This window comes from Lolium perenne, chromosome 5, assembly GCF_019359855.2.
Source record: "Lolium perenne isolate Kyuss_39 chromosome 5, Kyuss_2.0, whole genome shotgun sequence".
NCBI lineage: Eukaryota > Viridiplantae > Streptophyta > Magnoliopsida > Poales > Poaceae > Lolium > Lolium perenne.
In genome coordinates, this window is record NC_067248.2 from 158,814,574 (window position 1) to 158,886,662 (window position 72,089).

General features: G+C 41.5%; 2 protein-coding genes and 1 pseudogene across 3 annotated transcripts; 2 read left to right on the forward strand and 1 right to left on the reverse strand.

The window, feature by feature from the left end:
- The first annotated feature begins 1,548 nt into the window (after positions 1–1,548).
- Positions 1,549–7,709, forward strand: LOC127300359 (uncharacterized). 2 transcript variants are annotated; one of them, XM_051330462.2, is made up of 3 exons: positions 1,549–2,888; positions 5,269–6,545; positions 7,412–7,709. In XM_051330462.2, exons 1-3 carry the CDS (start codon positions 1,634–1,636, stop codon positions 7,511–7,513), a joined length of 2,634 nt encoding a protein of 877 aa, XP_051186422.1. In that variant the 5' UTR covers positions 1,549–1,633; the 3' UTR covers positions 7,514–7,709. The 2 variants fall into 2 exon arrangements, with proteins under 2 accessions (XP_051186422.1, XP_051186423.1); XM_051330463.2 differs by having other exon boundaries at positions 1,551–2,888; positions 5,269–6,552.
- Positions 7,710–9,070: 1,361 nt separating this feature from the next.
- LOC127300360 (protein neprosin) lies at positions 9,071–60,081 on the reverse strand. Its single transcript, XM_051330464.2, has 7 exons — positions 59,962–60,081; positions 59,779–59,865; positions 13,730–13,939; positions 11,150–11,317; positions 10,452–10,502; positions 10,237–10,377; positions 9,071–9,493 (listed from the first exon to the last, which is right to left on the reverse strand). Exons 2-7 carry the CDS (start codon positions 59,863–59,865, stop codon positions 9,122–9,124), a joined length of 1,029 nt encoding a protein of 342 aa, XP_051186424.1. The 5' UTR covers positions 59,962–60,081; the 3' UTR covers positions 9,071–9,121.
- Positions 52,080–53,095, forward strand: LOC139831170 (uncharacterized; annotated as a pseudogene).
- Positions 60,082–72,089: the final 12,008 nt, after the last annotated feature.

Consider the following 72,089-nt stretch of genomic DNA (forward strand, 5'->3'; position numbering starts at 1 on the left):
GATTGATAAAAATATACTAAAATTTGGGGAAAGGTAGGGATAAGAGGGGATTAAACTCGCTCATGCTCTAGCACCAAATATGCATTTAGAAATTTTGGGGATTTGAATTTGGGTGAGTATTATACCGACTAATCCCCACTAAAACTCAAGTGTCAAACAATGTCTAATTGGGTGATCATAATGTTGTCTTTGGATATCTCAGAAAGTGCATGTTGGGTGGGACATATCAAGAGTGATATTTTTTCATCCGCGTAATAGATAGATATACTCAGGGCCCGCTCAGATAACACATATTTTATATCACTTGCAAGCACGTGTCTAATGAGTTAGTCACAAGTTAATGTTGTGTTAGGGTAGGAGTAAAGAGGACTTGCTGAAAACGAGATTAAACTAGGTATGATGATACTAACAATTGAATCTCGGGCAAGTAAAATAGACAAAGGGAATGGAATATGGGATTATTTGAATCCTTGACATTGTTTGAATCATTATGGACATTCAGGTCCCGCTATTGATTACTGATTGGAGAGGTGTCTCGATCATGTTCACAAATTCTCGAACCCGTAGGGTCACACTTAAATCTCAACATCACTAGGGTACAAATGGGATATTTATGATAGTGATACCAAAGGTTTGTTCGGAGTCTTAGATGACATCAAGGACATCACGAGAAGCTTCAGAATGGTCTAGAGAATAAGATTCATATATGAGAAATCATTTTTTAGGTTTCGGAAAAGTTCGGGATTTTTACAACATCGAATTGGAAAAGTCCAAGATTTTCATGTGATCCAAGCCCTCCCTTTTTGCCTTAAACTAGTCGCAATTAGGATGGCTCATGGGAAGTTGCCGGTGGTTGGGCTAGAATAGAGTGACCCGGCAAATTTTGGCCGTATTTCAGCGACTCCAGCATCGGTTCGATGATATTTGGGGCTGAAACTTTTCTCGCCACACGTTTTGACTGGTTTACAAGGCACTCTTAGTTTTGCCTCAAGACACTAGATAAAAGGGCCTCAGATGTGAATTTTCGGAGCTCTTTAAAAAAATTAAAGGTCAAACAGTTTTTAGGGGTTTGCCCATTTTAAGGTATTTGCTACATAGTCGCTACCATCTTATATTATGAAGTTAAAAATCCAAAAAAGAACTAGCTTTTAAAAAAAGAAAAAACGAATTCTTGAACCTCTTTCAAACACTCATGTCACGAGGTAGAGTGTCAAGTGGGATTCCATGTAAGTCCCACTTGTAAAGCGTTTTTTTCCTTTTCTTATTAGTGTAACTTTTAACACTAATATTTAAACTAGAATAAGTGAAGTTCTGGTGGGATCTCACCTTAACACCTTACGTCCAAGGTACTGTAGAGAGAAAAAAAAACTACAGTACAAAATCCGATCAAAGCAGCAGTTTTGTTAAGATTTTTGTATATATCTAGCTAACAATATCGTTGCATATCTCACTTACCTTATCTAGTTGTTCAAGATTTTTATTACTTTCCCTGATTAAGATTTCACCGAAGCCCTAATTCTCCATCCCATCTCGTTTATCTATCTATGTAGCCATCGTCCGCACCAGCAGAGATAATAGGCGCAAGATCCGCCACGAGCCCACGACCTCTCCCTTTTCCCTCCAAAAAGCCTAGATGCGCGGCAAAAAGAGGCCGCTGTCGCCGCCGGCCGTTGCCGCCGATGCCACGGCGAGGCTCGACGAGCGGCACCTCGCGGAGATCCTCCTGCGGCTCCCATCCCCCGCCAGCCTCGCGCGCGCCGCCGTCGTCTGCCGGCGCTGGCGCCGCATCTCCATCTCCCCGGCTTTCCTTCGCCGGTTCCGCCGCCTCAACCCGCCCCAGCTCGTCGGCTTCTTCATCTGCAACGGTGGTTTCACGGCGAAGAGCGTCGGCGACCAACCCGTCGGCCAGATTCTCGAGCCCACCTTCCTCCCGGCGCTCCCGCCGCCTCGGGGCGTCGGAGGCTCCGCCGCGCGCTACCGCGACTTCTCCCTTCGTGGTCTCCCCGACGTCGACCGCTGGACCCTCGCCGACGCCCGCGACGGTCTCCTCCTCTTCTCCTCCGTCTACGACGACCGCATGACCATCCCGAGGAACTTCGTCGTCTGCGACCCCTTGTCCGGCCGCTCCGTCCTCGTGCGGGACGCGCCGAGATATCAGCCTGACGATAAAGCCGCCTACCTCGGCGCCGCTCTGGTAACCGTGGACGGTGGAGATGGCGCGAGCACCCTCTCCTTCGAGGTGCTCCTCGTCACCTACTTCATGTCCGGGCCACGCCTCTCCGTCTTCTCCTCGCGCACGGGGCAGTGGAGCGTTCTTCCCGAAGCCAAGTGTGGCAATTCCCTGATGCCGAGGCTGAGCGGGGTGGGCAAGCCCACGCACGCCAACGGCTGCGTGTACTGGGTGATGGACAACGAGTTTGAGTTGTACCTCCTGGTGCTCGACACGCGCACCAAGAAGTTCTCCACCAGCGTCAGGCTGCTCGCCAGCATGCGGGAGGAGTACGCCAGCGGCAACAACCTGAGGGTCCTGAGGAGCGAGGACGGGGAGCTCCGGATCGTGGCCATGGCGTGGAGGTCATTCGGGCTCCACGTCTGGTTTCTTGACAGGAGCAGGAGCACCAAAGGCCGGTGGGTGAGGGAGAGGGCCGAGGAAGTCAGCACATTACAGGGTGTCTCTGAGCTATTGGCAGACGTCTGCAATCGCACCATCAAGATCATGGATGCCGGAGAGGGGGCTGTTTTCCTCAAGGTGTCCGGCTTGGACTGGGTGTACGTTGTGAACCTGGAGGAGAGGAATGTGCTGAAGCTGCCGCACCAAAGGTTCTCCTCTGGACCTGCACTTCCCTACCGGATGGAACTGTGTCCTCCCTTGCCCAAGCAGGCCCAAGGTTAATTTCATATCAAATACTTACTGCTTCTTCTTCCTTAATCTGCTATCTACATTTATGTAACCATTTCTTTTGTGCACTACTATTTGCCTTCTGTTTTAATTGCAAAGCTAAATTATTTCGTGTTCCTTCACATTCGTATATAATCATTCTTCAAGATTTCTTGTTTCAAAAAATGGTGAAAGGCATGCCTTGTTGATACCAGTAAAAGTCCAAAATAAATAACATGTATTTAGTGACACTACATTCTTCATGTTTTTTGTAAAAAAATTGCCTAACAGTAGCCACTCTACAATGGAGTATGCTGATTCTCTGGACATCAATACTGACTCCCATAATTTGTGTTTTATCAGGAAATTAACAAATGAGACTCTGGTTGTCGTTCTACCTTGTATATCTGACCAATTATACCAATGCATCAATAGCTGACAAATAAGAGGACTAGTTGAATTTACCCTGCCAATTGAATTTTAATTTTCTTTCTGTACATCTCCATTGCTACATATTCTTGTAAATAAGTATTATTTTGGCCATATCTTATTATGATCATGCCAATTCTTTGAATGTTATAATATATAGCTTACCCATGTTTAAAGTTTACACAACACTATTTCACGGTAGGGATTTAGGGGCTCTTGTGCCCGGGGCAGTTTTCAAAGTGCTCCTCAATACCCTCTATTAGAGGCACTTTGACCAAAATACCTCTAATACCTTATCTATATATTGAGGCAGTTTGGGGAAGTGCCCCAATAGGTGGCACCTATTGAGGCAGTTTAGAGAAGTGCCCCTATAGGTGTGTATCTATTGAGACAGTTTCGAGAAATGCTCCTGTAGGTGTACAGCTATTGGGGCAGTTTGAAGAAATACCCGTATAGGTATATACGTATTGAGGCAATTTGAAGAAATGCCCCGATAAGTAGCCACTTATTGGGGCAATTTTAAAAAGTGCGCGTGCGCCAATAGGTAACGAGCTATTGAGATAGTTTAGAGAAGTACCCCAAAAGATTGTACCTACTAGGGCATTTTGGGATGTGCCCCAAAATGTACCCACATATCGGGGCACTTTGAGAATTGCATCGATACTTATTATTATGGATCGGGGGAAATAATATTTGTAAAACATATATGCACAGTGTGTATATTAGTGCAATCGCCCAAAGCAATACTTGATCGATTCATATGGTGGGTTTGCCATCCGGTTGTACATTCAAACATACATGCGTTCAAAGACTTAAATATGAACTTCTAAAGGAAATTGTCTACATAACACGTTGTCATTGATCGGTACAAGATTTAGTGAAAAAATGGCAAAAATATTAAGAAAATTAACACCAGATTTATATATGCCCCACTAAAACTTTCCAAGTCACATAACTACATGTTGTCTGCTGCACGGTATACCTAATTTCAAATTCAAGAGTAGTCACAAACATTCAGATTTGAAGTGTGCATGCAGTCGTGGCTAGAACATCATTACCTGACAAACTGGAAGACAGTATGAGATTTGGCAATAGACTAAGATACGTGCACATGAACTATATATAAAGGGCCATTCTAACAAAAATGTTGCATACATTCAATCTATATAAGAATGCTAGGCTCAAAGTTTAGAATATGCAAATTTTGTGAAGAGTAGAAAGATAAAAGGTTTTTCTTCAGATAGTTTGCTAGCTAAAAAAGCAATGGGAAAAACACATAACAATAATCTTAGTAAATGTAAAAGGGACAGTGCTGAGTGCACATGCTTTTAATGGGTTAACAAATATGACATCTTCTATTACTTTTATTTTTCCGGATAGCAGTTTCCAAGAAAATATGCAGCTACAACACATCATAGGCAGCTTGAAGGCAAGGATTTGCCCGAGAATCCGTTCTTCTTAGTTGACTGCTGAGGTCATTTTCTGGCGCTGAATAATGTAGACAGACTGAGTTGATGTTGTTGCAGCTCCTCAATCTCCTATAAATTGACCATATCAGCAAACGAACACCTGAAAGCATGTAGATGCAGATCAATGTCAATTTTCAGATATGTATGTTATTCAGATTCTACCATGTCGGGAGGTAGGAATATATCTATCTAAAGCTTAGAAGGAATAATAAGTCTTAATTACATGCCATAATAGTTTCTTTGTGACATGTATGATTATAAGAGGCTTACGGTGTTGATTGGTTTTTCTTTGGCTAGTGAACTGCATACAACTCACAAACTTTGGTACCTAAGTTCAGACGGATGGGCTGTTGTAAGATTTTTGTATATCTAGCTAACAATCTTCTTGCATATCTCACTTACCTTATCTAGTTAATTGTTTATTACTTTCCTGAATAAGATTTCACCGACACAACAAATTCTTCATCCCATCTCGTTTATTAATTTATGCAGCCATCGTTCGCACCAGCATGCGGGAGCAGCACGTGCGCGGCAAACAGAGGCGGTTGTCGCCCCCAGCCGTTACCGCCGATGCCATGGCGAGGCTCGACGAGCGGCACCATGCCGAGATCCTCCTGCGGCTCCCATCCCCCGCTAGCCTCGCGCTCGCCGCCGTCGTCTGCCGGCGTTGGCGCCGCATCTCCATCTCCCCGGATTTCCTTCGCCGGTTCCGCCGCCTCAACCCGCCTCAGCTCGTCGGCTTCTTCATCTGCAATGGTGGTTTCACTGCGAAGAGGATCGGCGACCGGCTTGTCGGCCAGATTCTCGAGCCCACCTTCCTCCCGGTGCTCCCGCCGCCTCGGGGCGTCGGAGGCTCGGCCGCGCGCTACAGTGAGTTCTCCCTTCGTGATCTCCCCGACATCGACCGCTGGACCCTCGCCGACGCCCGTGACGGTCTCCTCCTCTTCTCGTCCATCTACCACGATCGCATGACTATCCCAAGGAACTTCGTCGTCTGCGACCCCTTGTCCGGCCGCTCTTTCCTCGTGCGGGACGCACCGAGGTATCGGCTTGACGATGAAGCCGCATACCTTGGCGCCGCTCTGGTCACCATGGACGGCGGAGCTGGCGCAAGCACCCTCTCCTTCGAGGTGATCCTCGTCACTTACTTCATGTTCGGGCCGCGCCTCTCCATCTTCTCCTCGTGCACGGGGCAGTGGAGCGTTCTTCCGGAAGCCAAGTGTGGCAAGTCCCTGATGCCGATGCTGAGCGGGGTGGGCGAGCCCGCGCACACCAACGGCTGCGTGTACTGGGTGATGGACGACGATAGAGAGTTGTACCTCCTGATGCTCGACACACACACAAAGGAGTTCTCCACCAGCATCAAGCTGTCCGCCAGCATGCGGGAGCAGTACCGCGGCAATATGAGGGTCCTGAGGAACGAGGATGGGGAGCTCCGGATCGTGGCAATGGCGTGGAAGTCGTTTGCGCTCCACGTGTGGCTCCTCGACAGGAGCAGGAGCACCAAAGGCCGGTGGGTGAGGGAGACGGTCGGGGAACTGAGCACCTTCCAGGGTGTCTTTGAGCTCTGTATTGCAGACGTCAGCGGTGGCACCATCAAGATCATGGATGCTGGCGAGGGGGCTGTTTTCTTCAAGAAGTTCGGCTCTAACTGGGTGCACGTTGTGAACCTTGAGGAGAGAACTGTGCTGAAGCTGCCGCACCAAAGGTTCTCCTCTGGACCTGCACTTCCCTACCGGATGGCACTGTGTCCTCCCCTACCCAATCAGGTTCAAGGTTAATTTCATGCCAAGTCTCATTTGTTCTTCCTTAATCTGCTATCTACATTTTTGTAACCATTTTTTGTGGAGTACACTACTAATTATCTTCTATATTAATTGCAAAGCTAAAATATTACATGTTCCTTTATATTTGTATATGTGTTCATTCTTCAAAATTTCTTGTTACAAAAAATGGTCAAAGAATACTCATGTGTAAAGTTTAAATGTTTTAAAAAATGGTGAAAGTTTACATGTTTATTATGATCCTACCAATTCTTTGAATATTATAATATATAGCTTACCCATGTGTAAAGTTTACACAACACTATAATCTTGCTCACAGCTGCATTTCCATAAACTGGAGCGCAGAAAATGGATCTCTTTAAATCATTTTGGATCTTTGTTCTCGGTTTTTTTACAGCATGTTTGCTCTCAGTTAGTATAGGTAACATCAACCTTCTGTGATATTTCACTTGAGAGAAAATTTGATGTGATGCCAAATCTACTAGTCCTAAGCATCATGTAACTTCTCCATGAACTTTTGTTTCTGGAAAATTGACACTGCCATTGGCCTCTGCACTAATTGAATGCATTTGAAGCTTCAAGTCCTTAGAAGAATAAAACCAAATTTTCGTACAAATGGTCAAACAACCGCAACAAAAATTGTATGATATGGCTCATGCATGATAAATCCTACTGCTAGAATGTCATCCATATGGTTGAACATATTTTGCCTGTATATGAACTTGTACCCAGGTGTGATATTTTTCACTTGGAGTAGGAATGCATGTTAGTTTTTATCTTCTTTTCCCGTACTATTTACTTTGGAATTTGCACGTGATTCCAATTTAATGCACTCCTTCCTCGATATTCAGGCCAAGATGGATAAGCATCACTGGATCATGGACGAAGTTGACGCTAAACCTACTATTCTCTCCCAGGATGATCAAGTAAAAAAGAAAAGAACCATCTACTAGTATTCAGGATATATTTTGACACAAAAAATTAATATGCCATTTTGTTTCTTGTTTAAAATAGCTGAACTTACCAGTATGCTAGGAGGCTGCATAGGGTACAAGATTTGTTGTTAGAACTTTTATTCATGTAGTAATCTTGTGCAACGATGACCCTTTTCATGTTTCTAATTCATGTGGACCATCTATTGTTTTTCAATTTCATGTGGATTATCTTCATGCGATTGCTTACCTCGTTAATTGAAATCCGATGGAAATAAGCACATAAATGAGAACATTTGTGATTACCTTACACGCATCCATCATACCCATAATACATGCTTTTGACTACCTTAACTTTCTATAATCATTTGAGATATAGATTTGTATCCAAAATCAGTTGTAGAAACCAGAAGGTTGTATTATGGTATCGATTTGATGATGGATTTATCATTGGTTATATCCCGATTGTGCATAGGTCATTGTTCTAATTATATAATTCTGCTTATGTTACTTCAGCGTTGTGTGGTTTACCATCCATGTCTCACGCATGTGGCCCCAAATTGCAGCAAGTAGGACATAAAATGACTAAAAAAACATGTGGCTACCCCTCGTCTGCTCCTATTGTGGGTGTTATTCTTGTTTGATTGTGCCTTAATAACCTATGAGACCTGGTGTGTTCATAGACTGGGTTGGACAATGTATACTTTTTCTCAACGATTGTTTGTTGAGGTCTGCTTTGGACATATTGTCCACTTATTCTTGATAGAGCATTAATTGCCTTATAATTGTCTATGTTTATGGTCTATTTTATGATTCCTTTAAATGTGAACTGGCACCTAGATCTATTCTAGCTAACTGGTTACAATATTTTGTTTTCCTTTGTTTGTGTCGGTTGCTTGCATGCAGCCAAAAAGTTTATGGCGAAAATGTCAAGCTTACACAAAATTTGGTGTTTGTCCCATGGTTTAGTAAACCTAAATATGGTTATTTATTATGATACGATGAGATATCTAAGCAAGAATCAGTAATAGAGTGGGAAAGACAAACTTGCACACAAAAACCAATCTATCTTGTAGGTAAAATACCGCATTTATGCTCCACACGCATGTATACCGGATGACACCTCTCTCCATTTGAGACCTTGGGACTTCTGGAAAATCTCCACTACGCTCTGCTAAGTGTCCAACTACGCCAAAGTAGAACACAAGTCTTTTGTTTGCGGCTCTGTCCACACCAATATAATGGTATTGTGGAGACGAAAGATTGCTACATAGTGTGGCTTATTATTTTAGCTCATCACCCTGCTTTTGTCCCTGAAGGTCTGAAATCCACCGATGAACCAATGAAAATCTCCAATATCTAAAAAGGATTTCTGTTCCCTACAACCTCTAGCCTTGCAACTAGAAACTATTGAACCTTGCTAGGAATTGACGGTATCCCTGTAATTTAAATTTACGCTCAATTAAAATTGACATGTTTCAGATTTAACAAATCAGTTTAGACAAGAAATTTTAGATTAACCTTAGGAAAATGAGCAATGTTAGAACACATATTGAGCTACTACTCAAGTGTGCTACGAAACCAACAAACTATAGATCATTTTATTAGTATAATTCGAACATTGTTACATCAAAGCTTGCAATCTCCAGCACCACCCCAATATGCTTCTACTCCATGGTCTCCGTCTGCTTTATTATCAACTGAGTAGCATTTCGGATTTTCTACAACAATATCAAACTCACGAGCCCGTGGGGTCACAAGATTGTGTTTTTTGTCCAGAACTTGAATGTTCTTCACATATGCTGCCTTGCCATACCCCTCTGAAGCAGGGTGCCCACTACCCATGGGCGGTGGCTTATATTTAATTGTAGGGCCTTCAACGAAACCACCCCAATAGCCAGCAGTTCCCTTTGTTTTCAAGTAACTGAAGAGCTCACCTGGCCAATATCCAACTATAGTGCGATGTACGCCGAACTTCAGCCACCAGTTTGACTTGTCATCCTAATAGAAAAGAATCGGACACTATGAAAAGTAAAACAAAAGAACAAGTTGTGTAAAAACATGTTTTACCGAAGCAACAAACAATATAATCACTAATGAAATAAAAAACTATAATAAAAATGATCATATATTAAGGTAAAAACTCGTAAAATATATACATTAACCAAAAGTAATTATTTACCATTCATATATTTTGAACTTTATCCGAGAGCATTGGAGTTAAAACTCCTTGGCGTGAGACATTATGAAATATATCAAGCTTGAACATATTACCAATTTTTGTAGGGTGGGATTTATAAGTAAGCTACTCCTCCGCTCCATAAAAAGTGTCAAGGTTTTATTTGAAATTAACTCAAATTTGAACTAAACAGTGATATTTATGATGGGTCGGAGGTAGTAGTTCTTTTGTGGGGTGGGATTTATGGAAAATATTGACCATAACCATATGGACAAATACCTAAATACCTAGGTTTTCCAATCATAACGACCATAAAATAAAGTCCTTGAAAATTTTATTCACAAATTTGAATTACTAATTGGCATGCTAACCAAAGCGATAAGAGAAGCTCAAAAAAAATATCAAAGAAAATATGAAATATAGTATTCAAAGAAAATATGAAGATAGTAAAAGTTGTTAAGGACAATAATTTGTTAGCTTTCTTTCTCATCCTACTTAAGCATCCAAAACACTCATCACATAAGAATATAATGGTTGAGTGTTTAAAATATCAGCAAAAGCATACCTGATAGAAGAAAATATTCAGCTGAGCTTGTGGCCCACCGTACTTTGATACTGGTGATAATTTTCCACCTAAAACTATATCTCGATTCGTTTGCACAAATCCAGAGCACTGTAGATCAAAGCAGTGTTTTTGGCCAACATTCTGGAGAGTGGAATCATGCAAGTTAATATACATTACACACATGAAGTAAATATGGAATTAAAGCTACACCTTACATAGAAAACATGAAATCTGGCATGCCTGTCACCTGCGATGCTTGCCCAGACCTAGAACAAGTTAGAAATTAAATAACAGTTTGTGATATTGAATCCATCTCAAACAGAGAAGATAAGCATATATTTTTCTACAAGTACCACATATACATACCTATTAATGAGTTACTATACGAACTACCAACATGTACATACAAAGACAGCTTTAAATAATTACATACTTATAAACAAAACACATTTGTGCATACTCACAGTGAATTGCAAGTTGGAATGTCTACATGCATGCCACCATAAAGTCAATCTTACAATAAACATTTAACCGTTTGTTGAGGAGCAAGAGGATATTTCAGAACAAAAATAAATATTGATATCTTATATCCTACATGTGTTTCATCATTTTACTTGTTCTTATCTTTAATGTGAATTTATATTTATATTAAATTATTATTTCCTTATATGTTTCACATGTGGGGATGGATATAAAGTACTTTTATTTCCTTATGTGCATATTAATATGGTTTGGTAAATCCATATTACTCTTACTACAAAATTTTAGATTTTAGTAGAGTTTGCAAGTGCTTATGATAATTAGATGCGGTAAATATGCAAACAAAAGAAACTAAAAGTATTGGGATTCAACATACATAAATATTTATTTAACAAACACAAAATAAACACAAAAAAATTGCAAAAATACTTACAAACCAACCGACTCCGATGGCATTAGGATGCTCCTTGTCAAAAGAATAACCACTAATTATAGTTGCTAGACCTCCAGATTTATCTTCACTGCCATATACTTGTGGATCATAGACACTTATTGATGCACTAGTTCCATAGATGTCTTCTCCTCTCGTAAGGCCTGCCAACTGAATAATATAATTATAACATTAGACGAGAGTGGTTCTTGAAAACTTGCAACCACACAAACATGTACATGGGTGAGAGATAGAGATTGAGCTAGACTTCACCAACAAATTCCTTGAGTGGAATGGATTTAAAGTTAATTATAATTAAATAGACTTATTTATTATATTTTTCAAAAAAAACCTATGTGTTTCCCACATTTACATAAATAGGATCCCTTCATCTAAAAACCGTTCAACCACATATGCACCCCTTTCACTCACATAATTATGTATATTATGCCTTTAGATCTAGTCACTCCTTTATTGCAATTTCTTCATCTATCTTCTATTTGTGGATAGTGTATTCGATAAAATACTTGATGTCGCAACCACTAGAAATGTAAAACATAACATATTCTAAAACAATTTGGGGCAATAATGAAAATAAGAACACCCCGACTATATTATTTCAGAAAGAGATGATGTAGTAAAATATTTTATACGTGTAAATGATGGCATTATTATAAAAAAATTAAAAGGGACATTTATTACTTTATCTAATTAATGGAATATGTAAAATAGGGTCGTAAGTCTTTATAGTATCTTCTTCAAAACTATGGTTGGCAATGATTTCTATATTTTCCTTATTTCATTGTATCCAACATAAAGGCGACAAAAAATAATATAAGATATGGGTTCAAGAAATCTTATGATTCTCAGTCTACTCACCAAAATCTTCTATACAAACAACTTAGTGTGTTTTACATAAAACACATGAACCTTACGCACTACTTGCAATGAATCTTAGATGCCAAAGCCACAATATGAGGGTCCCATTCGAGAAATTTAGACCTAAATATGGTATGGTATATACATACTCTCATTCTAGTGGCATGTGAGATTATACTTATTATGCCAATACATTTAAGTAAATTAACTCTCTATCATACATTACACACTGGTAGAAAAAACGGTTTTAGTCCCGGTTCGCAACTGCCATTAGTCGCGGTTGCGCAACCGGGACTAATTAAGCGCGACTAAAGGCCTCCCCTTTAGTCGCGGTTGCTTACGAACCGCGACTAAAGGTCCGTCCACGTGGGCGGCTAGCATGCGCCTGGGCGAACGACCTTTAGTCCCGGTTTGTGTCCCCAACCTGGACTAAAGGCTATTTCGTTAAAAAAAATTTAATTCATTTGGGTTTCTAATTTTTTTCACTCCGTTTTTTTTTCTATTTTTTTTCTTCAGAATTTCTATTATTTCAGTTATTTGCATAGCTTAGTCTCTATCTCTAACTACACTTATCTCTAGTCAAATTACTTACTCGTGGTCAAACTTCCTGCTCGGTCATCCATCCTCCCACTACTCCACCTCTAGCACGTTTAACTTCCGAGTTCCATTCCATCTCGCAACCAAGTGCTACGCGCACATGTATGTGATACTAGTATCATATCAATCCTATTAACATGTTGGTCGATGTCACATTTTTTTATTGTTTGAATTTCAAATAATTTTTTTCATAAACAAAAATAATGATGTAATAATAATCGTGAATAAATAAATAAACATTAACTTTTTAATTTTTTAATTTTTTACTTTTTAAATTTTTTAATTTTTTTTTGCCAAACCTAAAACCTAAAAATTTGAAAATCTTAAAATTGGGTAAAAGTAATAGTAATCTTTATAATGGATGCAATTATTAATTTTATTTTAAAAAAAAATATAAAATCCATAATTTATAGCAAAAACTAAAATCTTCCTGCTTTCATATTTTTATTTGGAATTTTGAGAATCTAAAAACTGGCTAACCGGGTAAACCCGGGTGAATTCGGATGTAACTTTTTCCCAGGATTTTTTTATATATTATACGTTTTTTTCCGACGTCGTATGCAAAAGTTATTGCGGTTTTACCATTTTTAAACTTTTTTTGCAAAAAAAAGTGAAAATTTGAATTTCTTAATTTCTCCGAATAGTAGGTTGCATAACATACAAGAATATGAAAACAATTTTTTTTTGAATTTCTATCATTTACTTTTGTATTTTACAAACCAAAAAAAGGCGATCCACGGGGGGGGGGGGGGGGGGTGGGGTGGGGTGCAGGGTGCGTGTGAGTAAAAAAACTCGGAAAACCTTTAGTCCCTGTTGGTGTCCCCAACCGGGACTAAAGGTTTTTCCGCCGGCCGCATCCCTCCATAGCCCTTTAGTCCCGGTTGGTGTTACCAACCGCGACTAAAGGGGTACCCTTTCGTCTCGGATGAAGCATTAGTCGCGGGTCGCCTCCCGAACCGCGACTAAAGCCCCCTTTAGTCGCGGTTCGAATATTTCCGGGACTAATGGGGGTGGACGGAAGCCTCTTTTTCTACTAGTGACATGGATAAAAATTACATATGAAATTGTTAGCCTTAACAATTAAATAAGGATACTATAAAAGATTACCGAAGTAGTGATGTTGTCACCCTGAATAGTATTCCATGTGGATATTTTTCTAGTCAGTTCACTAAGGTTAACCATCGAGTTGTAATTATCGCTTCTCCACATTGGAATTGTTCCTGGAGGACAAGAAACCAATTGGGTACTAGATTCCAGTTCTTTATCTGGTAACGTGAAGTTTCCATAAACTCCGGTAGGATGCGAGGTTGGTTCCATCTGCATGCAAGTAAAAATCAGCTACTTTGGTATATAAAAGTAGAATGTTACATTAATGTAAAAGAACTACTTCCATAAATTAATTCATCGATACTAACAACGCCATTTCCATTATCATGTAACAAAGGTATTGATGGACCTGTGGTGACTTCATACTATATTTTTAATAAAGCAAGCCGTGTGCATCTATTGATGCAGAGGCTGGAGCTATGCTCCTTTATCGAAAAATTGCTTATTGCGAAAGTAAAATTGAAGAGTATGTAAAACCATGAAATATATTACTCCCTCCGATTCATATTAATTGACTCCAATATGGATGTATCTAGAACTAAAATGTGTCTAGATACATTCATATTAGAGTCAATTAATATGAACCGGAGGGAGTAGCATAAAAGATTATAGTGATTGTGAAAATGTTATAACTATAATAGATCTCAAGTACCTGTATTGAGTGGTTTCTCAGAAGTGGGTGGTCGAATGCTGGCTGAGATTTGATATCAATGCAGTCGAAAGTGTCACCGTCCTCCATCTACGCATTTGTACATGATCTATGATTATCTGAAAACAGTTTATTCAAACTACAAATCTGAAAATAATAACATGATCGTACAATACCTGGATTGTGCTAGATATTGTCGTCGTGTGATGCTTTGTTCCATTAGGCTTTACTTCTTTTCCATTTTCCTTGCCTACTACGCCGCGAACTGTTATGAAACATATCAGAAACAAAATATGTGTATGTTCTCTAATAGTTTTCATTTCTCAACAACTGGACTTGGTGTCTATATCTTCGCCACATAGAAACTCAAGATACATCGGTGTGTATATATAAGCTTTGCGCATTTATTTCCAAGATACATAGCTATCTAGAATAATCAATAGTTATCTGAAGATTATACTGCACATTAATTATGCATGCCAATAAATATTATCAAATTAATTCTTATTTTTCAATCAATGTGGCACCAGATATATTTCACTTATTTTCCGAAGAAGTGCAAATATTACATATTAACTAGATAATACCCAACGCGTTACTGCAGAACGTTTGCTGCAAAGTGTTAAAACAAATGCAACAAAGTAAACTAGTTGAGTAGTTACAAAAAAAATCTAGATTGTAGATTAAAAGTGAAGACACGAAGAAATATTTAATTCATGTTGAATGAGAACCAAAATATTTGAGAGTAATATGAGCGGCTACGTTTCATCTGAAGTAGCATATCTGGTTTTACTCGTATAAATAAAGAAAATGGACATTTTTTTACATGAGATTGTGAGAATCAGACAGTGAAGCTCGATCACTATTATATTCCTTTCTAAAAAAGTAGTAATTAATCTACCACGTAAAATGGATTAATAGCTTGGGAACAGATCTCCTACAAAAGAAATTTCATAAATCCCACGACCAGCATATAGGATGAACCACATAGATGATTGGATCCTATTCCCTGGACACTCAACGGGGACTTTATATGTGATAAATATGGTGACACGGAATATATGCTTTCACCATTTGTGGCTTCTCTCCCCTCTACTTGCAAACAGTACTGTTAAATTGAAGCTATTTTTTCCTAGATTTCGAGGTTTCTCTCTGACCTAGCACCTTGCAAAGAGAAGTGCAAAGACTGGGAAAAAATAACACATCAGACATGAGCAGCTCGTGAGTGGAAGTTGCAGGCCGAGGAGAAGCCGAAGGCAATGGTGCAAAAATTACAATAACGATCAATCTGAATTATAGTGATGAGTACTGCTGTATGGAGATGAGAAGCAGGGAAGTAATAATTTGATCCACAACAAAATAACATATGTATACTCGATATATCCCAGAAGCATGAGAAAATCTCGTAGTTAACAAAATCATGCTAATCCTAGAAGCACTTACATGGTTGCAGCAGGTGGCAACTTATCACCTGATAAATAAATGCAAAGGTAGATGCGACTATTGAAACTGACAGACTATCCAAGTTCCCTTACTTTGTTGTCTCCTTGTGTATGGTAGTTGATGAACCAAGCAGAGTAGTATGTGTTCTAAGCAAGGAAAACCTCAAGAAAGAGCAAATCAGCAAACACTCGAGGTGCAAGATTTAAGCAAAATAGATTAGGAGATAGAGGCAAACCTGGAAACAACGAAGTATGGGCTGGTAGGCTGGGAGGAATTTTAGGAGCAGATAAATGTTGCTGAAGACGCTGGCCAGGAGGAGTCAGCTATGTTGCAGCGGTCGAGAAATCATCACCAAATACGGGATGAAGCGGCAGGAGATGCCACAACCACACATGAGAGATCCTCGAAGGAGTGAATCTTCGGAAAGAAAATGTTCTAGCTGCTTGATCTCAATTGTTGGCCAATAGAACGAAGACGTAATGGAAACGAAAGGGAGAGTGGGGATATATAATGTGATCAGCTGAAGGAGAAAGGACGGACATTAAGTGTTAGTCGGTGGATATTAAAGGAAGAATTCGTGGAGGGGAGGGAGGAAAACCGCCGCGGTCGAGATTGGGTGAAGAGGAAGCGTCAATGGCTGCTCGTCGATGGAGAGCCGCCAGCCAATAACAACGAAGAAGGAAAACATTGTTGGGCCGGATTCTTCCATTAAATGGGCATAAAAAATGTTGTTGTTATGAGCTGTATATGGGCTCCAGTTGTGGGCTGTAAGGTTTCTTAAGATGACGGACTGAATGGTTGTGTTTGTCTTGCTCATCAGCCAGACGAAGACTAGTTCATAGTTTTTCCCTCTGGTTAGGGTTTTTGTATCTCTCCTGGCGACGCCGTGGTTGAGCACTTTTTCCGATCTACCGCCTGTCCGCTGTCTGCTTTCGTTCTCGGGCTGTTCAAGGGGCGATCCTAGATTGCTGCCCGGCCTTGGTTCGTAGGTGACCGGAGGGAAGTAGGTTCGGGCTGATCAAGGGGAAACTCTAGATTGTCTGATTCCGATCATGGCGACAGATCTGGTCCAAGAGATAACTGGAGGCAAAGAGGTTGGAGTTGAGGCAATGATGAAAAAGCTTGGGATCTCTGAAGATGATCTGGATGATGTGGTGTTTGAAGAGGAGGGGCCGCCGGCCTGGGACCTTGCACAGGATGTGAAGACCCGAACGCTCGAGGAAAATCTATACACGTTCCAGTTTGCATGTCTGGGGGATTGGGAGAAAGTAATGGAGGGAGGGCCATGGAGTTTCCGAGGCAACCCTGTACTAATTGAGAAGTATGATGGGTTCACAAAGCCGTCATCTATTGAGCTGCACAAATTTGATATTTGGATTCAGATCCATGATCTTCCAATGGGCTACGCGCCGATGCTCAAGTCTCTGGCTTCGAAGGTGGGACAGTTCATTGTTTCTGAAGGTTGCTCTAATGACTGTGAAGGCAATTTCTATCGGGTGAGAGTAAAGCTGGACGTAAGAAAGCCGCTGAAGATAGTAGTGTCCATCGTTCGCGAAGGCAAACGTGATCTGTTTCTGGTAAAGTATGAGAAGTTGCCTAACTGGTGTCAGGTTTGTGGGCATCTTGGACATGAGTACGAAGAGCATGGCGATGGCATTCACCCTCCTCAAGCTTTAGTATTCAAGGATTTGCGCTCTACCTGGAGTTTGCGTACTAGTGGCAGGCCAAATAGGGGAAGAGGGCGTGGTCGTGGAACTGGGAGAAGTGACTTTGGTCAAGCTAGGGGAGGTCGTTCAGGACCCCCTGAATTCAACTCTGAGATGAGGATGTGGACATGTTAGGGGATGAGTCTGAGGGAGGCAAAACAAGAGGCGCTTCAAGCTTAGAGGATGGTGTCATAAAACCACCGCTTCCGTGCATGGAGCGTGCTATCATTCCTATTGAGAAGGGAACTATGGTGGGAGCAATGGTCAATCAGTTTGAACCACTTGCTCCACCAAGCCCAAATCCTGTGAGAGACCCAAAGAGGAAGAAGACTGATGAAGAAGAAGTAAACAATGGCGCATTGGCGGGCTCCGCTCCGGGGCACCGCCAAGCCCAATGAGTCTCTTCAGCGTGAACTGTCGAGGAGCGGGCAATGCCTCGACAGTCAGAGAGCTACGTGATTTTGTAATAAAGTTTGCACCGTCAATCTTTTGTATTCTTGAAACTCAAATAAGTAAGGCTAGAGCTGAGTCTTTAGCTGGTACATTAGGCTATGATAGAGCTTATGCCGTTGGCAGTAGTGGAAGGAGTGGAGGCTTATGTTTATTTTGGAACAATGAAATAAAAGTTTATATATTAGGCTACTCTCAGTATCATATTGATGCTTCTATCCAGGGAATTGGAGACAGCACGTGGAGATTAACAAGTGTGTATGGGGAGGCTAAAACCCAAGAAAGATTCAAGACGTGGGATATGTTAAAGGACATAAGCACCACAAGCATGTTACCTTGGCTTTGTATAGGGGATTTCAATGAGGTGCTCCGGCCCGATGAACACGAGGGAATTGGGCATCGAAGCCAAGCACAGATTCAGGGATTCCGAGATGCGGTGGATATTTGTGAGCTAATTGATCTTGGTTTCAAGGGCCATTTTTGGACTTGGGAGAAAAAGTAACAGGAGGTTCTTACACGCGTGTTCGTCTGGATCGTGCATTAGGCTCGACGGAGTGGAGCGCTCAGTTTCATCTAGCATGTGTAAGTCATCTGGAGGTGGCCACTTCTGATCATTCAGCTCTACTTTTCAAACTGTCTAAACGAACACCAGTTCAGGACATCAATTTCGTTACGAAACGATGTGGGATACACACGCAGAGCTGAAATCAACGGTGATCTCTGGTTGGACTGAGGACGATCCTGCACATTCAGTCCATGATGTCTGTAAAAAATTATTGTCTCTATCTGATGGACTGGGTAAGTGGGGGAGAGATACTTTTGGAAGTGTCCGAAAAAAAAACTAAAAGCTGATCTTGAGGTAATGAGAAGTCTACCAGGGCGTGTTGGTCCTAGCCATGCTGAGATAAAAACAAGTGAGAGGTTGGTTGAACTCTTTCATCGGGAGGAGATAATGTGGCGCCAGAGATCGAGAATTGAGTGGCTGTCTGCGGGATACAAAAATACTAAATTCTTTCATCAGCGGGCCAGTATGAGAAGGAGGAAGAACTTGATTAAAACATTAACATGTGCTGATGGCCGGATCACTGAGGAAAAAGGGGAGATGCAGAATATGGCTTACAATTTTTACAGAACCTTTATACTTCAGAGGGCGTCCAAAACATGAATGAAGTTCTAGATCATGTGCCTAGGAAGGTAAATGCGGAGATGAATGCAATCTTAACAGCACCTTATGAGCTAGCTGAGGTTAAAACAGCGTTGTTCCAAATGTTTCCAACCAAAGCACCTGGACCCGATGGTTTTCTGGCTCATTTCTTTCAGCGACACTGGGATGTGTGTGGTGAAGAAGTTAGTAAAGCAGTCCTCAGGATAGTACAAGGTAATGAATCAGCGGCATGCATAAATGATACCATATTGGTCTCTATTCCTAAGGTGAAGAGCCCAACTCTCCTATCTCAGTTCAGACCAATTGGTCTATGTAATGTCCTTTATAAGATCGCTTCAAAGATTTTGGCAAACCGTCTTAAGCAGATTCTTCCAGATATTGTCTCTGAGGAGCAATCAGCCTTTGTCCCGGGGAGGCTTATAACTGACAACATAATTGCGGAATATGAGTGCCTACATTTTATGAAAAGAAATAGGTCAAAAGGAAATAGTACTTGTGCTCTAAAGCTTGATATGATGAAAGCATATGATAGAGTAGAGTGGAGTTATCCCGAGGCAATAATGCAGAAGTTGGGTTTTGCCCGGAACTGGATAGAGGTTGTCATGGGAATGGTAAAATCTGTTTCTTTCTCAGTTCTTTTCAATGGCAACAAACTAGAGGAATTCAAACCATCAAGGGGGATAAGACAGGGGGACCCTATTTCACCCTATCTTTTCTTGTTAGCAGCAGAGGGCCTTTCGTGCCTTTTAAAATCAAGTGATCAGTCATCGCAGCTCGGCGGTATCAAAGTGGCTACAACTGCTCCGGTAGTGAGCCACTTGTTATTTGCGGATGACAGCCTACTGTTCTTCAAGGGAAGTAGAGAGGGAGCGGAAGCAGTGTCGAACCTGTTGGAAACCTACTGTAGTGCCTCAGGACAGAGGATAAATAAGGAGAAATCATCTACTTTCTTCAATAAGGGTTGTCCACAACCGAGAAGGAATTTGGTGAAAGGCATTCTGGATGTTGGGACGGAATCTTTGAATGAGAGGTAGTTGGGTATGCCTACAGATGTTGGAAGCTCAAAGTCTGGTACCTTCAAATTTCTTAAGGACCGCGTTTGGGGCAAAGTAAAGGGATGGCTGGAAAAAATTCTATCGTCAGGTGGGAAGGATGTGCTTATCAAATCGGTGGCACAAGCCATCCCAGTTTACTCCATGTATTGTTTCCGACTACCAAGGGGCCTATGTGACCATATAAACTCTCTAATCTGACAATTTTGGTGGGGTAGTACTAAAGATAAAAAGAAGGCCAATTGGGTGTCCTGGGAGGTCATGACTCGACCAAAGTTTTTAGGAGGTTTGGGGTTCAGAGATTTGGAACTCTTCAATTTAGCTCTTTTGGCTCGCCAAGCATGGAGAGTTCTCGAAGAGCCTATGTCATTAAGTGCAAGAATTCTAAAGGCTGCTTACTTCCCCAACTCAACTATACTGGAAGCTACTCTTGGATCTCATCCATCACAGATTTGGCGGGCAATTCTTGATGGCTGATATGTCTCCAACGTATCTATAGTTTCTTATGTTCCATGCTAGTTTTATGACAATACCTACTTGTTTTATTCACACTTTATAATGTTTTTATGCATTTTTTGGGACTAACCTATTAACAAGATGCCACAGTGCCAGTTCCTGTTTTCTGCTGTTTTTGATTTCAGAAAAGTTGTTTTACAAATATTCTCGGAATTGGACGAAACAAAAGCCCACGACCCTATTTTCCACGGAGTATTCCAGAAGACCGAAGAGGAGTCCAGGAAGGCCAGCAGGGGGCCCTCCCCATATGGGGAGGGAGCCCCCTGACTCCCCCGACGCTGCCCCTTCGCCTATTTATTCCTTCGTCCCCGAAAATCCTAGTACCGAGAGCCAAAATACCAGAACAGTTCCAGAGACGCCGCCGCCGTCAACCCTAACTCGGGGGGTTCAGAAGATCTCCTCCGGCACCCTGCCGGAGAGGGGAATCATCACCGGAGGGCTCTACATCACCATGCCCGCCTCCGGACTGATGCGTGAGTAGTTCATCCTTGGACTATGGGTCCATAGCAGTAGCTAGATGGTTGTCTTCTCCTATTGTGCCATCATGTTTAGATCTTGTGAGCTGCCTATCATGATCAAGATCATCTATTTGTAATGCTACATGTTGTGTTTGTTGGGATCCGATGAATATGGAATACTATGTCAAGTTGATTATTGATCTATCATATATGTGTTGTTTATGATCTTGCATGCTCTCCGTTGCTAGTAGAGGCTCTGGCCAAGTTGATACTTGTAACTCCAAGAGGGAGTATTTATGCTAGATAGTGGGTTCATGTCTCCATTGAATCTGGGGGAGTGACAGCAACCCCTAAGGTTGTGGATGTGCTGTTGCCACTAGGGATAAAACATCAATGCTTTGTCTAAGGATATTTGTATTGTTTACATTACGCACGGTACTTAATACAATTGTCTGTTGCTTCCAACTTAATACTGGAAGGGGTGCGGATGCTAACCCGAAGGTGGACTTTTTAGGCATAGATGCATGCTGGATGGCGGTCTATGTTCTTTGTCGTAATGCCCTAAGTAAATCTCATAGTAGTCATCATGATATGTATGTGCATTGTTATGCCCTCTTTATTTTTCAATTGCCCAACTGTAATTTGTTTACCCAACATGTTATTTATCTTATTGGAGAGACACCACTAGTGAACCGTGGACCCCGGTCCATTCTTTTACATCTGAAATACAACCTACTGCAATCATTGTTCTCTTTTGTTTTCTGCAAGCAAACATCATTTTCCACACCATATGTTTAATCCTTTGTTTCCAGCAAGCCGGTGAGATTGACAACCTCACTGTTAAGTTGGGGCAAAGTAGTTTGATTGTGTTATGCAGGTTCCACGTTGGCACCGGAATCCCTGGTGTTGCGCCGCACTACACTCCTTCACCAACAACCTTCACGTGATCTTTATCTCCTACTAGTTCGATAACCTTGGTTTCTTATTGAGGGAAAACTCGCTGTTGTACTCATCATACCTTCCTCTTGGGGTTCCCAACGGACGTATGCTTTACCGTCACAAGCAGCTACTTTTCTGGCGTCGTTACCGGGGAGGTCAAGACACGCTGCAAGGGGAGTCTCTCACACCCAATCTCTTTACTTTGTTTATTGTCTTGCTTTATTTTATTTTCTGTCTTGTTTGCTTTCTTTATATCAAAAACACACAAAAATTAGTTACTTGTTTTACTTTATTTAATTCGGTTTTGCTTTATTTATTTTTATTATTGCTAAAATGAGTAGTCCTGAAGTTGAAGTTCGTTCGTTTAAGCAACAAGGGGGAGAAAGTTTTAAAGATGCTTGGTATAGAATTAGTGATGCTCATCATAGGTGCACTAAGAAACACTCCACTATTATCCTCCTTAGGAACTTTTATGTTGGTATCTCTAGCTGGAATAGGTATGTTCTTGATACTCTTACAGGGAGTAATTTCCTAGGTACTCCTGCTTTAGAAGCTAGTTACATCATTGAGAGTCTAGTTGGAATACCACCTATTAATGAAGCTAAAACTGAAATCTCTCTTGAGGATGTCATGAAAAAGTTGGAGGCCATAGAGAAAAATCTTCCAAGTGTTGAGACTAAATTGGGAATATTACTTGATAATACTGATAAACTTGATAAATCCCTAGGAGGAATTAATGAAAGAATTGATGTCTTAGAAACTTGTGCTATCCATGATAATCAAACCCATAGGATTGGTGAACTTGAAGAAGCTATGGGAACCTTGGGTTCAACTTTTTCTTCTCTTAAGTTTAAGGAGAAAGCTTATGTGGGTAAGGAGCAAAAGTTCATGTATGTCCCTAAGATGCCAAAGACAAAGAATCATTATGAGCTTAAAATTGATAAAACCCTTAGTACCACTATGGGAAATTTAGATAATGGAGCATCTAAGATACCTTTTGCAACAAGTTGTGTTTTTAAGGAAAATTATGATGTTGATGCTTCTTCTCTTGATGTTACTTGATTTTCACTTTCTGCGCCTAGCTGAAAGGCGTTAAAGAAAAGCGCTTATGGGAGACAACCCATTATTTTATTTCTGCAATTTTTGTTTTATATTTGAGTCAAGGTGCTTGTTACTACTGTAGCAATACCTTTTTATCTTTATTTTCTTGCATTGTTGTGCCAAGTAAAGTCTTTGATAGAAAGTTGATACTAGATTTGGATTTCTGCGCAGAAACAGATTTTTTAGCTGTCACGAATTTGAGCTTTTCTCCCTGTAGAAAAATCTAAAAATTCTGAAAAAATTCATGAGTAATCCTCAGGTATCAGATATGTACGCAACTTTCATTCAACTGGAGCTTTTCCATCTGAGCATGTTAAGTGCCTCGAAAAAATTCGTCTTTAAGGACTGTTCTGTTTTTGACAGATTCTGCCTTTTATTTCGCATTACCTCTTTTACTGTGTTTGAGTGGATTTCTTTGCTCCATTAAATTTCAGTAGCCTGGGGTAACGTCCAGAAGTGTTGGGAATGATTGTGTCCTTGCTGAACATGTGAATTTTTGATTATGCACTAACCCTCTAATCAGATTGCTTTGAGTTTGATGTGAAGGAAGTTTTCAAGGATCAAGAGAGGAGGATGATATAATATGATCAAGAAGAGTGAAAAGTCTAAGCTTGGGGATGCCCCCGTGGTTCATACCTGCATATTTCAAGAAGACTCAAGCGTCTAAGCTTGGGGATGCCCAAGGCACCCCCTTCTTCATCAAACTTATCAGGTCACCTCTAGTGAAACTATATTTTAATTCCGTCACATCTTATGTGCTTTACTTGGAGCGTCCATGTGTTTTTATTCTCGTTTTGTTATTTTAGTTTTCTGAATAAATCGGATCCTAACATGCTTGTGTGGGAGAGAGACACGCTCCGCTTTTTCATTTGAACACTTGTGTTCTTCGTTTTATTTTTCATGTTCATGGCGAAAGCTGAAAGCCGCAGCACTTATTGTTATTTGGTTGGAAACAGAAAATGTTGCATGTGGTAGTTGGTATATTGTCTTGAATAATTTGATACTTGAAAATTGTTTTGAACTCTCAAGTAGATCATGTTTAAGCTCTTGCATCATGTAGTTTAAACCTATTAGTGGAGAACTACCGTAGAGCTTGTTGAAATTTGGTTTGCATGATTGGTCTCTCTAAGGTCTAGATATTTTCTGGTAAAGTGTTTGAGCAACAAGGAAGAGAGTGTAGAGTCCTATAATGCTTGCAATATGTTCTTATGTAAGTTTTGTTGTACCGGTTTATACTTGTGTTTGCTTCAAACAACCTTGCGAGCCAAAGCCTTGTACTGAGAGGGAATGCTTCTCGTGCATCCAAAACCTTGAGCCAAAACCTATGCCATTTGTGTCCACCATAACTACCTACTATGTGGTATTTTTCTGCCATTCCAAGTACATACTTCATGTGCTACCTTTAAACAATTCAAAACTTTATTACTCCTTATTTGTGTCAATGTTTTATAGCTCATGAGGAAGTATGTGGTGTTTTATCTTTCAATCTTGTTGGGCAGACTTTCACCAATGGACTAGTGGCATATAGATCCGCTTATCCAATAATTTTGGAAAAAGAGCTGGCAACGGGGTGCCCAGCCCCAATTAATTAACTTTTATTAATAATTCTCTTCACATGTTTTGCCCTGATTTATCAGTAAGCAACTTAATTTTGCAATAGACACTCCTCCATGGTATGTCAAATGTTGGAAGGCACCCGAGGATTCGGTTAGCCATGGCTTGTGAAAGCAAAAGGTTGGGAGGAGTGTCATCTATAAATAAAACTAAAATACATGCATGTGTAAACAAAAGAGAAGAGGGATGATCTACCTTGCTGGTAGAGATAACGTCCTTCATGGGAGCCGCTCTTTGAAAGTTTGTTTGACAAGGGGGTTAGAGTGCCCACTACCATTCGTTGACAACAACAAACACCTCTCAAAACTTTATTTTTATGCTCTCTATATGATTTCAAAACTTGAAAAGCTCTAGCACATGATTTAATCCCTGCTTCCCTCTGCGAAGGGCCTTTCTTTTACTTTATGTTGTGTCAGTTTACCTGCTCCTTTCTATCTTAGAAGCAAACACTTGTGTCAACTGTGTGCATTGATTCTTACATGCTTGCTTATTGCACTTATTATATTACTTTGTGTTGACAATTATCCATAAGATATGCATGTTGAAGTTGAAAGCAATTGCTGAAACTTAAATCTTCCTTTGTGTTGCTTCAAAACCTTTTATCAAGAATCTATTGTTTTATGAGTTAACTCTTATGCAAGACTTTTTGATGCTTGTCTTGAAAGTACTATTCATGAAAAGTTTTTGCTATATGATTCAGTTGTTTAGTCATTATCTTTTTGTTAGCAAACTATAGACCATTGCTTTGAGTCACTTCATTCATCTCATATGCTTTACAATAGTATTGATCAAGATTATGTTGGTAGCATGTCACTTCAGAAATTATTCTTTTTATCGTTTACCTACTAGAGGGCGAGTAGGAACTAAGCTTGGGGATGCTTGATACGTCTCCAACGTATCTATAATTTCTTATGTTCCGTGCTAGTTTTATGACAATACCTACATGTTTTATTCACACTTTATAATGTTTTTATGCATTTTCTGGGACTAACCTATTAAAAAGATGCCACAGTGCCAGTTCCTGTTTTCTGCTATTTTTGATTTCAGAAAAGTTGTTTTACAAATATTCTCGGAATTGGACTAAACAAAAGCCCACGGCCCTATTTTCCACGGAGTATTCCAGAAGACCGAAGAGTAGTCGAGGAAGGCCAGAAGGGGGCCCTCCCCATATGGCGGCGCGGGGGCCCCACTACCGCGCCGTGACGTGGGGAGGGAGCCCCTGGCTCCCCCGACGCTTCCCCTTCGCCTATTTATTCCTTCGTCCCCGAAAACCCTAGTACCGAGAGCCAAAATACCAGAACAGTTCCAGAGACGCCGCCGCCATCAACCCTAACTCGGGGGGTTCAGAAGATCTCCTCCGGCACCCTACCGGAGAGGGGAATCATCACCGGAGGGCTCTACATCACCATGCCCGCCTCCGGACTGATGCGTGAGTAGTTCATCCTTGGACTATGGGTCCATAGAAGTAGCTAGATGGTTGTCTTCTCCTATTGTGCCATCATGTTTAGATCTTGTGAGCTGCCTATCATGATCAAGATCATCTATTTGTAATGCTACATGTTGTGTTTGTTGGGATCCGATGAATATGGAATACTATGTCAAGTTGATTATTGATCTATCATATATGTGTTGTTTATGATCTTGCATGCTCTCTGTTGCTAGTAGAGGCTCTGGCCAAGTTGATACTTGTAACTCCAAGAGGGAGTATTTATGCTAGATAGTGGGTTCATGTCTCCATTGAATCTGGGGGAGTGACAGCAACCCCTAAGGTTGTCGATGTGTTGTTGCCACTAGGGATAAAACATCAATGCTTTGTCTAAGGATATTTGTATTGTTTACATTACGCACAGTACTTAATGCAATTGTCTGTTGCTTGCAACTTAATACTGGAAGGGGTGCCGATGTTAACCCGAAGGTGGACTTTCTAGGCATAGAGGCATGCTGGATGGCGGTCTATGTTCTTTGTAGTAATGCCCTAAGTAAATCTCATAGTAGTCATCATGATATGTATGTGCATTGTTATGCCCTCTCTATTTGTCAATTGCCCAACTGTAATTTGTTTACCCAACATGTTATTTATCTTATTGGAGAGGCACCACTAGTGAACTGTGGACCCCGGTCCATTCTTTTACATCTGAAATACAACCTACTGCAATCATTGTTCTCTTTTGTTTTCTGCAAGGAAACATCATTTTCCACACTATACATTTAATCCTTTGTTTTCAGCAAGCCGGTGAGATTGACAACCTCACTGTTAAGTTGGGGCAAAGTAGTTTGATTGTGTTGTGCAAGTTCCACGTTGGCATCGGAATCCCTGGTGTTGCGCCGCATGATACATCCATTTTGCATCACTATTTTATATCATAATTTACCTTTATTCATTGATATATTTCATATTTAGAGATGATACTTATGTTATTTCACCTATTTTGCATGTTTCATGATTATTGGAGAATTACTCACCGGAGTCAGAATTCTGCTCGAAAAAGCACCGTCAGGATACAATATTTCTGAAGATCAACAATTGACGGAAAATATACCGAAGCTCCTATTTTCCAAATGACGGAGCCAGCCAAAAGGGGAGGCCGAGGAGGGCCGCCATGGGCCCTCCCCATGGGCCGGCGCGGCCACCGATGTCGGCGCGCCGCCACGTGGGGACGGGGCCCACGACCCCCTCGGCCATCGCCCTTTCACGTACTTCATCTCCCAGAAACCCTAAGGTGCGGGGGAACATCGAGGATAGTCATCGCCGCCTCCTCGAGGCGGAAAACACCAGAGAGAAAAGAGCTCTCCGGCAGGCAGAAATCTGCTGGGGAAATTCCCTCCCAAAGGGGGGGAAATCGTTGCCATTGTCACCGTCATCGAGCTGGACTTCATTGGGATCATCATCATCATCTCCACCACCGACACCGTCATCTCCACCGCTGCACCTCGTCTCCGCTGTAACATCTAGGGTTGAATCTTGAGTATTTCATAGGGGAAACTCTCCCAGTGTTGATTACTCCTTGTTATTGATGCTATTGAGTGAAACCGTTGAATCAAGGTTTATGTTCAGATTTTTATCCATCATCATATCACGTCTGATCATGTTCCATATGATGTCTTGTGAGTAGTTCGTTTAGTTCTTGAGGACATGGGTGAAGTCTAAATGTTAGTAGTGAACTATGTTGAGTATTATTTAATGGTTTGATATTTAAGTTGTGGTGTTATTCTTCTAGTGGTGTCATGTGAACGTCGACTACATGACACTTCACATTTATGGGCCTAGGGGAATGCATCTTGTATTCGTTTGCTAATTGTGGGGTTGCCGGAGTGACAGCAACCTGAACCCCCGTTGGTATATCGATGCATGAGGAATAGCAGGATCTCAGAGTTTAAGGCTGTGGTTAGATTTATCTTAATTACTTTCTTGTATTTGCGGATGCTTGCAAGGGGTTTAGTCACAAGTATGTATTAGTCCTAGGAAGGGCGGTGCATTAGCATAGGTTCACCCACACAATACTTATACAAACAATGAAGATTAATCAACTATATGAAGCGAAAGCACTAGACTTAATTCCCGTGTGTCCTCAAGAACGTTTGGTCATCATAAGTAAACAAACCGGCTTGTCCTTTGTGCTAAAAAGGACTGGGCCACTTGCTGCAATTATTATTCTCGCATTTTACTTACTTGTATTTTATTTATCTACTATATGATACGTCTCCAACGTATCTATAATTTATTATGTTCCATGCTACTTTTATGATGATACTCACATGTTTTATACGCACTTTATGTCATTATTATGCATTTTCCGGAACTAACCTATTAACAAGATGCCACAGTGCCAATTCCTGTTTTCTGTTGTTTTTGGTTCCAGAAAGGCGCTTCGGGCAATATTCTCGGAATTCGACGAAACGAAAGCCCAAGGCCTTATTTTCCCCGGAAAGTTCCAGAACACCGAAGGAGAGCCGGAGGAGGGCCAAGGGTGACCCACACCATAGGGGGCGCGGGTCCCACCCTGGTCACGCCGCCATGTGGTGAGGGGGGCCTGTTGCCCCTCCGACTCCGCCTCTTTGCCTATAAAGTCCCTCGTGACCTAAAAAGTCGACACCAATTGACGAAACTCCAGAAAGACTCCAGGGACGCCGCCGCCATCGCGAAACTCCGTTTCGGGGGACAGAAGTCTCTGTTCTGGCACGCCGCCGGGACGGGGAATTGCCCCCGGAGTCATCTCCATCGACACCACCGCCATCTTCATCTCCATTGTTGTCTCCCATGATGAGGAGGGAGTAGTTCTCCCCCGAGGCTGATGGCTCTACCGGTAGCTATGTGGTTCATCTCTCTCTCCCATGTACTTCAATACAATGATCTCATGAGCTGCCTTACATGATTGAGATCCATATGATGAGCTTTGTAATCTAGATGTCGTTATGCTATTCAAAGTGGATTTTACTTATGTGATCTCCGGAGACTCCTTGTCCCACGTGTGTAAAGGTGACAGTGTGTGCACCGTGTGGGTCTCTTAGGCTATATTTCACAGAATACTTGTTCACTGGGTTATGATTTGAGTTGGATGTCTCTATGAAATTGTGGTGTGTTAGTACCTCCTATGAATGCTCACAGTGACAATGTGGGGTGTTTATTAGTACTTGGGAATACATCTTTAAGGTTTGCTTTTGCAGCCCTACACGGTGAATTAGTGTTCGTTATCCTGCCAGAGAGTAATTCAGAATATCATAGTGAAGTGCTTATATTTATATTCCTTTATGATATCATTGTTGAGAGTGTCCACTAGTGAAAGTATGATCCCTAGGCCTTATTTCTAAGCATTGAAACACCATTTCCAACAAGTTCTGTTACATGTTCGCTTGCTACCATTTATATTTCAGATTGCAATTACTAATTACAATCATCCATATTACTTGTATTTCACTATCTCTTCGCCGAACTAGTGCACCTATACATCTGACAAGTGTATTAGGTGTGTTGGGGACACAAGAGACTTCTTGTATCGTAATTGCAGGGTTGCTTGAGAGGGATATCTTTGACCTCTACCTCCCTGAGTTCGATAAACCTTGGGTGATTCACTTAAGGGAAACTTGCTGCTGTTCTACAAACCTCTGCTCTTGGAGACCCAACACTGTCTACAGGAATAGAAGCGTGCGTAGACATCACTATATCAAAACCGCCGGAAAACTTGTCTGTGAGCATTTACAGTGAATCCTTAGTCGAAACTGCTTGTCAACACCTTCTGCTCCTCGTTGGGTTCGACACACTTATTTATCGAAAGTACTACGATACACCCCCTATACTTGTGGGTCATCAAGACTATTTTCTGGCGCCGTTGCCGGGGAGTGAAGCGCTATTGGTAAGGAAATTTTTTACTGTATGTGTTGTTTTTATTTCTGCCTGCTGATGACGCGTGAAGCACACATCCGTTGGGAACCCCAAGAGGAAGGTGTGATGCGTACAACAGCAAGTTTCCCTCAGTAAGAAACAAAGGTTTATCGAACCAGTAGGAGATGAAGGCCACGTGAAGGTTGTTGGTGAAGGAGTGTAGTGCGGCGCAACACCAGGGATTCCGGCGCCAACGTGGAACCTGCACAACACAATCAAAATACTTTGCCCCAACTTAACAGTGAGGTTGTCAATCTCACCGGCTTGCTGTAAACAAAGGATTAAACGTATGGTGTGAATGATGTTTGTTTGCAAAGAACAACAGAGAACAATGATTGCAGTAGATTGTATTTCAGATGTAAAAGAATGGACCGGGGTCCACAGTTCACTAGTGGTGTCTCTCCAATAAGATAAATAGCATGTTGGGTGAAGAAATTACAGTTGGGCAATTGACAAATAGAGAGGGCATAACAATGCACATACATATCATGATGACTAATATGAGATTTACTTAGGGCATTACGACAAAGAACATAGACCGATATCCAGCATGCATCTATGCCTAAAAAGTCCACCTTCGGGTTAGCATCCGCACCCCTTCCAGTATTAAGTTGCAAACAACAGACAATTGCATTAAGTACTGTGCGTAATGTAAACAATACAAATATCCTTAGACAAAGCATTGATGTTTTATCCCTAGTGGCAACAACACATTCATAACCTTAGAACTTTCTCACATCCGGTCCTGCATTCAATGGAGGCATGAACCCACTATCGAGCATAAATACCCCCTCTTGGAGTTACAAGTATCAACTTGGCTAGAGCCTATACTAGCAACGGAGAGCATGCAAGATCATAAACAACACATATATGATAGATCAATAATCAACTTGACATAGTATTCCATATTCATCGGTTCCCAACAAACACAACATGTAGCATTACAAATAGATGATCTTGATCATGATAGGCAGCTCACAAGATCTAAACATGATAGCACAAGAGGAGAAGACAACCATCTAGCTACTGCTATGGACCCATAGTCCAAGGATGAACTACTCACGCATCAGTCCGGAGGCGGGCATGGTGATGTAGAGCCCTCCGGTGATGATTCCCCTCTCCGGCAGGGTGCCAGAGGCGATCTCCTGAATCCCCCGAGATGGGATTGGCGGCGGCGGCGTCACAGTAACTTTTCTCATATCGTGGCTCTCGGTACTAGGGTTTTCGTGATGAAGAGATTAAATAGGCGAAGGGGCAGAGTCGGGGGACGCTCGAGGGGCCCACCCCATAAGGCGGCGCGGCCAGGGGTGGGGCCGCGCCCCCTAGGGTGTGGCCGCCTTGTCGCCCCTCTTTGTCTCCTCTTCGGACTTCTGGAAGTCTCTATGGAAAATAAGACCGCGGGCTTTTGTTTTGTCCAATTCCGAGAATACTTCCTGTGTAGGATTTCTGAAACCAAAAACAGCAAAAAACAGGAACTGGCGCTTCGGCATCTTGTTAATAGGTTAGTGCCGGAAAATGCATCAAAATAATATAAAGTGTATATAAAACATGTGAGTATTGTCATAAAACTAGCATGGAACATAAGAAATTATAGATACGTTTGAGATGTATCAAGCATCCCCAAGCTTAGTTCCTACTCACCCTCGAGTAGGTAAACGATAACAAGGATAATTTCTGAAGTGACATGCTGCTATCATAATCTTTATCAATACTATTGTAAAGCATATGAGATGAATGAAATGATTCAAAGCAATGGTAAAGATAATGACTAAACAACTGAATCATATAGCAAAGACTTTTCATGAATAGTACTCTCAAGACAAGCATCAATAAGTCTTGCATAAGAGTTAACTCATAAAGCAATAAATTCTTAATAGAATGTTTTGAAACAACACAAGGGAAGATATAAGTTTCAGCAGTTGCTTTCAACTTCAACATGTATATCTCATGGATAATTGTCAACACAAAGTAATATGATGTGTGCAAATAAGCAAGTATGTAAGAATCAATGCGCACAATTGACACAAGTGTTTGCTTCTAAGATGGAAAGAAGTAGGTAGACTGACTCAACATAAAGTAAAAGAAAGGCCCTTCGCAGAGGGAAGCAGGGATTACTCATGTGCTAGAGCTTTTATTTTGAAAACATGGAAACAATTTTGTCAACGGTAGTAATAATTCATATGTGTTATGCATAAAACATCATATAAGTTGCAAGCCTAATGCATCGAATACCAATAGTGCTCGCACCTTGTCCTAATTAGCTCGGATTTCCATGGATTATCATTGCATTACATATGTTTCAACCAAGTGTCACAAAGGGGTACCTCTATGTCACCTGTACAAAGGTCCAAGGAGATAGATCGCCTTTTATTTCTCGTTTTTGATAGATCTCAACTTGAGGACATCCATACCGGGACAACATAGAAAACATATAATGGACTCCTCTTTAATGCTTAAGCATTCAACAACAGATAATATTCTCTTAAGAGATTGAGGATTAATGTCCAAGCTGAAACTTCCACCATGATGCATGGCTTTGGTTGGCGGCCCAATGTTCTTCTCTAACAATATGCATACTCAAACCATTCAACTCATGGCAAATCACCCTTACTTCAGACAAGACGAACATGCATAGCAACTCACATGATATTCAACAAAAGTGTAAAAGTTGATGGCATCCCCAGAAACGTGGTTACCGCTCAATAAGCAACTTATAAGAAATAAGATACATAAGCGACATATTCTTTACCACAATAGTTTTTAAGCTACTTTCCCATGAGCTATATATTACAAAGACAAGGAATGAAATTTTAAAGGTAGCACGCAAGCAATTTACTTTGGAATGGCAGAGAAATACCACATAGTAGGTAGTTATGGTGGACACAAATGGCATAAGTTTTGGCTCAAGGTTTTGGATAAACGAGAAGCATTCCCTCTCAGTACAAGGCTTTGGCTAGCAAGGTTGTTTGAAGCAAACACAAGTATGAACCGGTACAGTAAAACTTACATAAGAACATACTGCAAGCATTATAAGACTCTACACTGTCTTCCTTGTTGTTCAAACACTTTTACCAGAAAATATCTAGACTTTAGAGAGACCAATCATGCAAACCAAATTTCAACAAGCTCTACAGTAATTCTCCACTAATAGGTTCAAACTACATGATGCAAGAGCTTAAACATGATCTATTTGAGAGCTCAAAAAAATTGCCAAGTATCAAATTATTCAAGATAATATACCAACTACCACATGAAGCACTTTCTGTTTCAAACCAAATAGCAATAAACGAAGCGGTTTTCAACCTTCGCCATGAACATTAAAAGTAAAGCTAAGAACACCAGTGTTCATATGAACAAGCGCAGCGTGTCTTTCTCCCACACAAGGAATGATAGGATCCGATTTTATTCAAACAAAAACAAAAATAAAAACATACAGACGCTCCAAGTAAAGCACATAAGATGTGACGGAATAAAAATATAGTTTCACTAGAGGTGACCTGATAAGTTGTCGATGAAGAAGGGGATGCCTTGGGCATCCCCAAGCTTAGATGCTTGAGTCTTCTTGAAATATGCAGGGATGATCTTCGGGGACATCCCCAAGCTTAGACTTTTCACTCTTCTTGATCGTATTATATCATCCTCCTCTCTTGATCCTTGAAAACTTCCTCCACACCAAACTCAAAACAATCTCATTAGAGGGTTAGTGCATAATAAAAAATTCACATGTTCAGAGAGGACAAAATCATTCCAACACTTCTGGACATTACCCAAGGCTACTGAAATTTAATGGAGCAAAGAAATCCACTCAACACAGTAAAAGATTCAATGTGAAATAAAAGGCAGAATCTGTCAAAACAGAATAGTCCGTAAAGACGATTTTTTAGAGGCACTTAACATGCTCCGATGAAGAAGCTCAAATTGAATGAAAGTTGCGTACATATCTGAGGATTACTCATGAATTTTCGCAGATTTTTCTGAGTTTCCTACATAGAGACCTACTCAAATTCGTGACAGCTAGAAATCTGTTGCTGCGCAGAAATCCAAATCTAGTATCAACCTTACTATCAAAGACTTACCTTGGCACAACAATGCAATAAAGTAAAGATACAAAGGTATTGCTACAGCAGTAACAAGCACCTTGACTCAAATATAAAACAAAAATTTCAGAAGTAAAATAATGGGTTGTCTCCCATAAGCGCTTTTCTTTAACGCCTTTCAGCTAGGCGCAGAAAGTGTAAATCAAGTAACATCAAGAGAAGAAGCATCAACATCATAATTTGTTCTAATAATAGAATCAAAAGGCAACTTCATTATCTTTCTAGGGAAGTGTTCAATACCTTTCTTAAGAGGGAATTGATATTTAATATTTCCTTCTTTCATATCAATAATAGCACCAACAGTTCGAAGAAAGGGTCTTCCCAAAATAATAGGACAAGATGCATTGCATTCAATATCCAAGACAACAAAATCAATGGGGACAAGGTTCTTGTTAACCGTAATGTGAACATTATCAATCCTCCCCAAAGGTTTCTTTATAGAATTATCAGAGAGATTAACATCCAAATAACAATATTTCAATGGTGGCAAGTCAAGCATATCATAAAGTTTCTTAGGCATAACAGAAATACTTGCACCAAGATCACATAAAGCATTACAATCAAAATCATTGACCTTCATTTTAATGATGCTCCCAACCATCTTCTAACTTCCTAGGAATAGAAGCTTTAAGTTTTAATTCCTCTTCTCTAGATTTTATGAGAGCATATGTAATATGGTCTGTAAAGGCCAAGTTTATAGCACTAGCATTAGGACTTCTAGCAAGTTTTTGCAAGAATTTAATAACTTCAGAGATATGACAATTATCAAAATCAAAACCATTATGATCTAAAGCAATGGAATCATTGTCCCCAATATTCTGAAAAATTTCAGCACTCTTATCACAAACAGTTTCAGCAGTTTCAGGCAATTTTGCATGCTTTGTATTAGAGGTAGAAACATTGCCAACACCAATTATTTTACCATTGATAGTAGGAGGTTTAGCAACATGTGAAGCATTAACATTACTAGTGGTGGTGATAGTCCAAACTTTAGCTACATTATTCTCTTTAGCAAGTTTTTCTTCTCTTTCCCACCTAGCATGCAATTCAGCCATCATTCTAATATTGTCATTAATTCGAACTTGGATAGCGTTTGCTGTAGTAAGAATTTTGTTATCATTATCCTCAGGTTTAGCAGCCATTTTATTAATTAAAGAAGCTTGTGACTCGGACATGTATGAGATTCGGTTTTCAGCATTTGAAATCTTAGTTTGCAAACCAGAAATTTCCATATTCAAATTTTCAAGTTGATTCCCTATATTTTTCAACAAGGCAGATTGTTCGTTCATGGTTTTAGTAAACAATTGATTTTGCTCATATTGTGATTGCATAAAGCTCTTAGTAGCTCTTTCAATTTCTAGCATCTTTTCCTCACTAGGCAAAACAGATCTACCATAAGAATTACCACTATTAGAAGGATATGGCATATAGTTGTTGTTACCAAAATTATTCCTATAAGCATTGTTGTTGAAATTACTATTTTTAATGAAGTTCACATCAACATGCTCTTCTTGAGCAACCAATGAAGCTAAAGTAACATTATTAGGATCAACATTAGATCTACCATTAACAAGCATAGACATGATAACATCGATCTTATCACTCAAGGAGGAGGTTTCTTCAACAGAATTTACCTTCTTACCTTGTGGAGTCCTTTCAGTGTGCCATTCAGAGTATTTGATCATCATATCATCAAGAAGCTTTGCCGCGGCACCCAAAGTGATGGACATAAAAGTACCTCCAGCAGCTGAATCCAATAGGTTCCTTGAAGAAAAATTCAATACTGCATAAAAGGTTTGGATGATCATCCAAGTAGTCAGTCCATGGGTAGGGCAATTCTTTACCAAAGATTTCATTCTTTCCCATGCTTGGGAAACATGTTCATTATCCAATTGCTTAAAATTCATTATGCTACTTCTCAAAGATATAATTTTAGCAGGAGGATAATATCTACCAATGAAAGCATCTTTACATTTAGTCCATGAATCAATACTATTCTTAGGCAAAGATAGCAACCAATCTTTAGCTCTTCCTCTTAAGGAGAAAGGAAACAATTTCAGTTTTATAATGTCCCCATCTACATCCTTATACTTTTGCATTTCACAAAGTTCAACAAAATTATTAAGATGGGCAGCAGCATCATCAGTACTAACACCAATGCTCTCTCATAACAAGATTTAGTAAAGCAGGTTTAATTTCATAAAATTCTGCTGTAGTAGCAGGTGGAGCAATAGGTGTGCATATGAAATCATTATTATTTGTGCTAGTGAAGTCACACAACTTAGTGTTCTCAGGAGTACTCATTTTAACAATAAAAATAAACTAAGTAAAACCGAATTAAGTAAACTAAACAAGTAACTAATTTTTTTGTGTTTTTGATATAAAGAAAGTCAAACAAGACAGAAAATAAAATAAAGTAAAGCAAGACAATAAACAAAGTAAAGAGATTGGATGTGAGAGACTCCCCTTGCAGCGTGTCTTGATCTCCCCAGCAACGGCGCTAGAAATTTAGCTTGATGACGCGTGAAGCACACGTCCGTTGGGAACCCCAAGAGGAAGGTGTGATGCGTACAGCAGCAAGTTTCCCTCAGTAAGAAACCAAGGTTTATCGAACCAGTAGGAGATGAAGGCCACGTGAAGGTTGTTGGTGAAGGAGTGTAGTGCGGCGCAACACCAGGGATTCCAGCGCCAACGTGGAACCTGCACAACACAATAAAAATACTTTGCCCCAACTTAACAGTGAGGTTGTCAATCTCACCGGCTTGCTGTAAACAAAGGATTAAACGTATGGTGTGGAGAATGATGTTTGTTTGCAAAGAATAACAAAGAACAATGATTGCAGTAGATTGTATTTCAGATGTAAAAGAATGGACCGGGGTCCACAGTTCACTAGTGGTGTCTCTCCAATAAGATAAATAGCATGTTGGGTGAACAAATTACAGTTGGGCAATTGACAAATAGAGAGGGCATAACAATGCACATACATATCATGATGACTAATATGAGATTTACTTAGGGCATTACGACACAGAACATAGACCGCTATCCAGCATGCATCTATGCCTAAAAAGTCCACCTTCGGGTTAGCATCCGCACCCCTTCCAGTATTAAGTTGCAAACAACAGACAATTGCATTAAGTACTGTGTGTAATGTAAACAATACAAATATCCTTAGACAAAGCATTGATGTTTTATCCCTAGTGGAAACAGCACATCCATAACCTTAGAACTTTCTGTCACTGTCCCAGATTCAATGGAGGCATGAACCCACTATCGAGCATAAATACCCCCTCTTGGAGTTACAAGTATCAACTTGGCCAGAGCCTCTACTAGCAATGAAGAGCATGCAAGATCATAAACAACACATATATGATAGATCAATAATCAACTTGACATAGTATTCCATATTCATCGGATCCCAACAAACACAACATGTAGCATTACAAATAGATGATCTTGATCATGATAGGGAGCTCACAAGGTCTAAACATGATAGCACAAGAGGAGAAGACAACCATCTAGCTACTGCTATGGACCCATAGTCCAAGGATGAACTACTCACGCATCAGTCTGGAGGCGGGCATGGTGATGTAGAGCCCTCCGGTGATGATTCCCCTCTCCGGCAGGGTGCCGGAGGCGATCTCCTGAATCCCCCGAGATGGGATTGGCGACGGCGGCGTCACATTAACTTTTCTCGTATCGTGGCTCTCGGTACTAGGGTTTTCGCGACAGAGAGATTAAATAGGCGAAGGGGCAGAGTCGGGGGACGCTCGAGGGGCCCACCCCATAGGGCGGCGCGGCCAGGGGTAGGGCCGTGCCCCCTAGGGTGTGGCCGCCTCGTCGCCCCTCTTCGTCTCCTCTTCGGACTTCTGGAAGGCTCCGTGGAAAATAAGACCGTGGGCTTTTGTTTCGTCCAATTTCGAGAATATTTCATGTGTAGGATTTCTGAAACAAAAAATAGCAAAAAACAGGAACTGGCGCTTCGGCATCTTGTTAATAGGTTAGTGCCGGAAAATGCATCAAAATGATATAAAGTGTATATAAAACATGTGAGTATTGTCATAAAACTAGCATGGAATGTAAGAAATTATAGATACGTTTGAGACGTATCACTTGCTGCTATAATTCATTAATTATGGAGAGATCTTCTCTTGAATTCCTATTTGGAAAATCTACTACTACTGCAAAGGTAGTGTATAAGGCGCCAGGTGAGAAAGTGATTCCATATAAAATACCTATGAAAATTATTGAACGTGTTGTGGATAACCGCTATGAAGGGGATGGAACTGTCCATCCTGGAGATCATTTACTGTTTTTACATGAATTATGCGGGTTATTCAAGTGTGCAGGTATTTCTATGGATGAAGATAGGAAGAAACTATTCTCTATGTCGTTGTCTGGTAAAGTGGCACATTGGTATAAACTGCTGAAGAATGGGCATTCTCTTGATTGGAAGGATATTATGTCTTTATTTTATTCTAAATTCTATCCTCCAAGTGAAATTCACAAAGACCGAAACCGCATATATAATTTCTGGCCTCATGATGGAGAGAGTATTGCCCAAGCATGGGGGAGATTGATGTCTTTAATGCTCAAATGCTCCATTCATGAGCTTCCTGGTAATATCATCATTGGTAATTTCTACGCAAGACTTTCTTTTCAAGATAAACCTTGCTGGATACTACTTGTTCTGGATCATTCACGCGCAACAAAGAAGAGTTTAAATGGGACCTTCTTGATCGGATTCAGGAGAATATTGAAGGATGGGAGAACAACAAAGGTAGAGAGTCAGGTATAAATTATGATTATGAATGCATTGAAACTATTATGGACACTGATAAATTTCAAAATATGAGTGCTACTTATGGTCTTGACTCTCAAGTTATTGCAAATTTTTATAAAGCTTTTTCCTCTCATTTTGAATTGCCTAGGAAGAGTTTTAATAAGTATCATGAACCTTACAAAGAAAAAACTGATTCACCTATAGGTAAATGTATTGAAGTTAAAACTGTTGATCACATTCTTCCTGAAGCTTATATTGAAAAAATTCCTTTTCCTGCTAAAATGAAGGAGTATTCTGTTATAACTAGTGTGGTTAACAAAAGTGCAAAGAAACTTATAGAACCTGAGGAGCAAATAAATGTTGAACCTGCTGTTGCAATAGTTAAAGACCTTGTTACTGAAAATGTAGAAGATGGTAACATCATTTTCTGTGGGATGCTTCTAATATTGTTTCACATCCTAGTAAGTCTAGGAAAGCCAGTGTTCCTATGCTCTCTGTTAGAATTGGTGATCATTGTTATTATGGTTTATGCGATATTGGTGCAAGTTCTAGTGCCATTCCTTATGAGCTTTACAGGGAAATCATGCATGAAATTGGTTCTTGTGAACTTGAAGATATTGATGTGGTTATTCGGATAGCTAATAGAGAAACTATCTATCCTATTGGTATTGTTCGAGATGTGGAAGTTCTATGTGGTAAGATTAAATATCCTGCTGACTTTTTGGTACTTGGTTCTGCTGCTAGTAAGACTTGTCCTATCATTTTTGGTAGACCTTTTCTAAATACTTGTATAGCTATTATAGATTGCAAGAAAGAGAAAATTGTGGCTAAATTTGCTGGTGAATCTTATGAGTTTAATTTCTCTAAATTTGCCAAAGTTCCTTATGAAGTTAAATTGCCTAATGATGATTTTAGAGTTGAACAGGTTGCATCTATTGTTCTTGCTTTGCAGCAATATTTGGAGGATCATGAGAGTGAAGTCTTTAGGGAAGAAAGGAATGAGCTTGATGAAATTTTCCTTCGTCAACCCATTCTTAAACATGACTTACCGGTCGAAGATCTAGGTACAACACCACCACCAAAGGAAGATCCTGTTTTTGATTTGAAACTGTTACCTGATAATCTTAAGTATGCTTATATTGATGATAAGAAAACATATCCTATTATTAGTGCTAAGCTTTCATATTTTGTGGAAGAAAGATTATTGGAAATATTGAAGAAATACCGAGGAGCTATTGGCTACACTCTTGATGACTTGAAGGGGATTTATCCCTCTATTTGCCAACATGCCATCAACATGGAAGATGATGCAAAGCCTGTTGTTGAACATCAGCGTCGTCTAATTCCTAAGATGAAGGATGTGGTAAGGAATGAGGTATTGAAACTTCTTGAAGCTGGTATTATATATCCTATTGCTGATAGTAGATGGGTTAGTCATGTGCATTGTGTTCCTAAGAAAGGAGGAATAACTGTTGTACCTAATGATAATGATGAGCTCATCCCTCAAAGAGTAGTTGTAGGGTATAGAATGTGCATTTATTTTCTAAAGGTTAATAAAGTTACTAAGAAAGATCATTACCCTTTACCTTTTATTGATCAAATGCTAGAAAGGTTATCTAAAAGTACTCATTTCTGCTTTCTTGATGGTTATTCTGGGTTTTCACAAATTGCTGTTAAAGCTAAAGATCAAGAGAAAACCACTTTCACTTGTCCATATGGAACTTATGCTTATAGGCGTATGCCTTTTGGTTTATGTAATGCTCCTGCTATTTTTCAAAGATGCATGTCTGCTATTTTTCATGGCTTTTGTGAAAAGATTGTAGAGGTATTCATGGATGATTTTTCTATCTATGGGAATTCTTTTGATAATTGTTTGCGAAACCTTGATAAAGTTTTGCAGAGATGTGAAGAAACTAACCTTGTTCTTAATTGGGAGAAATGCCACTTTATGGTTAATGAAGTAATTGTATTGGGACATAAAATTTCTGAGAGAGGTATTGAAGTTGATAGAGCTAAAGTTGAAGCAATTGAGAAGATGCCCTATCCTAGGGATGTTAAAGGTATTCGCAGTATTTTTGGTCATGCTGGTTTTTATAGGAGATTTATTAAAGATTTCTCTGAAATTTCAAAGCCTCTTACTAATCTTCTTCAAAAAGATGTACCTTTTGTTTTTGATGATGACTGTAAGGAAGCTTTTGAAACTCTAAAGAAAGCCTTAACAACTGCTCCTGTAGTTGAACCTCCTGATTGGAATTTACCTTTTGAAATTATGTGTGATGCTAGTGATTTTGCTGTAGGTGTTGTTCTTGGACAGCGAGTAGATAAAAAATTGAATGTTATTCATTATACTAGTAAAACTCTTGATGCTGCTCAAAGAAATTATGCTACAACTGAAAAAGAGTTATTAGCTGTAGTTTTTGCTTGTGACAAGTTCAGACCTTATATTGTTGATTCAAAAGTCACAGTTCATACTGATCATGCTGCAATTAGGTACCTTATGGAAAAGAAAGATGCTAAGCCAAGGCTTATTAGATGGGTGCTTCTTTTGCAAGAATTTGATTTACATATTGTAGATAGGAAAGGTGTTGATAATCCTATTGCTGATAATTTGTCTGGATTGGAAAATATTGCTTATGATCCTGTTCCTGTTAATGATAGTTTTCCAAATGAACAATTGGCTGCAATAAAGGTGAGCTCGCGAGATAGTCCTTGGTATGCTGATTATGCTAACTTTATTGTTTCCAAGTACTTGCCTCCAACCTTTTCAGCTCAGCAAAGAAGGAAATTCTTTTATGACTTGAGGCATTATTTTTGGGATGACCCACACTTATATAAAGAAGGAGTGGATGGTATTATGCGAAGATGTGTCCCCAAATATGAACAATAAGAGGTATTGAGTAAGTATCATGGTAGTGTTTATGGAGGACATCACCCGGAGATAGAACCGCGCAAAAGGTTCTACAGTCAGGTTTTTATTGGCCAACTCTCTTTAAAGATGCAAGAAAGTTTATTTTATCTTGTGATGAATGTCAAAGAGTTGGTAATATCTCTAGACGCAATGAAATGCCTATGAATTATACTCTTGTTATTGAACCATTTGATTGTTGGGGATTTGACTTCATGGGTCCTTTCCCTTCTTCAGAAGGTAACACTCATATACTTGTTGCTGTTGATTATGTTACTAAATGGTGGAAGCCATACCCACAAAAAGTGCTGATGGTGAGACCTTGATGGCGTGTAACTCACACGTTCGTTGGGAACCCCAAGAGGAAGGTATGATGCGCACAGCAGCAAGTTTTCCCTCAGAAAGAAACCAAGGTTTATCGAACCAGGAGGAGCCAAGAAGCACGTTGAAGGTTGATGGCGGCGGGATGTAGTGCGGCGCAACACCAGGGATTCCGGTGCCAATGTGGAACCTGCACAACACAACCAAAGTACTTTGCCCCAACGAAACAGTGAGGTTGTCAATCTCACCGGCTTGCTGTAACAAAGGATTAACCGTATTGTGTGGAAGATGATTGTTTGCAGAAAATAGTAGAACAGTATTGCAGTAGATTGTATTTCAGTATAGAGAATTGGACCGGGGTCCACAGTTCACTAGAGGTGTCTCTCCCATAAGATAAACAGCATGTTGGGTGAACAAATTACAGTTGGGCAATTGACAAATAAAGAGGGCATGACCATGCACATACATATCATGATGAGTATAGTGAGATTTAATTGGGCATTACGACAAAGTACATAGACCGCCATCCAGCATGCATCTATGCCTAAAAAGTCCACCTTCAGGTTATCATCCGAACCCCCTCCAGTATTAAGTTGCTAACAACAGACAATTGCATTAAGTATTGCGCGTAATGTAATCAGTAACTACATCCTTGAACATAGCACCAATGTTTTATCCCTAGTGGCAACAGCACATCCATAACCTTAGAACTTTCTATCACTGTCCCAGATATCAATGGAGGCATGAACCCACTATCGAGCATAAATACTCCCTCTTGGAGTTACAAGCATCTACTTGGCCAGAGCATCTACTAGTAACGGAGAGCATGCAAGATCATAAACAACACATAGACATAACTTTGATAATCAACATAACAAGTATTCTCTATTCATCGGATCCCAACAAACGCAACATATAGGATTACAGATAGATGTTCTTGATCATGTTAGGCAGCTCACAAGATCCAACAATTAAGCACAATGGGGAGAAGACAACCATCTAGCTACTGCTATGGACCCATAGTCCAGGGGTAGACTACTCACACATCACTCCGGAGGCGACCATGGCGGCGTAGAGTCCTCCGGGAGATGAATCCCCTCTCCGGCAGGGTGCCAGAGGTGATCTCCTGGATCCCCCGAGATGGGATCGGCGGCGGCGGCGTCTCTGGAAGGTTTTCCATATCGTGGCTCTCGGTACTGGGGGTTTCGCGACGGAGGCTTTAAATAGGCGGAAGGGCAGGTCAGGAGGCGGCATGAGGGGCCCACACCACAGGGCCGCGCGGCCAAGGGGGGGGGGGGGGGGGCGCCGCCCTAGGGTGTGGCCATCTCGCGGCCCCACTTCGTCTCCTCTTCGGTCTTCTGGAAGCTTCGTGGCAAAATAGGACCCTGGGCGTTGATTTCGTCCAATTCCGAGAATATTTCGTTACTAGGATTTCTGAAACCAAAAACAGCAGAAAACAAAGAATCGGCACTTCGGCATCTTGTTAATAGGTTAGTTCCAGAAAATGCACGAATATGACATAAAGTGTGCATAAAACATGTAGATAACATCAATAATGTGGCATGGAACATAAGAAATTATCGATATGTCGGAGACGTATCAGACCTCTTTAAAAATGCTTTTAGATGTTATTTTTCCTAGGTTTGGAGTACCTAGATATCTTATGACTGATGGAGGTTCTCATTTTATTCATGGTGGTTATAGAAAAACTCTTGCTAAATATGGTATTTAATCATAGAATTGCTTCAGCTTATCATCCTCAAACTAGTGGGCAAGTAGAATTATCAAATAGAGAAATTAAATCTATCTTGCAAAAGACTGTTAATAAATCTAGGAAAAATTGGGCTAGTAAGTTGAAGGAAGCGTTGTGGGCTTATACAACTGCTTATAAAAATCCTATGGGTATGTCTCCTTATAAAATGGTTTATGGAAAAGCCTGTCATTTACCTTTAGAACTAGAGCACAAAGCTTATTGGGCTGTAAGAGAACTTAATAAAGATTTTAAACTTGCCGGTAAGAAAAGGGTGCTACAATTGAGTTCTTTAGATGAGTGGAGAAGTGAAGCTTATGAAAATGCTAGACTTTTTAAGGAGAAAGTTAAGAAATGGCATGATAGAAGAATTATTAAAAGAGAATTTAATGTTGGAGATAAAGTCCTATTGTATCGGCCTCGTCTCAGATTTTTTGCAGGAAAATTACTCTCAAAATGGGAAGGACCATATGTCATTGTGGAGGTGTATCGTTCAGGGGCAATAAAAATTGCTTCGCTGAAAGATGATGCCACACAAGTGGTGAATGGACAATGACTCAAACATTATATTTCTGGAGATTCTTATAATGAAGATGTTGATGTTATTCGAGTGGTGACTCCAGAAACTTTCATCAAAGATCAAATTGATAGTTCTGCAGAGTTTGACTTCGAATAGGTAACGGTTCTGGTAGTAAAAAATCCGCGTTTAACTTTCTGAACAATATTTTGCTATTTTTAGAAAATATGAAAAATTACGAGATCGAATCGGAGTGGAGGAGGTGCACGAGGGCGCGTCCCACGTGGTGGCGCGGGCCCCACCCTGGCCGCGCTGCCATATGGGGACGGCTCCTCGGAGTCCCTCTCCCACTCGGGTTCGACCTGGTACTTTCCTTTTGTCGTGAATTTTTTTGTTATATAATCCCCCGGACCCCCTAGGTTCATATATCGTCTTCTTGTCGTGTTTTGTTTGGACCTATTTCTGTTCAGATGTCGTCGCAAGGTTCATCCTCAGAAGATTATGCAATGCGTCGCAAACGTGAGCTCATCTAGGATCTAGATCAAGGAACTTTCGTTGGATGGGCGGAAGAGGAAAGGGCCGAGACAAGACGGAAAGAGATGGATGAGAGTGTCAAGGAGGAAGTGAAGAAGATGTCATCAATAAAAAGAGAGCGGCAAGCTGTGGGGAGTAAGCCAATCTTAGTGGGATCGGTTAACACTCGACGTTCTTTTTCTCATAACTTGCAGGGACCTTTACCACCTGCTCCTAGCCTCAACTCTTTCCCTGCTGTGGAGGAAGCTTTTCGGGTTACCGATGAGTTTTGTGATCAATACCGTGTTCTGAGAAGGGAAGTGGAGATACTTCAGGAGGAGAACAACCGACTTCGCAGAATGCTAGAGCAGTTCCTCACTCCCATCAGGGTCGTTCCACCATCACCACCGAAGGAGTAATTCATCATTGGTATTGGCACCCCCTTGGCTTGTTCCAAGCTTGGGGGGAGTGCCACGGTATCACATCATCACTATCTTTTACCTTTTTACTGTCAAGTAGTGTCATATCATGAGTAGGGAAGTTATCATATAAGATAGTTTGCAGTGTGGAAGTATCTCTCTTTTAGTTGGTTATCTATGTATCCCTTGGTGTGAGTTATCGTTATGGAATATTAATGAGAAGTTTTATCATTTATGTTTTGCACACCTTATTTTAGTTTGCAATTTGTGTTATATGATTGATCTTGTTGTTAGTATTGATATCACTTTGGGAGCATCAAGTAAATCTATTTGGTTTTGGAAAACTTAGCATTGGTCAACAACAACAATACTTTGAGGCTTAAGTAGAAAAGAGGAAAGTACATGTAGATATATTATTTCATTATCTTTCTTTCTTGTTAGCTAATGAGCTTAGTATTCTTAAGTTAAAATTGTTTGTGATTACAAGGAAGATGCATGATTTTTCTATCACATGTATATTTGTTTGTTTCCCTCAACTCTTATGCTTGCTAACCAACCTTGCTAGCCAAAGACCTGTACTGAGAGGGAATGCTTCTCGTGCATCCAAAACCTTAAACCAAACCCATGCCATTTGTGTCCACCATAACTACCACTCCAAGTAAATATTTCATGTGCTACCTTTAAACAATTCAAAAGTTATTATCTCTTACTTGTGTCAATGTTTTATAGCTCATGAGGAAGTATGTGGTGTTTTATCTTTCAATCTTGTTGGACAGACTTTCACCAATGGACTAGTGGCATATACATCCGCTTATCCAATAATTTTGCAAAAAGAGCTGGCAACGGGGTGCCCAGCCCCAATTAATAACTTTCATTAATAATTCTCTTCACATGTTTTGCCCTGATTTATCAGTAAGCAACTTAATTTTGCAATAGACACTCCTCCATGGTATGTGAAATGTTGGAAGGCACCCGAGGATTCGGTTAGCCATGGCTTGTGAAAGCAAAGGTTGGGAGGAGTGTCATCCATAAATAAAACTAAAGTACATGTGTAAACAAAAGAGAAGAGGGATGATCTACCTTGCTCGTAGAGATAACGTCCTTCATGGGAGCCGCTCTTGAAATTCTGGTTGACAAGGGGGTTAGAGTGCCCACTACCATTCGTTGACAACAACAAACACCTCTCAAAACTTTATTTTTATGCCCTCTATATGATTTCAAAACTTGAAAAGCTCTAGCACATGATTTAATCCCTGCTTCGCTCTGCGAAGGGCCTATCTTTTACTTTTATGTTGAGTCAGTAAACCTATTTCCCTCTATCTCAAGCAAGCAATTGAGTTGTTGTGATCCAACCATTTATATTGTGATCTATTTAATCATGTCTTTTATTCTTCCTTGTTTAGTACAAATTTTATCTGAATGAATATGACTTTGAAGGTTATCAATGATTATGAGGAGATTGTTATGATTGAGCATGTAAGTTCTGCCATATAAGCTCTAATATAAAGGCTCTGCTCGAAAGATAAGTACAATCTGTTAATTGTTCTTTGACCAAGAACGAAGTTTGCCATCACCAATTATGATTTCCTATGCACCTTTATTTGTGATTTCCCTTTACTTGTTTCAAGTTGAGTTATATGAGGAAGTTGTTTACTAGAATGTCTTGTGTGAATTAATAAATGTGATTCTTCTTGTCCGTATTTTATTTATCGACTCTTCACTCCATAAACATGTGGTCTTGTTTACTGAGTTCAGTTTCGCTTGGGGACAAGCGAGGTCTAAGCTTGGGGGGAGTTGATACGTCCATTTTGCATCACTATTTTATATCATAATTTACCGTTATTCATTCATATATTTCATATTTAGAGATGATACTTATGTTATTTCACCTATTTTGCATGTTTCATGATTATTGGAGAATTACTCACCGGAGTCAGAATTCTGCTGGAAAAAGCACCGTCAGGATACAATATTTCTGAAGATCAACAATTGACGGAAAATATACCGAAGCTCCTATTTTTCCAAATGACGGAGCCAGCCAAAAGGGGAGGCCGAGGAGGGCCGCCATGGGCCCTCCCCATGGGCCGGCGCGGCCACCAATGCCGACGCGCCGCCACGTGGGGAGGGGGGACCCACGACCCCCTCGGCCATCGCCCTTTCGCGTACTTCATCTCCCAGAAACCCTAAGGTGTGGGGGAACATCGAGGATAGTCATCGCCGCCTCCTCGAGGTGGAAAACACCAGAGAGAAAAGAGCTCTCCGGCAGGCAGAAATCTGCCGGGGAAATTCCCTCCCGGAGGGGGGAGAATCATCGCCATCGTCACCGTCATCGAGCTGGACTTCATTGGGATCATCATCATCATCTCCACCACCGACACCGTCATCTCCACCACTGCACCTCGTCTCCGCTTTAACATCTAGGGTTGAATCTTGAGTATTTCATAGGGAAACTCTCCCGGTGTTGATTACTCCTTGTTATTGATGCTATTGAGTGAAACCGTTGAATCAAGGTTTATGTTTAGATTGTTATCCATCATCATATCACCTCTGATCATGTTCCATATGATGTCTTGTGAGTAGTTCATTTAGTTCTTGAGGACATGGGTGAAGTCTAAATGTTAGTAGTGAACTATGTTGAGTATTATTTAATGGTTTGATATTTAAGTTGTGGTGTTATTCTTCTAGTGGTGTCATGTGAACGTCGACTACATGACACTTCACCTTTATGGGCCTAGGGGAATGCATCTTCTATTTGTTTGCTAATTGTGGGGTTGCCGGAGTGACAGCAACCTGAACCCCCGTTGGTATATCGATGCATGAGGGATAGCAGGATCTCAGAGTTTAAGGCTGTGGTTAGATTTATCTTAATTTCTTTCTTGTATTTGCGGATGCTTGCAAGGGGTTTAATCACAAGTATGTATTAGTCCTAGGAAGGGCGGTGCATTAGCATAGGTTCACCCACACAACACTTATCAAAACAATGAAGATTAATCAACTATATGAAGCGAAAGCACTAGACTTAATTCCCGTGTGTCCTCAAGAATGTTTGGTCATCATAAGTAAACAAACCGGCTTGTCCTTTGTGCTAAAAAGGATTGGGCCACTTGCTGCAATTATTATTCTCGCATTTTACTTACTTGTATTTTATTTATCTGCTATATCAAAACCTCCTGAAAACTTGTCTGTGAGCATTTACAGTGAATCCATCATCGAAACTGCTTGTCAACACCTTCTGCTCCTCGTTGGGTTCGACACTCTTATTTATCAAAAGTACTACGATACACCCCCTATACTTGTGGGTCATCACCGCACTACACTCCTTCACCAACAAGCTTCACGTGATCTTCATCTCCTACTGGTTCGATAACCTTGGTTTCTTACTGAGGAAAAACTCGCTGTTGACTCATCACACCTTCCTCTTGGGGTTCCCAACGGACGTGTGCTTTACCGTCACAAGCAATGGCAGAGAGGTTCTTGTCCAAGGTTTAGTAAAGCGAATTGGAGACGGTAAATCCACTAACATATGGTCTGAGAACTGGTTGCCCCGTGATACCAACCTTAGGCTGATTGTGTCTCTCAAAATTAATCCGCCTCAGAAGGTACATGAGCTTATAGATAGCACAATTGTAAGTTGGAACGAGACAGTCATCCGAGAGATTTTCCTTCCTATGGATGCCTCGGTTATTCTAAATATCCCTATCTGTACACGGAACCAAGACGACTTTTGGGCATGTCATTTTGATCGGAAGGGGCTCTTCTCTGTTCGTTCGGCATACCGGATGTTGGTCAATACTAAAATCAACCGGGAGAACTACTTTGAGGGAAATGTAGGATCATCGAATGTCGAGGCAGATAAGAAGAGTTGGTGCTCCCTCTGGAAGACGGTGGTTCCTTCAAAAATAAAAGTGTTCTTGTGGCGTTTAGCACAACACTCCCTGCTGACTACGGACATCCTTGATCATAGAAACATGGCTACACACAGCAATTGCTCCCTCTGTGGTTGTGTCAATTCCTGGAGACATTCTCTACTGGAATGTAACATGGCCCGGTCTGTTTGGGCACTATCAAATGAAGAGATGGTCGAACATATCACTATGAACGAAAATCCTGATGCGCGTCAGTGGTTGTTTTACATGATTGATTCTATGCCGCATGACCAGTTCGTCAAGACCGCTGTAACCTTATGGGCTATCTGGACAACAAGGAGGAAGGCAATCCATGAGGAGATCTTTCAATCGCCAGTGTCGACTTTCGGTTTTATTAATCAGTTCTTATCCGAGCTGCAGTCACTAGAAAAACCACGCACTCTTCAGGTTGATAGCAGGAAGGTGAGCATGGTCCGGATTTGGAAACCACCACCACCAGGACTAGCAAAGATTAACGTTGATGCATCTGTGTCAAGGGAATGAAATAAGGGGGTAGCGGCTGCAATTTGTCGAGACAGTTCCTGTCTTTACCTCGGAGTGTCAGCCTTAGTTATATCTGGTTTGTCTGATCCTGAAAACCTGGAGGCAGTGGCATGTAGAGAAGGAATAGCCTTAGCTGAGGATCTGGCTCTTAGTAAATTTCAGATTGCTTCAGACTGTCAAAATGTGGTAACTGACATGAAGCAAGGAGCAATGGGAAAGCATAGTTCGATACTCAGGGAGATTAAGGCTCGTTCTTCACATTTTGAGAATTGTTCTATAGTGTATGAAGGTAGAGATTCAAATTTGAAGCCCACAATCTAGCTAGGCAATCTTTAGCACATGGAGTTGGACGCCATTTGTGGCTGGTTAATCCAAACTCTGTAACTATCCCTGTAAACATTGTGCTGAATCAATAAAGGCCTAGCAGGTTGTTCTAAAAAAAACCAGCCAGACGAAGGTACAGCGACCAAACGCAACAGGTTATGGACTTATGGTGATTGGATAAACGAACGGTTATTGCTGAATTGGCAGATATGCTGAGGTGGATAGGCTGCATGTTGAGAGAAATAGGATAGTGGGATGAACTATTTAGTTATATAGGATGCCCTCCATGAATCTTCATCTCTGCAACACAGTTTACACTTGCTTATTTAATGTGTATCATATATTTTGCTTTATTTTGGAAAAAAGTGTTGCGCTATTGTTGAGACATATGCTACAGAGGTAGCTTCGGAGAGGTGGTAGACGATGTCGAGGGATGACCCTGGGTATACCAAACTTGGTGGTCTAGTGATTTAATGGAAGGAAAATAATTTACAGAGAGGACAACAAATAAAACAAGAAGGGCAACCTCCACGAGCCGAGGCAGAATCAAAGCCAGCCTGGTCAATCTCCTCCTAGGCCCGCCTCAAGACAAAAACCGGCATTGGGCCAACCGACATACCGGCCCAATGCCGGTAAACCGACTTCACTATCCTGGCATGGGCCAACCTCAGCCGGACCGACTTTGCTATCCCGGAGTGGGTCAGCTTTGGCCTATCCTGGCTGGGCCAAGCTGTACCATCCAGCCTGTACCGCTACTCCCTCCTACATGTCGACATTCCACCGGCCCGGCTTCACCACCGAGGCCCACTAACGACTTAACCACCCCCTGGTGGCCCGTCTTCACTCCATCCCGGCGCCCCTACTTCAGCGCCCCCGGTGTCCCGACTTCAGCACCTACCTGGACCGAGTTCACCTCCGCGGCCCAGCATCGACTTCGACCCCACCCAAACCAACTTCCCCGGGCTGACACTGTCGGGCCGGCTTCAACACGCCCCGGCCTAGGCCGGCTTCACCTCCGCTTGGGCATGTACAAGCTAGTGCCGACATCACTTCTCCAGGTTGGTCGGCACCTCCGTCGCCTTGTTTGGCCCGCCTGGTCGCCTCTTCTCAAGGATGTTTCCTCCTCCGACTAGGCCGTCACCGGTTTGTGCCGGCATGACACCTTCGATCACTACTTCCGCCACCTCCAGGTTGCCTCAGTCGCGACCGCGCCATCCCCAGGATATAGCTCACATGTGCCGATCTTGGGATGCCCCTTGCTTAGACTGGCACACCTAACCTCAAGCAGATAAGATCGATGACCAACCCAAGGACACCAAGGACAACGACAAGACGTGCCATGTCCACCCCTTTAGTACATAGTATAGCCATGACACCTGCTACAGTGATGATAAGACCCTATTAGTCAAATATCCAAACAGTGGAAAGTGTACAGTGTGGCCACCCCATGTCCCCTAGGCTCCCTATATAAGGAGCACCAGGGGGAAGTGCTCAGAGAGGCCACTGGGAGGCTCATTCTCCCCCATGGCTCACATACGAGATCCTCCTTCCCCTAGCTCACCAGTTCATAGCAAAGACCTCATACGGGCACAAGTGAAATAGCTCAAGGAATACCATTGTATCTCTCTTATACAGATCCATATAGGCGTACATGCATGATGTAGGGGGTTTCCCTCCTCACGAGGGCCCTGAACCTGGGTATATCGTTCTGTTCGTGTGTTCATCCATGTGTGCTCTTTAACACACCTTCCCTCACCAGATCCTCCGGTGTTCATCTGCCCCAACTTAAGCCTACCTATGGCATATGTTTGTTCACCACAATGACAGTTGGCACCCACCATGGGGCTAGAAGGGGCGTCGGCTGGAGTCTTCATCCGTACGGGGCCTTCTTCATCAACACCAGCGAGCGTCTCAGGCAGAGTTCCGGGGTTCGGCTCGGCCACGCGCTACAGCGAGTTCTCCCTTCATGGTCTCCCTGACGTCGACCGCTGGACCCTCGCCGCGACGGTATCCTCCTCTTCTCCTCCATCTACCACGATCGGATGACCATCCCAAGGAACTTCATCGTCTGCGACCCCTTGTCCGGATGCTCTTTCCTCGTGCGGGACACACCGAGGTATCGGCTTGAGGATGAAGCCGCATACCTCGGCGCTGCTCTGGTCACCGTGGACGGTGGAGCCGGCGCAAGCACCCTCTCCTTCGAGGTGATCCTTGTCACTTACTTCATGTTCGGGCCGTGCCTCTCTGTCTTCTCCTCGCGCACGGGGCAGTGGAGCGTTCTTCCGGAAGCCAAGTGTGGCAACTCCCTGATGCCGATGCTGAGCGGGGTGGGCGAGCCCGCGCACACCAATGGCTGTGTGTACTGGGTGATGAACGGCGATAGAGAGTTGTACCTCCTGATGCTCGACACACGCACAAAGGAGTTCTCCACCGGCATCAAGCTGCCCGCCAGCATGTGGGAGCAGTACCACGGCAATATGAGGGTCCTGAGGAATGAGGATGGGGAGCTCCGGATCGTGGCAATGGCCTGGAAGTCGTTCGCGCTCCACGTCTGGCTCCTCGACAGGAGCAGGAGCACCAAAGGCCGGTGGGCGAGGGAGACGGTCGGGGAACTGAGCACGTTCCAGGGTGTCTTTGAGCTCTGTATTACAGACGTCAGCGGTGGCACCATCAAGATCATGGATGCCGGCGAGGGGGCTGTTTTCTTCAAGAAGTTTGGCTCTGACTGGGTGCACATTGTGAACCTTGAGAAGAGAACTATGCTGAAGCTGCCGCACCAAAGGTTCTCCTCTGGACCTGCACTTCCCTACCGGATGGCACTGTGTCCTCCCCTACCCAATCAGGCCCAAGGTTAATTTCATGTCAACCAAGTCTCATTTGTTCTTCTTTAATCTGCTACCTACACTTTTGTAACCATTTTTTGTGGAATACACTACTAATTATCTTCTGTATTAATTGCAAAGCTAAAGTATTACATATTCCTTTATATTTGTATATGTGTTCATTCTTCAAAATTTCTTGTTACAAAAAATGGTGAAAGATTACCCATGTGTAAAGTTTACATGTTTTAAAAAATGGTGAAAGTTTACATGTTTATTATGATCCTACCAATTCTTTGAATATTATAATATATCTCTTTAAATCATTTTGGATACTTGTTCTCGGTTATTTTACAACATGTTTGCTCTCAGTTAGTAAACGTAACATCAACCTTCTGTGATATTTCACTTGAGAGGAAATTTGATTGTGATGCCAAACCTACTAGTCCTAAGCATCATGTAACTTCTCCATGAACTTTTGTTTCTGGAAAATTGACACTGCCATTGCACTGATTGAATGCATTTGAAGCTTCAAGTCCTTAGAAGAATAGAACCAAATTTTTTAAATGGTCAAACAACCGCAACAAAAAATTTATGATATGGTTCATGCATGATAAATCCTACTGCTAGACTGTCATCCATATGGTTGAACATATTTTGCCTGTATATGAACTTGTACCCAGGTGTGATATTTTTCACTTGGAGTAGGAATGCATGTTAGCTTTTATCTTCTTTTCCCGTACTATTTACTTTGGAAGTTGCATGTGATTTCAATTTAATGCACTCCTTCCTCGTATTCAGGCCAAGATGGATAAGCGTCACTAGATCATGGACAAAGTTGACGCTAAACCTACTATTCTCTCCCAGGATGATCAAGTAAAAAAGAAAAGAACCATCTACTAGTATTCAGGATATATTTCAACACAAAAAATTAATATGCCATTTTGTCTCTTGTTTAAAATAGCTGAACTTTCCAGTATGCTAGGAGGCTGCATAGGGTACAAGATTTGTTGTTAGAACTTTTATTCATGTAATAATCTTGTGCAACGATGACCCTTTTCATGTTTCTAATTCATGTGGACCATCTATTGTTTTTCAATTTCATGTGGATTATCTTCATGCAATTGCTTACCTCGTTAATTGAAATCCGATGGGAATAAGGATATAAATGAGAACATTTATGATTACCTTAATGTATGTACAATGGTGATATCTTAGCAGTGTCATGTAGGATAAACACTGAGGTGGAGGAAAGAGAAAGATAAAAAAAAAGACTTTGCCTTCTCTTAGCTAAGAGATCATCTCTTAGCATAATCTCTCTCAGCACAAATATAGGATGTCTCGTTACTAAAGATAAGACTAAAAAACAACCCATTGTACATCATGTTTTATTGTTATATCTAGATTACGTGGCATGATTAAGATAAGACAGTCTTATCAACCATTGCACATGCCCTTACACGAATCCATCATACCCACAATACCTGCTTTTGACTACCTTAACTTTCTATAATCATTTGAGATATAGATTTGTATCCAAAATCGGTTGTTGGAACCAAAAGGTTGTATTATGGTATCGATTTGATGATGGATTTATCGTTGGTTATATCCCGGTTGTGCATAGGTCATTGTTCTAATTATATAATTCTTCTTATGTTACTTCGCCGTTGTGCGGTTTACCATCCATGTCTCACGCGTGTGGCCCCAAATTGCAGCAAGTAGGACATAAAATGACTAAAAAAATCCCGTGGCTACTCCTCGTCTTGCTCCTATTGTGGGTGTTATTCTTGTTTGATTGTACCTTAATAACCTATGAGACCTCGTGTGTTCATAAACTGGGTTGGACAATGTATACTTTTTCCTCAACGATTGTTTGTTGAGGTATGTTCTGGACATGTTGTCCACTTATTCTTGATAGAGCATTGCCTTATAATTGTCTGTGTTTATGGTCTATGATTCCTTTAAATGTGAACTAGCACCCAGATCTATTCCAGCTAACTGGTTAAAATATTTTGTTTTCCTTTGTTTGTGTCGGTTGCTTGCATGCAACCAAAAAGTTTATGGCGAAAATGTCAAGCTTACACAAAATTTGGTGTTTGTCCCACGGTTCAGCGAACCTAAATATGGTTATTTATTACGATGTGATGAGATATCTAGGCAAGAATCAGTAATAGAGTGGGAAAGACAAACTTGCACATAAGAAACAATCTAACTTTTAGGTAAAATATCGCATTTATGCTCCGCACGCATGTATACTGGATGACACCTCTCTCCATTTTAGACCTTGGGACTTCTGGAAAATCTCCACTACGCTGTGCTAAGTGTCCAACTACGCCAAAGTAGAACACAAGTCTTTTGTTTGGGGCTCTGTCCACACCAATAGAATGGTATTGTGGAGACGAAAGATTGCTACATAATGCGGCTTATTATTTTATCTCCTCACCCTGCTTTTGTCCCTGAAGGTTTGGAATCCGCAGATGAACCAATGGAAATCTCCAATGTCTAAAAAGGATTTCCGTTCCCTACAACCTCTAGCCTTGCAACTAGAAACTATTGAACCTTGCTAGGAATTGACGGTATCCCTATAATTTAAATTTTACGCTCAATCAAAATTGACTTGTTTCAGATTTAAAAAATCAATATAGACAAGAAATTTTAGATTAACCTTACGAAAATGAGCGATGTTAGAACACAGATTGAGCTACTACTCAAGTATGCTATGAAACCAACAAACTATAGATCATTTTATTAGTATAATTAAAACATTGTTACATCAAAGCTTGCAATCTCCAGCACCACCCCAATATGCTTGTACTCCATGGTCTCCATCTGCTTTATTATCAACTGAGTAGCATTTTGGATTTTCTACAACCATATCAAACTCACGAGCCAGTGGGGTCACAATATTGTGTCTTTTGTACAGAACTTGAATGTTCTTCACATATGCTGCCTTACGATACCCCTCTGAAGCAGGGTGCCCACTACCCATGGGTGGTGGCTTATATTTAATTGTAGGGCCTTCAACGAAACCACCCCAATAGCCAGCGGTTCCCTTTGTTTTCAAGTAACTGAAGAGCTCACCTGGCCAATATCCGACTATAGTGCGCTCTACGCCGAATTCCAGCCACCAGTTTGACTTGTTATCCTAATAGAAAAGAATCGGACACTATGAAAAGTAAAACAAAAGAACAAGTTGTGTAAAAACATGTTTTACTGAACCAACAAACAAAAAATCAATAATCAAATAAAAAGCTATAATAAAAATGATTATATATTAAGGTAAAAGCTTGTAAAATATATACATTAACCAAAAGTAATTATCCACCAGTAATATATTTTCAATTTTATCCGAGAGCATTGGAGTTAAAACTCCTTGGTGTGAGACATTATAAAATATATCAAGCTTGAACATATTACAAATTTTTGTACGGTGGGATTTATGAGTAAGCTACTCCTCCGATCCATAAAAAGTGTCAAGGTTTTAGTTCAAATTAACTCAAAATTGAACAAAAGAGCGATATTTATCATGGGTCACAGGTAGTACTTCTTTTGTAGGGTGGGATTTATGGAAAAATTTGACCATAACCATATGGACAAATACCTCAAAAATCTAGGTGTTCCCATCATAACGACCATAAAATAAAGTCCTTGGAAATTTTATTCACAAATTTGAATTACTAATTAGCATGCTAACCGAAGAGATAAGAGAAGCTCAGAAATATCTATCAAACAAAATATGAAATATAGTATTCAATAAAATATGAAGATAGTAAAAGTTGTTAAGGACAATAATTTGTTAGCTTTCTTTCTCATCATACTTAAGCATCCAATACACTCATCACATAAGAATATAATGCTAGGGTGTTTAAAATATCAGAAAAAGCATACCTGATAGAAGAAAATATTCAGCTGAGCTTGTGGCCCACCGTACTTTGATACTGGTGATAATTTTCCACCTAAAACTATATCTCGACTCGTTTGCACAAATCCAGAGCACTGTAGATCAAAGCAGTGTTTTTGGCCAACATTCTGGAGAATGTAATCATGAAAGTTAATATAACATTACACACAGGAAGTGAATATGGAAATAAAGCTACAACTTACATAGAAAACATGAAATCTGGCATGCTTGTCACCTGCAATGCTTGACCAGACCTAGAACAAGTTACAAATTAAATAATAGTTTGTGATATTGAATTCATCTCAAACAGAGAAGATAAGCACATATTTTTTACAAGTACCACATGTACATACCTATTAATGAGTTATTATACAAACTACCAACATGTACATACAAAAACAACTTTGAATAATAAGATACTTATAAAAAAACATTTGTGCATACTCACAGTGAATTGCAAGTTGGAATGTCTACATGCCAGCATAAAGTCAATCTTATAATAAACATTTAACGGTTCATTTTTGAGGAGCAATAGGATATTTCAAAACAAAAAATAAATACTGATATCTTATATCCTACATGTATTTCATCATTTTACTTGTTCTTATCTTTAATGTGAATTTATATTATATTAAAATTATTATTTCCTTATATGTTTCACATCTGGGGATGGATAGAAAGTATTTTCATTTCCTTATGTGCATATTAATATGGTTTGGTAAATCCATATTAGTATTACTGCAAAAATTTAGATTTTAGTAGAGTTTGCAAGTGCGCTTATGATAATTAGATGCGGTAAATATGCAAACGAAAAAAACTAAAAATTATTGGGATTCAACATACATAGATATTTATTGACAAACACGAAATAAACATAAATATTTTTGCAAAAATACTTACAAACCAACCGACTCCTATGACATTACGATGCTCCTTGTCAAAAGAATAACCACTAATTATAGTTGCTAGTCCTCCAGATTTATCTTCGGTGCCATATACTTGTGGATCATAGACACTTATTGATGCACTAGTTCCATAGATGTCTTCTTCTCTCGTAAGGCCTGCCAACTGAATAATACTATTAAACATTAGACCGGAGTAGTTCTTGAAAACTTGCAACCACATAAACATGTACATGGGTGAGGGATAGAGATTGAGCTAGACTTCACCCACATATTCCTTGAGTGGAATGGATTTCAAGTTAATTATAATTAAATAGTTATTTATTATATTTTTCCAAAAAAAAAACCTAAGAGTTTCCCACATTTACTTAAATAGGACCCCTTGATCTAAAAACCGTTCGACCACATATGCACCCCTTTCACTCACATAATGATGTATATTATCCCTTTAGATCTAGTCACTCCTTTATTGCAACTCCTTCATCTATCGTCTGTTTGTGGATAGTGCATTCGATAAAATACTTAATGTCGCAACCACTAGAAATGTAAAACATAACATATTCTAAAACAATTTGGGGGCAGTAATGAAAATAAGAACACACCGAATATATTATTTCAGAAAGAGATGATGTAGTAAAATATTTTATACGTGTAAATGATGGCATTACTATAAAAATTTAAAATGAACATTTATCACTTTATCTAATTAATGGAATATGTAAAATAGGGTCGTAAGTCTTTATAGTATCTTCTTCGAAACTATGGTCGGCAATGATTTCTATAATTTTCCTTATTTCATTGTTTCCAACATAAAAGCGACAAAAATAATATAAGCTATGGGTTCAAGAAATCTTATGATTCTCAGTCTGCTCACCAAAATCTTCTATACAAACAACTTAGTGTGTTTTACATAAAACACATGAACCTTACGCACTACTTGCAATGAATCTTAGATGCCAAAGCCACAATATGAGGGTCCCATTCGAGAAATTTAGACCTAAATATGGTATGGTATATACATACTCTCATTCTAGTGGCATGTGAGATTATACTTATTATGCCAATACAATTAAGTAAATTAACTCTCTATCATACATTACATGGATAAAAATTACGTATGAAATCGTTGGCCTTAACAATTAAATAAGGATACTACAAAAGATTACCGAAGTAGTGATGTTGTCACCCTGAATAGTATTCCATGTGGATATTTTTCTAGTCAGTTCACTAAGGTTAACCATCGAGTTGTAATTATCGCTTCTCCACATTGGAATTGTTCCTGGAGGACAAGAAACCAATTGGGTGCTAGATTCCAGTTCTTTATCTGGTAACGTCAAGTTTCCATCAACTCCGGTAGGATACGAGGTTGGTTCCATCTGCATGCAAGTAAAAATCATTTGCTACTTTGGTATATAAAAGTAGAATATTACATTAATGTAAAAGAACTACTTCCATAAATTAATTCATCGATATTAACAACGTCATTTCCATTATCATGTAACAAAGGTACTCACAATAGGAGTATCATAGGTAGTATCATGCATTCCATGCATGCAAAATGCTGATGTGGCAGTGCAATTAAGGATGAGAGAGAGGGTACTAGTATCATAGGTAAATACTGTATCATAGCACATACTGCTAAAAAAATTAATGTCAAGTAAATCTTGTACATATATTTCCATTGAGATTCTACAAAACAATTAATATATGGAGACTATGATACTAGTATATGATACCATGCATTGTGGAGATAGTAACATGTAGTAGTATCATACGCATGATACTTCTATATGATACTATGCATTGTGACTAGTCTAATTGCGAAAGTGAAATTGAATAGTAGGTAAAACCATGAAATATATTATAAAGATTATAGTGATTGTGAAAATATTATAACTATAATAGTTCTCATGTACCTGTATTGAATGGTTTCTCAGAAGTGGGTGGTCGAATGCTGGCTGAGATTTGATATCAATGCAGTCGAAAGTGTCACCGTCCTCCATCTACGAATTCGTACATGGTCTATGATTATCTGAAATAAGTTTATTCAAACTACAAATTTGAAAATATTACTCCGTAACATGATCGTACAATAATACCTGGATTGTGCTAGATATTGCCCTCGTGTGATGCTTTGTTCCATTAGGCTTTACTTCTTTTCCATTTTCCTTGCCTACTACGCCGCAAACTGTTATAAAACATATCAGAAACAAAATATGTGTATGTTCTCTAATAGTTTTCATTTCTCAACAAATGGAGTTGGTGTCTATATATATCTTCGCCACATAGAAACTCAAGATACATCGGTGTGTATATATAGGCTTTGCGCATTTATTTCTAGGATACATAGCTATATCTAGAATAATCAATAGTTATTTGAAGATTATACTGCACATTAATTATGCATGCCAATAAATATTATCAAATGAATTCTTATTTTTCAATCAATGTGGCGCCAGATATATTTCATTTATTTTCTGAAGAAGCCCAGATATTACATATTAATGCCCTCCATGAATCCTCATCTGCAACACAGTTCACACTTGCTTATTTAATGTGTATCATATATTTTGTTTTATTTTGGAAAGAAAGTGTTTTGGTATTAATATTGTTGATACAAATGCTACAGAGGTAGCTTCAGAGAGGTGGTAGACGATGGTGATGTCAGGGGGATGACCCTGGGTATACCAAACTTGGTGGTCTAGTGATTCAATGGAAGGAAAAGAATTTACAGAGAGGACAACAAATAAAAGAAGAAGGGCAACCTCCACGAGCCGAGGCAGAATCAAAGTCGGCCTGCTCAACCTCCTCCTAGGCCGGCCTCAAGACAAAAACCGGCACTAGGACAAACCGACATACCGGCCCAATGCCGGTAAACCGACTTCACTATCCCGGCGTGGGCGGGCCGACTTTGCCATTCTGGAGTGGGCCAGCTTTGGCCTATCCCGGCTGGGCCAAGCTGTCCCATCCAGCCAGTACCGCTACTCCCTCCTCCAGGACGACATTCCACCAGCCCAGCTTCAGCACCGAGGCCCACTACCAACTTCAGCGCCCCTCGGTGGCCTGACTTCAGCGCCTACCCGGACCGAGTTCACCTCCGCGGCCCAGCACCGACTTGGGCCCTGCCCAGACCAACTTCCCCGGGCCGGCTTCGCCTCGCCCTAGCCTAGGCTGGCTTCACCTCCGCTTGGGCCTGTACAGGCTGGTGCCGGCATCGCTTCTCCGGGTGGGCCGGCACCTCCGTCTCCTTGTTCGGCCCGCCTGGTCGCATCTCCTCAAGGACATTGCCTCCTCCGACTAGGCCAACACCGGTTTGTGTCGGCATGACACCCTCGATCACTACTTCAGCAACCTCCAGGTTGCCTCAGTCGCGACTGCGCCATCGCTAGGATATAGCTCACATGTGCCGGTCTTGGGATGCCCCTTGCTTAGACCGGCACACCTGACATCAGGCAGATAAGATCGTTGACCAACCCAAGGACACCAAGGACAGCAACAAGACGTGCCATGGCCGTCCCGTTAGTACATAGTACAGTACCACCATGACACATGCTACTGTGATGATAAGACCCCAGTAGTCAAATATCCAAACAGTGGAAAGTGTACAGTGTAGTGTACCTGTGACAACCCCAAGTGCAGGGGAACACCGCAGTACAATTCAATAAGTATTTGAGTATCGAACCCACGAGGAGCTGAAGGTAAACTATCTATTCTCTAAAGCTCTATAACCCACCTGTATGGCCTTCTATGCAAAACTAGGAGATATGGTGTGTGTAAAAGTTTCAACTATAAACTATATGTGCTAAAATTAAAATGCAAGACAAGTAAACTGCAATAAAGTAAAATGTAATGAGATGAAGGGAAGTGAAGTGGAGTAACTCAAGAGAGCAAGTGTTCAGGAAAATTGCTATTTCATTTATGTGGTTGTCATAATTAGTGAAGCCGGTTATAGTCTTTTTAGTGTTTCTTCTAGAGAGGAGTCATAGATAGGTGTAACCATTGATATGCACAAATACACTCCTAGTGATTGATCCTAAGGACATCGGAATGTGCAAACAAAGGACTTATTAAGACATGAAGTCCAACCACCGTTGTAAGTTTAAAGGCCCCCATAATTAGACCCCCCGTTAACATGCTTCTAAGAATCAGGACAAGATTTTTGTCACTCCCGCTATCCCTCGTCCTATTAACATGCAACATTGATAACCTTATGCATCCCCTGGCATATATGTGCACTCATATATCAATACAAACGATAATCATAGAAGATAACACATACTTGTATGCAACCAAAAACAAACTATATAACAATTGCCTTGAACAATTTACTACTCAAACATCAACATACATATACAATAGATCATAGTAAAATAATATATTGCATCATATATCATGTTTGCCAAGAGATTACAGAGGGGAGTGATGAAGAATTGATGTAGATGTTGATGAAGATGATGAAGATGGTGCTGATGCCCTCACCGGATGGGGTGGAGTCCACCGGAGGCGATTCCGCCAGCGTTTCCCCCCTCCGATCTCTACCGGCGGCGGCCTGCTGACTCTATGTTACTGTGTTTTTGATCTACAACGCCTTAGCCTCGACGACCCCCCCCCCCCCCCCCGGGGTCGTACATATAGTAGTTTTTAGGTCAAAAGAAGTCCGTCGATGAAAAGATGAGACAAAACGGACGCTCGAGATGGAAAAGAAGGTCGGTGGCGCACCACCACCTCTCTTTCCCAGCCTGTTCACCCCCTGGTGGCCCACTTCAGCTAATTTTGTTCGTTTCGAAATTTCCAAACCGTGGTCCCTAACCTTTCCCTTTTTGGAGTCTCGTAGCTTCTGTACTGTCAAAAACACTAAAAGTGGTGTTTCCTGCCAAACAGAATTAGAACCGGAGGAGGGGGATTATTTAGAAAATCCCTTAAAATAACAAAGTCCATGTATGCATTTTACAAGCATCAACATTCTCAAGTCATAAGTCATTCACGCGAGCACACACGCTACGGATGTAGTCAGTGCGACTCTAGGTGTGTTTGTAGCATTTTAGATGTGAACAAGAGTTCACCTTATAAGGTGGTCACAACCTCCTTACCTTAGCAATGTGGGACTAAATTCTCACACGCCCTCCACCCTTAGTCATTTACACTCAGTTTTCTGAAATTAAATTGGGCCAAGGCCCATTGAAAGATCACGGCATGTAGGCATGGATTAGGCTGTGCCACTAGCTAGAATGTGGCCAAATTTAAAGAACGTGAGCAACAATCGGTCCACGAGGAACTTTGTCGTACCCATGATGACATAGTATTATAAATTGGACCATTTATTTTCATGATCAACGGTCCATGTAAGCAATACTACACAAGATATGGTGGTATATTTTAGCCCGAGCGATATTTTTGGTATTACACTGCCCCTGTGGTAGATCAGCACCGCCATGTTGTCCTCGAGGATGTTAGCCTTCCAAACGGCTTGACGTCAATGACGCGGACCTCATCAATAGGTGCACTGTGCATGGCCAATCTTTGCCGACTTGTACGTCACCGTGGCGGAGCCGCTGAGGCAACAAAGTCCTCCATCCGAAGGATACTCCTTAGCCTGACCATCACCATATTCACCGTGGTAAGCTTATAGACTTGGTCGATCTGTCGTACACAATGCTCTCCATCGGAACCAACATTGGCAGTTGTGCGTTGTTCTCATTTCATGGAGACCCCGAGGACACTGACGCATAGATCGCTCAAGAATCACCATTTCCCCTCGACAATGCCATGTCGTTGCCACTGCTACGCCTTTCGCGGCATGTAGTCATTGAGTCGAGCACGAGATGCGTCGGCATGCTCATCTGTCATAGCTCGGTGACCAGGTGCCTTATGTACTTGCTGTCTCACTCAATTGTTCACGCATGCATGCATGCAATTAGCTTACTTAGGTGTAGTCAATTTCGCACACTCGCACGAGAACACGAAGAAGACACACGCTTGGTGAGAACATTTTTGTAAGAAGCTCAACCTGGTTTTTTATCGATTTACTGTTATGACCAATAATTTAATTTAGTTATATGTAGTTAGGATGAATAAGAAATTACCATATCGTTCTTTGGCCTAAGTTTGGCCCAAATCATATTAAGCACTACACCCTAAATACCTCGTAGTATGATGTACCCTAAAATCTTCTTAATAATCTTAATTAAACGGATTGGTTTCTCTAAAAAGAAAATCAAGTAATCGGCTACGTGGTGCCCATGCATCCATCAGGGTTGTCAGTCATCATATGCTATACATCACCAGATACCCCGCCATCCCCGATCAGTGCACCGCTGCCACGCCTCCGCCTTCCTTCGTGCGTTGCGCAGACCAATTCCGTCGTTTTGAGCTCGCGATGTAGCACTAAATATAACATGGTTTAGAGCAAAGAACCTGAGATAGCACCGGAAAGACTTCACATTAATGCGGCATATCATGAAAATGTTGCACTGGTGTCATAACCTCAGGCTTAGTTATTTCAAGTGATCAACAATGCAATTATTGTTAGATCCAGGTATAGGCCTGGGTGGATCAAAGATAACGACGCATACTTGAGAAAATAAGACGATGCAGGGTCTTCAGTCACAACAAGAAACACAGTTGACATGGCCGAGTCAACTACATGTCCTACGCAAGGTCTTGTGTTTCCCTCCTTATCCTCTCTCCACTACAGAGCTGAGAGGCGAATTTTGAGTCCACCGTCGATCCACCTCTTCCGTCGGTGAAGCGTGGGTTCCTCCCCCACCGTCGGCTGCTCCAGGGTGGTGAGGGAGTGGGTTTACTACGGCAATGGCAGGCTCACACAGTGGATGCCGATTGTCAAAGGATAAGATAGTGAGGCGATGGACGAGTGGGACCTACAAGATGATGCAACGAATGCAGAAAAGCACTCCGGTGCCCCTGCAGATCAAATTTGACAACATGGTATGGGCGGAAACGATGCCTCTCCCTGGCTCGTGTTACGTGTTTATATATAGGTAGAAACAACCTCTACCATGGCGTACATCATACGAGTATAATACGGAATACATGTTGTCTAACAGCCCCCCTTAATCTAAACTTCTATGAAGATTTAGATTACGTCTAAATTCTTGTAGGCGTACAACAGGAAGAGCTTTTGTAAACCCATCTGCTACTTGATCTTTGCTTGATATGAACTTGATGTCAAGCTGTCTCCTTGCCACTCGTTCACGAACAAAATGAAAGTCTATTTCAATATGTTTGGTGTGTGCATGAAAGACTGGATTTGCAGACAAAAACGTAGCACCTAAGTTGTCACACCACAAGCAAGGCCTTTCTGTCAGTCGTACACCAAGCTCACAGAGGAGGGACTCAACCCAAATGAGCTCAGTTGTAGCATTGGCTAGAGCCTTGTATTCTACTTCCATACTTGATCTAGACACTATTGGTTGTTTATGAGAACTCCATGAAATCAGATATGGTCCAACGAAAATGGCAAAACCTTCAGTGGATCTTCTATCATCTAAATCTCCTGCCCAGTCTGCATCTGTAAAAGCACTCAATAACATAGAACGTGATCTCTGAAATGTAATACCAAAATAGGCAGTGTTGGACACATAGCGAAGAATCCTATTAAACGCAATCCAATGAGATGTCATAGGAGTATGCAGTTACTGACACACTTTGTTGATTGAAAATGATATATCAGGACGAGTCAATGTGAGATACTGAAGACCTCCCACAATGCTGCAATATTTTGTGCTATCTTCAGTGCCCGTGGCTCCCCCTCAGTGAGAGATAGCTTATCCGTGGAAGAGAGGAGGGTAGGCGAGGCCTTGCAGTCTTTCATACCAACTTTTTCAAGAAGATCAGTAGCATATTTGTGTTGTGTGAGAACTAGTCCATGTGAAGAACGTGTCACTTCAATACCAAGGAAGAAGTGCAGCTCACCAAGATCATTTATGGCAAAATGAACATTGAGTTCCTTGAGAAGGATATCTATGGCTGCATCAGAGGAACTGGTCACAATAATATCATCAACATATACCAGAACATAGATCATAATGGTAGACTTGTGATATATAAAGAGAGATGTATCAAGTCTCTGAGGGAATAAAACCAAGATCATGAAGCTTGGAACTCAGCCTTGAGAACCAAGCACGAGGGGCCTGCTTCAGACCATATAATGCTTTATCAAGCCTGCATATGTAGTGTGGAGCATCAAGATTTTCAAAGCCCGGGGGTTGTCGCATGTAAACTTCCTCTTCCAGAACACCATGTAAGAACGCGTTCTTGACATCTAGCTGCCGAAGACTCCAGCCCCTGGAAACAGAAAGAGCCAGAACAGTGCGAATTGTAGCTATTTTAACAACATGGTTGGAGGTATCTTCATAATCAATACCAAACCTTTGCTTGAATCCTTTGGCAACAAGACGAGCCTTATACTTGTCAATAGTGCCATCAAAATTTCTTTTGATGCAATATACCCATTTGCAGTCAATCAAGTTCTTGTGTTTAGCAGGAGGAACAAGGTGCCATGTATTATTATTCAGAAGAGCATTGTATTCGTCCTTGCTGGGCGCGGAGTTGATGAAGGGGAATTTATGCGCAATGTTGAGTGGAACCCTAAGAGGAAGGTATGATGAGCACAGCAGGAAGTTTTCCCTCAGTAAGAAACCAAGGTTTATCGACCAGTAGGAGACAAATGTTCTCTCCCGAGGTGTTGCGAACCAACTCGTGGTAGGGCGCACTGCCGGCGTCAGCAGCAACGTGGCGACCTGCACACAACAACCAAGTACTTTGTCCCCAACTTTCAGCGAGGTTGTCAAGGTCACTGGTTTTGCTGAAAACAAAGGATTAAACAAATCGTGTGGGATAAGAATTGTTTGCAGAGAACAGAACATGAAAACTGTTGTAGAAGATTGCAATTAAAAGAAGAAGGACTGGGGTCCACAGTTCACTAGAGGCGCCTCCCCAATAAAATAAATATGTTGGGTAAACAAATTACAGATGGGCAATTGACAAACATAGATCCTACGCTAATGGTTGGTGCAGAATACATGCTATGAAAGTATGCGGGGATTACAACAATATACATAGACCGTAATCCAACTGCATCTATGACTAATAATCCACATTCAGGATTGCATCCGCGACACCCTCCAGTATTAAGTTGCAAGCAACGGACTATCGCTTTAAGCAATGTGTGTAAAGTAAACGATGAAACTATCCTTGAATAGAACACTGCTACTTTCTCCCTAGTAGAAACATCACATCTACAACCGTAGAGAACGAGGTCACTTCCCATGGTTAAATAGAGGCATGAAACCACTATCGAGCATAAATACTCCCACTTGGAGTCGCTAGCATCTACTTGGCCAGAGCATCTACTAGAAACAGAGAGCATGCAAGATCATAATAACATAATACATAATCTCAACCAAAGCAATCTCTCTATAAATCGGATCCACATCAAACCAACATGTAGGAATTACAAATAGATGATCTTGATCATGTTAGGCAGCTCACAAGATCTATACATGAATCACAGCAAGGAGAGGACAGCCACCTAGCTACTGCTATGGACCTATGGTCCCGTCGAGGACTACTCACGCATCACCTCGGATGAAGACATGGCGATGTAGAGGCCTCCGGCGGTGATTTCCCTCTCCGGCAGGGTGCCGAGATGGACTGCAGAACCCTCCCGAACTAGGGTTTCGGTTGACGGCAGCGTCAGAACTTTTCGTGGACGGAGGCTCGGGTCCCTGGGGTTTTCCCGATACGAGGAATAAATAGGCGGAAGGGCGGAGCAAACGAGGCGACGAGACGCCAGTACATGGGCCAGGCACGTCCAAGGGTGGGGCCGCGCCTGCCCTATATACTGCCACATCGCAGCTCTCCTGCGCGTGTCCTTCTGGCTCCGTCTTCGTCCCGGAAAAATAAGACTCTGGGCATTTGTTTCGTCCAATTCCGAGAAACTTTCATGTAAAACTTTTCTGAAACACAAAAAACAGCAGAAAACAGGAACTGGCACTGCGGCACTGCGTTAATAGGTTAGTCCCAGAAAATGCTAGAAAGTGTGGAAAAGTGCACATAAAATATATAAGAATTGTAACAAAACAAGCATGGAGCATCAAAAATTATAGATACGTTTGGGACGTACCAGTCCTCCATTGCCACACGCCATTGAGGATGTGAAAGAGCTTCAAATAAATGTTGACGTTCTCCTGCAGATGTGAGTAATCCGTAGCGCACTGTACCATCCTTATAAATTTTGGGCTGACGGATACCTTGTTGTAGGCGTGTACGCATACCAGGCGCAGATCAAGCCATAGGCGCTGGAGCTGCAGAGGATCCCGCAGCAGTTATTGAAGCAGCAGCAGGTGCGACGGGGCGGGCGCTGGTTGGTACAGCGCGGCATCGCCTGTCGGGGGCGTGGTCGCTGGAGGGGAGGCAGGGGCACGTGCCTCCTGCGACGGCTCGGCGTGGAGCGGAAGAGGCGACGAGCTGGCGTTGGCACGTGGCGGCAGCGGACAGGGCACGACATCGCTGGCTGGCGCGATGTCGTTGTCTGGGGCTGGCGGCCAATCATTGACGAGGCCAGGAGAATCAGGCAGCAGCCGATCCGAGGAGGGTGACGAATCCATCTGGGATCGCGCGCCAGCGATGCACCGTGGCGGTGTAGACGGGGCAGGTTCTTGCTCTTGCTCTCCCGGATCCATTTCTTGCTCATTTTTAGCGAAATTTTCATCACACTGATCAGAATCAGAAGCACTATCATCAGGAACCGCATCTTCGTGATGTACCTGATCATGGTTAGCAACAACATGCACAATAGGCAAAGGCATGTAGTCATGAGTTTGTGCATCCCCAATAGTGGAAGTAGATGAAGGTGCATCGGTGGGAAGTAAAAGAATGTCATTGCGAAGGTGACAACCAGCATTAGGATGAAGTTCAGCAAAGGTAAAAACTTGCTCATCAAACACAACATCACGAGAGACATAGATGCGGCCAGTCTTAACATCTATACATTTTACACCTTTGTGAAGAGGGCTATACCCAAGAAAAACACAACATGTAGATCGAAAAGCAAGTTTGCATTTGTTATAGGGCATAAGATTTGGCCAACAAGCACGTAGTTGGGTTTGGTATTCATGAGACGCTCAACTGGTGTCTCATAGTTAATGCCTTTGCTAGGGAGAAGGTTTATCAAGAAGGTGGCTGTGAGAAAAGTTTCATCCCAAAATTTTAGTGGCATGGAGGCATTGGCTAAAAGAGACAAACCAACTTCAACTCTATAGCGATGTTTGCGTTCATCGGAACCATTTTGTTGATGAGAATGTGTACATGAGACATGATGAACTATGCCAACTTCTTGGAAGAAATTGTTGAGTTTTTCATATTCACCACCCCAATCAGTTTGCATAGTTTTAATTTGGCTTTCAAACTTTCGTTCAACATACTGCTGAAAGTTGAGAAAAACTTGATACACTTCAGAACGTTTCTTAAGCAAGTAAATCCAGGTGAACTTGCTAAAATTATCAATGAAACTGACATAATACTCATGTTTACCAACAGAAGCAGGTGCTGAGCCCCATACATCAGAAAACACTTGTTGAAGAGGAATTGTAGAGACGCTAGTAGATACAGGGTATGACAACTGGTGACTCTTAGCTAACTGACAAGCATCACAGACATAGGGATTTATTTCTGGCGAATAAGAGAGTTCATTGTTCCTAATTATTTGATGCACCACAAAGGAGGATGGATGGCCTAGACGACGATGCCATGTGGATGAAGATGGATTTATTGTGATGAAATCTTCCTTGCGCCCCCACTATAGACTGGAAGTAGAGGGTAAAGACAACCGAGACATGGACCCTTAAACAGAACCTCCCTTGTGGCCTGGTCCTTAATCAAAAACAAAAAAGGATGAAACTCAATGAAAACTCCGTTGTCAAGTGTAACTTTATGAACTGAAAGCAAGTTTTTAGAGGCACTAGGCACATGTAAGATGTTGTTTAGGTGTAAAGAACTATATGGGGTATGCAAAACTTGAATGACCAATATGGGAGATTTGCATACCATGACCATTGGCCGTGTGAAAATGTTGTCGCGGCCCTTGTACTTCTCATGGGTGGTGAGTTTGCTCAGCTCACTGGTGATGTGGTCCGTGGCACCGGTGTCGGGATAGCAGTTCGTGTCAACTCCATAAGAGGCGGCATTGGCAGATTTTTCCTGGCGCTCCACTTCATCATCGGAGTCCTCCTTGTTGCGGTCTTGATAGCGCCACCAACACTCATTTGCGGGATGTCCATGGATCGTACAAATTTGACAGGTGACATCAACAAATGGAGTGGGTGCATGGTTCTAACGGCGTTGACCACCATCACGCCGGTTGCCATCATCGCGGCGGCGCCAAATGGAGTCATCACGGCGGCGTACATAGCCACCATCATCTCGACGATCGCCATGGCCACAGGGACCACGATCATCATCGCGATCGTGACGGTTGCCATTGCCATGATCATCATCACGTCGGTATGCACGGTCATCATCACGGCGTGAACCGCGATCATCATCATGGCGGTAGCCGCGGTCAGCATCGCGGCGGTAGCCACCATCGCCACGACCGCGGGGGGCACGATTGGTCATCATCTGCGCGTCCACGAGGGCGTGTGTCACTCTGGCCGCGACGAACCAGGTTGATAGAGGAAGTGAAGTTGTTGCATGTATCCTAGAGCATGGAGTGACGAAGATCATGAGCAGTTAACTGATCGTAAAGTTCATCAACAGTGATACCAGGTTGTCCATTAGCAGATGCGACGACGTCATTGTATGTCCCGTCAAGGCCATTGAGAAGGTAGGTGATGAGTTCACTCTCATCGAGGGTTTTGCCGAGGGCGACCAGCTCGGATGTGTAGCCCCTCATCTTGGCAAAAAACAGCGCCATAGTCATGGAGGACTTCTTGGTGTTGTTGAGAGCTCCTCGCAGCGCGTTCACCTTGGCAGGATACGCGGTGGAGAACATGCGCGTGATGGCGTTCCAGACGGACTCGGTGGTCTCGAGTCCGAAGACATGGGGAGGAGCTCAGGCGAGAGCGACTGCCTCAGGTAGTTCACGACTGCCTGGTCACGCGCCATCCATGCAACATAGGCAGGGTTGGAGATGGTGATGTCCTTGCCGTCGACGTCCTTGGAAGGAAGGAGTTTCGCAGGTGCACGGTCAGTGCCTTCAAGGAGACCCATAACCATGGCACCGCGGATGGCGGGGAACACCAATGTCTTCCAGAAGAGGAAGTTGGAGCGCGTGAGCTTCGTTCCGGCGGAGCGCCGAGCATGACGCCGAGGGGAACCGTCGAGGAAGAAGCCATAAGATCTTGTTGTGGTCGATGTCGTGGCGGCGGCCGAAGAGCAGGTCTAGGGCGGCGGCTGGTCGTATCGTGGCGGCCGGAAAGCACAAGGCAAGGCAGCGGCGAGAGTGTTTTAGGTCGTAGGTCGTGGTTGTTTTTGAGTTTTGGGTCGTGTTGTGGCGGCGGCCGAAGTAGAGGGCTAGGGCGGTGGTAGTGTGTTGGGTTTAGGTCGTAGTCTTGGTGGCGGCAGTGCAGAGCACCGCGGCGGCGGCTAGATGGGCGGCGGCGGCGATTTTTTTGGATCATTTGGCGGCTAGGGTTTTGGAAAGAGGAGACTCTGATACCATATGGGCGGAAACGATGCCTCTCCCTGGCTCGTGTTACATGTTTATATATGGGTAGAAACAACCTCTACCATGGCGTACATCATACGAGTATAATACGGAATACATGTTGTCTAACACATGGAACTAAAACTTTAAGTGATAAACCCAAACCAAAATGTTGAAACAGGGACGATAACCGAGAATGGCTGAAAATTGTGCAATCAAAACAAAAATACATACTCAAATCTTCAGCAAACATTTATTTCTAACCAAAGATATATAGCAAACTTCAATTGAAGATTAGAAATCTAGATTCTGCATACTTTTATTTATGCTAGAAGGTATTTATTATCTATCATTTCATGTGCCATTTCATCGCTACATGTTATTACTTATTAAGATCCATATTTTATACTAGGGGTAAATATTTCCAGCTTAACTTTTTGTTGTTTTGTTGTATATCAATAGATGGAGATAGGCCAGAGCCTAGAATTCACCTGCAGTTGTGCATACATATGGGAAACATAATAATAAGTGCAACATAAATCATGTTCAAATAAAGATAGA

Excerpts from the sequence above, each read along its gene's own strand:
- LOC127300359 (XM_051330462.2), top strand. The coding sequence starts at position 1,634 with ATGCGCGGCAAAAAGAGGCCGCTGTCGCCGCCGGCCGTTGCCGCCGAT. Across the intron at positions 2,889-5,268 it reads CTTGCCCAAGCAGGCCCAAG|CCATCGTTCGCACCAGCATG; the intron begins GTTAATTTCATA and ends TAATTTATGCAG. Across the intron at positions 6,546-7,411 it reads GTCCTCCCCTACCCAATCAG|GCCAAGATGGATAAGCATCA; the intron begins GTTCAAGGTTAA and ends CTCGATATTCAG.
- LOC127300360 (XM_051330464.2), bottom strand. The coding sequence starts at position 59,865 with ATGGAGGACGGTGACACTTTCGACTGCATTGATATCAAATCTCAGCCA. Across the intron at positions 11,318-13,729 it reads GTGACAACATCACTACTTCG|TTGGCAGGCCTTACGAGAGG; the intron begins GTAATCTTTTAT and ends TATATTATTCAG. Across the intron at positions 9,494-10,236 it reads TGAATATTTTCTTCTATCAG|GATGACAAGTCAAACTGGTG; the intron begins GTATGCTTTTGC and ends CTTTTCTATTAG.